The sequence below is a fragment of the Pseudorca crassidens genome, chromosome 16 (genome assembly GCF_039906515.1).
Source record: "Pseudorca crassidens isolate mPseCra1 chromosome 16, mPseCra1.hap1, whole genome shotgun sequence".
Lineage (NCBI taxonomy): Eukaryota > Metazoa > Chordata > Mammalia > Artiodactyla > Delphinidae > Pseudorca > Pseudorca crassidens.
The window spans coordinates 14,279,571-14,351,659 of NC_090311.1; the positions used below are offsets into that span (position 1 = coordinate 14,279,571).

Genomic DNA, 72,089 nt, shown 5'->3' on the forward strand with positions numbered 1-72,089 from the left:
AATGAACAAAAATTACTGTGAAAAAGGCTTTACATGTAACCTTAGCCTGCGTATTAATGATGTGATACACATTTAATAATAAACATTCCGAAGACTTAGAACTTAGAATGTGGTTAGATAAATGGACTAAAATAAGACAGAACTGAAGTCATGACTAATTCCAGTAACCATTTCCCACTCTGCATTTGCATATAAAACAGACTGCAATTCTCTGGTACCATTCATTTTTTTTCTTAAGCAAAAGTAATTTACTCTTAAATATTTAAAGAATCAAAATAAAAATAACTTTTGAAAATACAAATTATTTAAACAGATGGCAATTGGTACACATCTCAAAGGAGAGTTTTAACTGTGCTACTTTTTTAAAAAATAAGGATGTAAAGCAACCTATACAAAAAGCTATGCCCTAATAAGACTTGATTTGAAACAAGACTACCTTAACATTAATAGATCTAAGACATTTGTAAACATCTCATATTTGATATTAAACTAATTCAACTAGAATCATAAAAGAAAACATTTGCACTCAGAACTTTAAGTTATATCCTTAAAGTAGCTTTTGTTCCCCTCCCCCACCTACCACAATTTAGGGCCTTGTTGAATAGTTTCAATATACTTTTTTAAGAAACAGGTGAAAGTACACCTTTCTTCCTAGTTAGGACTGCTAACAGCAGAAAGAGATGTGATGTTGGAAATTTGGTGGCAATATCATGATTGATCCAAACATAAGTACACTGTTTTCAGTTGCAATATTTTAGGCCACCAGCAAAAATGAATCCTGATGGCCATAAGGAGACTATGTACCTCCCCGAGTGGATGACTTATTTCATTCTAACCAACACTGGCATTAGGAAGAAAACTGGCAGGCACAAAGTGCTGGAAAGTGGCTGCAGGTGTCCCAGACTTAAATTTGTAGACACATTTAGAGAAAAGTGGAGAAAACTGGCTTCTGTAGATGAAAGGCCTCAGAAGGCCTCTGTCAAAAGACATCTTATGATTACAGAAGGATTAAAATGAAAGTAAGCATCTTTGTTGGTGCAAATGGCACTGACGAAATTGGGTCAATAATCTGAGCTTTTCTTCCTGCACTTGATTGGATCTGAGGTAGACTGCAACAAAGAATGAACAACATCAGAAAGTATAGATCAGCTTAAGGGTCGGGGGAGAATAACGAGCCTGAGAACACAATATCTGTTTCTCCTTTTTTCTTCCTTTAGAAATAAAATCAAACCACATAAAAACCCTTAAGTTTCAGCAGGTAAAAAGACCAAAAACTTACTTTTTTTAAGTGCTAATATATCAATTCTAGATATCAACAACTTTGAACATTTTAAACCTCACGTTTTCCGCAAGAAATGGGTATCATTCATGTATCTACCACAAAGATTTGATACTAAGATGCTTGATCAAATCTTAGATAGCTGATCACTTCTCTACAAGTTTTTAGTTTCCTGAAGATCTTTCTGTGCCAATGTCTGAAATGAAAACATACAATTATTCATGAGAGAAATGAAATTCTTAATAAAAGAATGACATAAAATTCATGTAAATTTAGCACAACAATAACTGGGCATTTCTAAATTTTACTATTGAAAGTTTTTCTAAATATATAAATCCTATAAAATATAAATCCTAACATACCTATTGGATAATCTTAAATAAGAAAATATTTCCAGAAAATAAATATGGAAGAAAATGTAGTGTATTAAATTAAAACTATATTTTAACATACTTTAAAGCTAGCTATATATGTCTTCTATTAAAATAGAGCATGACAAATACTGTGTTCATTTTATAAACAACCAAAGTAAGAGGTTAAAAGCAATCTGAAGTGCTCCCACACAATCTGAAAATAAGTCTCCAATAATTGAATCCAAAGTTCTGGAAATCATAAAAATTTGTAATAAGAAAGTTTTAGGATCAAATATAATCAAAGTATAATTTATGCCTATCAAAAACAAAAAGCTTTTAAGCATTATGATAGTTAAACTTCTTCAGTGCATTAATCCTCTAATAACAGTTTCAGTCAAGGGGATGTTGTGAGGTCAGGTTTGAATTTTTTTTAACTTAGTTTGAAATTGTACATATTCTCTTTATATATTGATATAACTTGCCTTATGCAGCATCTAAATCTCCAAGACTCAAAACATTTCACAGATTTATATCATGACCTTAGTTTTGTTTGTTGTTGCTGTTTTGGTTTTTTTTTATTTATTTATTTTTGGCTGTGTTGGGTCTTTGTTGCTGTGTGTGGGCTTTCTCTAGTTGTGGCAAGCGGGGGCTACTCTTCCTTGCGGTGAGCGAGCTTCTCATTGCTGTGGCTTCTCTTGTTGCAGAGCATGGGCTCTAGGTGCACGAGCTTTAGTAGTTGTGGCACGTGGGCTCAATAGTTGTGGCTCGCAGGCTCTAGAGCGGAGGCTCAGTAGTTGTGGCGCACAGGCTTAGCTGCTCCGCAGAATGGGGGAATCTTCCCAGACCAGGGCTCAAACCCGTGTCCCCTGCATTGGCAGGTGGATTCTTAACCACTGCGCCACCAGGGAAGCCCTGTTTTGTTCTTTTGTATCTAGTGCAAATCCATGTGAAGGGCACAATACTAATTCAGTGAGATGTATTCCAGTAAAACCATTCTTACCAGTAAGTAAAAACAAGTGCTGAACAAAAGTTAAACAATCAATTATGGCTTACCAACTGCAAAAATTCTATTTCTGTCTGGAGAGCATCATAAACACTTTGCATGTCATCTTCCTTATAAAGATCTAATTCTTTTTTAAGTCTGTTTTAAAGGAAAAATTCACTCTATTAATTAGTTCATTAGTAAACTTTTATAATAATTCTTTATTACATGAATAGTGCCAGATTTGCAGCTTCTATTATCGGAATTTCAAGTTAACACTAAAGAATTTGGAAAGAAATTTTAATTCTCTATAATTCTGTAAGGAACCAGCCATTAAAATTAGTCTAGGAAAGATAACTGGAGGAACAAGAATTTGAAAGAAGAAATAAAGCTATCTCGTTTTTCAGGTAATTTGAAAACATACTTGGAAAACCCATTAATCAGTGTTAAAACCAACTCAAACAATAAAATAATTCAGTAGGGTGACAAGATACAAAATTAGCAAACAAAAATAAGTAGCCTTCATTGTCACCAGCAATAATTAACATGACTTTTTCATGGATAGGACATCATAAAAATGCTAACTATCCCCAGTTAAATAAAACTTAATTTGACCCTAATAAAAATACTAACACTTTTTTCCGCTGGTGCTAGGCGAATTTGATTCTAAAGTTCATATGAAAAAAGAAAAAGAACATTCTAGAAAAGGCCTTGAATTTTTTTTTTCCAAGAAAGCCCTGAAAAAAGAGAAAACAAAGAAAGGTGACTAGCCCTGTGAGATATTAAATCATACCATTAATCCTTTATAATTAAAAGAGTGCAGTAGTGGCATATAAATAGAGCAGTGGAACACAGAAGACAGAAATAGCTTAAAAGGGACAAGTGGACATTTAGCATATGCTAAAGGAGCTTCCTCAAACCACTGTAAAAGACTGACTTTTTAATAAGCTGTGTGAGAAAAACCGGATAGCTATGTGCTATGTGGCTATAGATGGATTGTCAAAGCTAAAATTGGCTCTGTATCTCATAGCATACACCAAAATATACTCTAACTGGATCAAAGATTTAAGTGTAAAAAATGAAACTATCTAAGGACAAAGTGAAAGAATAGGGAAATTCCTTTATAAGCTGGTTGTGGCCAAGAACTTTCTCACTATGGCTCAAAATATAAATGAAAAATGAGTACTCAATTCAATTACATTTAAAAAACTGCATAGCAAAACACATGAGTAAAGTCAAAAGATGACAATCTGAGAGAAAATAGGTCAAGATGTCAAGTTTGCTACTAATATAGCAGTGACTGGAGAATGTGGCTTATATCTGCATGCAAAGGATTTACTAACACTGAACCCCAGAATTAGACTAATGTAACTCACACCATTAGAGACAGAATTGGATGCCACAAGCTTTCTTTCATGGAGTCCTATCACTGTAAAACTTAAGGGATAGAGGAGCAGAGTGGAATATACACTCTGAGGCAGGCCATACTCCAGAGAGATAAGGAAAAGAAAGCTGGGCTTCGGTTTATCCTTCCAAACTCACCAGACTGAATCACTCCTCTCCACCATAGAATAAGAAAGAAGGAGTTCTGGGGGGGACAACAAGGAGGGTTAAACCAGTAAAGCTTTTTCTTCATGGAAGAAAAAAACCAGGAGTGGAAAGAAGAATTCCATGGGGCTATCTCAGGGGTTAATATACACCATGGCTTTGCAAATAACACTGAAAAAAGATGAGGAACTTTTATCTTCTTTGTAGTAAAAATAAAATATGTAGACTCAATCACTGGAACAAATATTTATTAAACACTAAGTACCTTGGCCTATGTTAGATTCAGACACTGACAGAAAAATGAAGAAGTAGTAGAAGGAGTTCCCAGTTAAGTGGGAGAGACTGATACACATAAACATCACAGAATATGATCAATGATATAACAGAATTATAAACATATTCTCTATGAACACAGAGAAAGGAACAATAGAGGAACCCTTTCATAATTTATTATGTTTATTCCTTCATTTATTTATTCAATACCTACTATATGCCAACCTCTGTACCAAGGTATTAGACCATGAGTATACAATGGTAAACAAAGTAGACAAGATCTTTCCCCTAACTGAGCACATGATGACATAGACATAAATGAAATGAAGCACATAGATATGTAATTACAAAATGGAATCTGTGCTATCAAGGAAAAAATACAGTGTGTTATTAGGAAAAACAACAGGTTATAAAATTTAGATCACAGGGATCCTTCTCTGAGGAAATATTTCAACTGAGATCTAAAGGATAGGGCATGTCCCACCAGGTAGGAGACAAGTAGGCAAGGGGCAAACAGATAACTTGAGGGAAAGAAAGGCATAGATAAAGGTCTTAGGTGCAAGAAAGCTCGGAGTGCTTTAAGGAGCAGAGTGAGAAGGGGACCATGGTTGAAAATAACATCAGGGAGGTGGTCATATACCATATTGTGACGAGTCTTGGACTTTAGGTTTTATTATGTTCATTATGAAGCCACCGATGATTTTAATAAAGGGGCTGACACGATTCAATTTATAATGCAATGAAGGTTGCAAGAGTGGATGACGGGAAAGCAGAGAGAGATTGTTACTGTGATCCAGGTGAGAGAGAGTAGTGGCTAGAACTAGGATGGTAGCCATGGAGAGAGAAGTGGAAGGATTCAAGAAATATTTTGGAGGTAAAAGCAACAAAACTTGGTGATGGACGGGGGTAGGGTGAGAATGATGAGATTTCTGAACACATCAAACATGCCTGCTACATTTTGGGTTTACTCAGGAAAAATTACATGTGAGCTAGGCCTTGAAGACTAAATCAGATTTTAAACTAATAGAGAAAAAAGAGAAAGATACAGAGGTGTGAAGTCCTGTGGCATATTTGGAATTCCACAAATAGTATTCTGATGTGCTAGTAGAATAGAGTATGTGGTAGAAATGCAGGGAGATAGCACAGATTACGTTTTTGTTTGTTTAATCAGGACAGCATCACTTCAGATCTATTTCTATGTTTATATTAAATTCTTGGGAATTCAGAACTGGAGCTTAGGAAGGAGGGATTAGTGACAAACATTTGGAAATTATCTATGGATGATAACTAAAACTTTAGACCAGATGAGATAGCCCATGGAGAGTACAAAGTAAGAAAACAATCAATGACTAAACTTTAGGGAGCCTCTGCACTTAAAGGACAGGCAGGAGAAAAAAATGAGAAAGAAGCCTGAAAGGCATGAAATTCCCATGGATAATATGAAATAAAAATGAAATCATAAGTAATTATACAATTATAATTATGTCTAATAATTATAGAGCATTTACTGTGTACCAAGCACTGTTGTAAGGGCTTTATATATATTAAGACATTTAATTTTTGCTATAGTCTTGTGAGGTAGGGCCATTATTAACCTCATTTTATAGATGTAGAGAATGAGGCATAGACAAGTTAAATTGCTTGTCCAAGGTCACTAACCTAGTAAATAGCAGAGGTGGGATTCAAAGGTGTTTGTAATCTTAACCTCTATGCTTTCTGCCTCTCCAGACCCTGAGATTTCTGTCCTCCCTGGACTACATGAAAAAACTAGCTTGGTATGTTATACAACCCTCAGGGACGCTTCTTAGAAATTAACACAACCTCTGGTTTAGGTATTAATCATAGCAATATTCTATAAGTTAGCTGCTTTAACATGTGTTAATTAATGAGCCCACACTCTTCACATTAGAATCTTTTAAATAAACAAACATCTTGTAATTTATAAATAGGGGAAGATTACTTAAAGCAGAGACCATTAAACTGTTGTGAATGTAAAGTACTGGTTCTCAAATGTAAAACAGATAGCTAGTGGGAAGCAGCCGCATAGCACAGGGAAATCAGCTCCGTGCTCTGTGACCACCTAGAGGAGTGGGACAGAGAGTGGGGGAGGGAGATGTAAGAGGGAGGAGATATGGTGATATATGTATATGTATAGCTGATTCACTTTGTTATAAAGCAGAAACTAACACACCATTGTAAAGCAGTTATACTCTAATAAAGGTGTTAAAAAAAATAAAGTACTAGTTCTCTCCATTAATGGATGGCATTAAGTTAGAGTCCAACAAGCAACCTGGACATGACAGATTAACTTTATAAAAACATAATCATTACAAAAGAATTTCAATAATATAGACAGAATAAAATATGCATCAAAATTTTCTAATTACAAGAAGTAGAAACAATAAGTTCATAGAGATGAAGTTTTAATTTTTTGTAATTAATTTTTTTGTAACTTTTTGTAACCCAGTAATTGCTTTCTTACTGGTTAAAGTTTAATAAAAGTAGAAGTACAATTTTAATAACTTTAAAATAAAACTGGTTCTGAACTGGGGACAATTTTGCCCACCCGTCTCTGCCCAGGGGGCACTGAGCAATATCTGGAGTCATTTTTGGTTTGTCACAACTGGGGGCGGGTGGCGCTACTGGCATCTAGTTGGTAGAGGCCAGGAATGCTACTAAACATCTTACCCTGCATAGGACAGCTCTCCCACAACATAGAATATCCTGACCCAAAATCTCAACAGTGCCAAGGCTGAGAAACCCTGCTATAAAAATAGCATCTATACCAAGAGTAGTTAAACTTGAAAATTTAAGATAAAGGCAATTACTATAGAATTCAGTATACATTTGAACACACAGATGAAAAAGATTATTCTATTCCAAAATTTAGGGATAAAACCAACTTAATTTTGGCCTTAATGATGTTCAGTAAATGTCATATCATTTTTTGCCATCATTAGCTCCTTGTTATTGTGCTAATTATAAGACTGATGGCCCTCTTTTCTAAAATCTTTACACTTAGTATTTTGACTCTGCTCTTCACACTTGAAATAACTTTTATGGAACATACCAGAAGGGAAACTAAGCTACACATATTAAAGAATTTAAAGTGGGAATTGATAAATATTGGCATTTCATTCAATAACTGCTAAGATGCAAAGAACGGACTAGGTATATTGATTGATGTTTCTTTCTATCCAAATTTCCTTTGTCACCATCTGTGAAGGAAAAGCTCTAACAAACTTCGTGTGCTTAATTTTAATCCAGGGCAAATTTTTATGACTGAGTGATAAACGAAACTGGAGTTCACATTGGAAGCCCCTTTACTACTAACTACAATGATACCAGTGGGCATTACCATTTTTAAAAGTGTAAAAAAATCAATGAGCAGACTGTCACTACAGAAACTCATTCTGCATCAAACATATCACCCAAGAGATTGATATTTCATGCTTATAAAACTTAACATAAAATTAAATTGCAGATATTTTCTCACAATCTACTAAAATTATGGCCTAAGGCAATACACTGCTAATATGAAGCATTTGTTCAGCTCTAGTGGACTTATTTCCTATATGATTTATGTGAATGAAGTCTTCATTTGCCTCTTTGTAGATCTGGCAATGAGGTTTCTGTTTCTTACATTAAATGTAGAAAGTATAGGAAGTTCTTTAAAATTAAGCCAGCAAATATAACACTGAATTATTAATAAATAATAGTGAAACTAATAAACTGGGGGGGGGGTCCTCCTTTGGTATATAATTATGTCATTTCAAACCTCAGCCATTCTTTCATTATCCAAATGCATTAAAAAAATCTAAATATTCCGTACAGAAAATACATTTTCAATCTTTAGGCCCCAAACCAGAGTGACAGATTTCAAGTAAAACAGTAGACTGTGGTTTTTTCCCCTGAAATCTAGAAGGACCAAAAATAATTTCAATCATTTCACTCCAGAAAGTTAGGGATAATAAAAAAGAGAGTTGTGGAAACAATACTATATCTTAATCTGTTAGGATATGAATAACTCTGAGACCATGAGGTATATGAAAAGATAAAATTGATTTCAACCTTATCAACCTGATGCATCATGAAACTTATGTGTAGCACTTTCTAGCCAGTAAAGTGTTTGCTTATTAGTATGTTTCAGAATACACATAGAAGGAAATAATTTCTTAAACAAACTTTAAAAAAAAAAGCAACTGTGCGTTTAGTTTTATGCTGAAATCTACTTGACAACTTGGAAAATTATCAGATTTTATACCAAAGTATAATAGGCAATTCTTACCTTAAGCATTCAGCATCATTTTGAGGCTTTTCACTGATTTTTATTTTTTCTGCCTCTAGGTACTTGGTAGTACAAACGGCTTCCTTTTTTTTATCTTCAAAACCTAAACAATTTAAGAAAATTCTTACAATCTTTAAAAAATTAAACATAAAGGTTATCTTTATGCATTCATAAGAACAATAATCAATTTTGGTGCTTCATGTAAAATATATGTACTAGTGATTTTTATTTTTCTACTTTAATGTAGCAATTAAAGGCACACACAAAAAAGATCTTAACAAAATTTGTGACATTAAAAATACCAGATCTAACACTGATCAGTTCAGTGCTTTACCTATTCCTTTTTTACATCAGTAGCAGCACTACATCCCAATAGGTGAATACACTTTGAAAGAATAATACTACCCTATAGTAGATATATAACAATATTCATCAGCAAAATAAACTAACTCATAAAGGTAATACCTTTAAGCTCTCTCTGCAAAGTAAATAATTCTTGTATCAATTCACTCTTTTGTTTTTGAAGTTCATTTAACTGGCCACTATCATGTTCCGCTGACTTCATTTCTAGAAACAAATAGACAAAAACCAAAAAACATATTTTAACTATTTTAAGTTTTGCTTTATGTATGTCAGGAATGATTAAGTTCTTCTTGTGTAGTAAAAGTTTAAACAGTATATGGTCAATTTTAAGTCCCAACAGCTTCCCTTGGCCACATAGGAACTGTTTCTTAATAAACTGACCAGGATTATTTAAGCAACAACTGGATACAAAAGAACAAGTTAGTTGAAGGTTAGACTGCTGAATGAGATTCAAAATAGTGTCATATTACTAAGTAAAACGAGCTTCCCAATGAAATTAGAAAACTCTACTCACTTTTTGGTTACCATGAACAATGCTGCTATGAACATTCATGTACAAGTTCTTACATAGACGTATGGTTTCAATTATCTTGAAATACCAGGGAGTGGAATTGTGGGTCATAGGGTAACTCTAGGTGTAACATTTTGAGAAACTGTCAAACTGTTTTCCAAAGTAGTTGTATAATTGTACATTTCTACCAGCAATGTATGAGGTTTCCAATTTCTCCACAGCCTATCCAACACTCTTATCTACTCGTTTATTATAGCCAGGCTAGTGGCATCTCATTGTGGTTTTGATTTGCATTTTCCTAATTATTTTGAACATCTTTCATGTGTGGCCATTTGTATGCCTTTTTTGGATAAATGCCTTTTTAAATACTTTGTCCATTAAAAAAAACTGGGTTATTTTTCTTTTTACTGTTTAGTTGTAAGAGTTCTTTATATATTCTGGATGCTAGTCCCTTATTAGATACATGATTTGCCAATATTTTCTACAATTCTGTGGGTTGTCTTTTCACTTTTTTGATAGTGTCCTTTGAAACTTGAGTTTTAATTTTGATGAAGTCCAATTTATCTATTCTTTCGTTGCTTGTGAATACCTAGAAAACCATTTCCTAATCCTAAGTTATGAAGATTTACAACTGTGTTTTATTCTAAGAGTTTTATATTTTTAGCTCTTACATTTAGGTCTGTGATCTGTTTTGATTTAGTTTTTGTGTACAGTATGAGGTAGATGTCCACATTCATTCTTTTGCATGGGGATATCCAGTTATCCTAGCACCTTTATTTAAAAAGACTATTCTTTTGCAAATGGTCTTAGCATACGTGTAAAAATCAAGTGACCATAAATGTATGGGTTTATTTTTGGATTCCCAATTATATCCCCTTGATCTATATGTCCATATTCATACCAGCACCTCACTGTCTTGATTACAGCAGCTCTGTTCTAAGTTTGAAATCAGAAGTGTGAGTCTTCCAACTCTGTTCTTTTTCAAGTTTGTTTTGACTATTATTGGTCCTTTGCATTTCTATGAATTTTAGGGTCAGATTGCAAAAAGCCAGCTAGAATATTTGATAGGGGTTGTATTGAATCTGTAGATCACATTTAGGAGTATTGCCATCTTAACAATATTAGATCTTCCAATCCATCAACTTGGGATGACTTTCCATTTATTTAGGTCTTCTTTAATTTCCTTCAACAATGATTTTTGTAGTCTTGAACTTTTGTTAAGTGTATTCCTAAGTATTTTACTTTTTGATTGTAAATTGAATGTTCAATTTAACTTACAAATTGTTCATTGTTAGTATATAGAAATATAATTGATTTGTATATATTGATCTAATATCCTGCAACCTTGCTGAACTTGTTTATTAGCTCAAATAGTTTTCCGGTGGGTTCCTTAGGATTTCTATACACAAGATCATGTTATCTTCAAATAGAGATAGTTTTACTTCTTCCTTTCCAGCCTAGATGTCTTTTATTTCTTTTTCTTGCCTGATTGCCCAGGCTAAAATCTCTAGCAAAATGTTGAACAGAAGTAGTAGGAGTGGATATTTGTATTTTCCCAATCTTAGGTGAGGAATTTTCATTCTTTCATCATTAATAGCATTCACCATGGGTTTTTCATAGATACACTTTATCAGGTTGAGAATGGTCCCTTCAATGTCTACTGTATTGAATTTTTTTTTTAAACCATGGAAGGGTGTTGAATATTGTCAAATGATTTTTCTGAATCTTTGATTATTTTTATATCTTTTTTCTCTTCATTATATTCATGGTCTTGAGTATATTTATAAGAACAATTTAAAAAGTCTTTCTCTGCTAATTGCATTATCTCTATGATTTCTAGAGATGTTTCTATTGACCTTATTTCCTCCTTGCTATGAGTTATAATTGGCTTTTTCACATGTATAGTGATTTTTGATTGGATACTAGACATTGTGTTCACTATTTTCTTGAATGTTTGAATTTTGATCTCTTCCTTTAAAGCATGCTGATGCTTGTTATTTAGCAGGCAGTTAGGTAACATGATTAGGTCCAAACCTTGCTTTTAAGATTTTTTTTAAAAGAGTGTGTCCAGAAGAGCCTTAAGTCTAAGGCTAATTTAATCTTGCTATTAAGGCAGGACTCTTCTGTTTAATGAGATCTTTCTATTCTGACAGGATGGAACATGAATGTCTCCCAGTCCTGTGTGAGCTCTTAGAATTGTCGACCTTATGACTCCTCAGCAGTTTTTCTTCACTCAGCCTAGTGGTTTTCCTGTACGTATGCACAGAGTAATATATAGACAAAGGCTCAAAGCAAACTCTATGAAGATTTCTGGAGGTTTTTGTCTGTGTAGTTCTTTCCTCTCAAGTACATTGTCCCGAAAATTGCAGCTAACTCAGCCTCCCTGAACTCCAATCTTTGTATCCTCAACTCAATCAGTCCACTCTGCTTTGCTTAAGTTCCCCCTCTCAGTCCTGCTGTCAAAGAATTGCATCCAGGTAAAAAGCTAGGGTAATCATAGCTCAAGTGTTTCCCTTCTCTCAGTAATCATAGTCTTGAACAGTCTCTTTTCCTCAATATGTAAAAATAGTTTTTAATATATTTTCTTCAGTTCTAGCTGTTTGTGTTGTGCTCCTTCCTGATTATAAGTGAAAGTTCTCCGCATACTATTTAAATTATCCTTTTACTTGTCTATCTCCCATAGTAGACCATAAGCTCCTTAAAAACAGGAGCTTTCAGGCTTCCCTGGTGGCGCAGGGGTTGAGAGTCCGCCTGCCAATGCGGGGGACACGGGTTCATGCCCCGGTCCGGGAAGATCCCACATGCCGCGAAGCGGCTAGGCCTGTGAGCCATGGCCGCTGAGCCTGTGCGTCCGGAGCCTGTGCTCCGCAACGGGAGAGGCCACGACAGTGAGAGGCCCGCGTACAGCAAAAAAAAAAAACAAAACAGGAGCTTTCATTTATCTTTAAAGTCCAATTCTTGTACAGTGCTTGTCATATATATACAGAACACATAGCATGTGCTCAAGAGAGTGTGCTGAACTGAACTCAAATAAATCATATAATTGAATTAAAAATTTTTATTATCCATGTTTTTGTCAATTAATTTAAAATGCACAGTTCTTTGAAAAAAATTAATAAACTCACATTTATGCTTCTGCTACTTTAAAAAATGAATATTTAAAATATAAACATAACTACATGCTAATAATTAAGAGAAGTATTCCAGGATACCATTACAATCCTTAAGAGATTTAAAAAGTGAAACTATATTTTATTCATTATTAACTGATTTATCAGACAGTCTATGATATGATTTATGATTTAAAATATCTTTGTAAAACTTGGCCAAGAGTGATAGAGAAATTTTGGACTTAAACATTCCTGAGGTAGAGAATGTATTATTTTTCTTAGTCCTAACTCTCTAGGCTAAATGGAAAAGGCATGGTTCCAAGACTGGTTCTTCCCTCCCAAAAAATAAGACAAGTGCATCAATTCCTATGACACTTACACAACAGAAAGAATAAACACAATGTTTGTGGTAATAACTTTTTTCCCACTTTTCTACTGCCTCATTTTTTTTTTTTTTTTTTTTTTTTTGCGGTACGTGGGCCTCTCACTGTTGTGGCCTCTCCCATTGCGGAGCACAGGCTCCGGACGCGCAGGCTCAGCGGCCATGGCTCACAGGCCCAGCCGCTCTGCAGCATGTGGGATCTTCCCGGACCGGGGAACGAACCCGTGTCCCCCGCATCAGCAGGCGGACTCTCAACCACTGCGCCACCAGGGAAGCCCTCTACTGCCTCATTTTAATTTTGTTATTACTTTTATTTTATAGCTTTATTGAGGTATAACTGATGTGGTGATAACTTTTTACTTCCTTCCACTGCTTAAAATCCAAGAAGTTCTAATCAAGCTAGGTTTTATGGCTATGAATATTAAACCAAAGTAAGACAATGAAAATTCATTCCCATCGTTTGACATGTGAGTTGTCTTTCTCATATAACTGCACATACATTGCCTATCTTTAAAGAATACTAGCAAGCAAGGTGTGTCATATGCTTCCTCTTATCTAACATCCAAGAAAAACTGATTCACGAACTGAAAGAAAGAAATAAGGGGGACATTTTGAGAAAAATGTTGTGACAATCATTATAGTCATTATTTTGAAGCCAAAAGTGATGGACCCTTTTATCTATGAATTATCAGATGTTCAAAATAAATAAACATTTACTAATTTCACAGATATATATTGAATACCAAATACCAATGCTTCTAGTTGCTCAGGCCAAAAAAAACTTGGAGTCAACTGTTAATGCCTCTCTTTCTCTCACAGCCCACATCTAATCCATCATGAAATCCTACTTGTCCATCTTCAAAATTTATCCAGAATCCAAACACCTCTCACCATTTCAATTGCTTACAGTCTTAAACTAAGCCATTATTATCTCTGGTCTGGATTACTGCCACTTTTCCCTAGGTTTCTGTTTCTGCTTTTACCTCCATTAAGTGTATTTTCAACTGAGGCCAAAGAAATCCTATTAACATATGTGAGACCCTTCACTCCTGTGCTCAAAATTCTCCAATGGCTTCTGATCACTTCAGTAGAAGCCAAAGTTTTCTGAATGGCCCACAGGTTTTAAACGATCTGAGTTCTTATTTTTAAATTAGTTTTTATTGGAGTATAGTTGCTTTACAATGTTGTGTTAGTTTCTACTGTACAGCAAAATGAATCAGCTATACATATACATATATCCTCTCTTTTTTGGATTCCCTTCCCATTTAGGTCACCACAGTGCATTAAGCAGAGTTCCTTGTGCTATACAGTATGTTCTCGTTATTTGTCTATTTTATACACAGTATCAATAGCGTTTATGTGTCAATCCCAATCTCCCAATTCCTCCCACTCCCCCTTTCCCCCTTGGTATTTATACATTTGTCTCTATTTCTGCTATGCAAATAAGATCATCTATACCATTTTTATAGATTCCATATATATGCATTAACATAAGATATTTGTTTTTCTCTTTCCAACTTACTTCACTATGTATGACACTCTCTAGGTCCATCCACAACTCTACAAATGACCCAACTTCATTCCTTTTAATGGCTGAGTAATATTCCACTGTATATATGTACCACATCTTCTTTATCCATTCATCTGTCAGTGGACACTTAGGTTGCTTCCATGTCCTGGCTATTGTAAATAGTGCTGCAATGAACACTGGGGTACATGTGTCTTTTTGAATTATGGTTTTCTCAGGGTATATGTCCAGTATTGCGATTGCTGGGTCATATGGTAGTCCCATTTTTAGTTTTTTAAGGAACCCCCATACTGTTTTCCATAGTGGCTGTATCTTGTCACCTCTCTGACCTCACGACCTCTCCTTCTACTCTAAAGACATTAGGCTCTTGGGACTTCTTTGGTGGCGCAGTAGTTAAGAATCCGCCTGCCAATGCAGGGGACACAGGTTTGAGCCCTGGTCCGGGAAGATCCCACATGCCGCAGAGCAACTAAGCCCATGCACCACAACTCCTGAGCCTGCACTCTAGAGCCCTCAAGCCACAACTACTGAAGCTTGCGCACCTAGAGCCTGTGCTCTGCAACAAGAGAAGCCACCGCAATGAGAAGCCCACGCACTGCAACGAAGAGTAGCCCCTGCTTACTGCAACTAGAGAAAGCCTGCACGCAGCAATGAAGACCCAATATAGCCAAAAATAAATAAATAAAAAATAAATAAATTTAAAACAACAACAACAACATTAGGCTCTTTGTTTTCCCTCAAAATCAGATTAGGCACACTCTCCCTTTGTAGGCTTTATATCAGCTATCCTGCTGTCTGAAATGCTCTTCCCCTAGATATCCATTTGGCTCATTCTCTTACTTCTTTCAGGCTTTATTCAAAACACACCTCATCAGCGAGGCCTTCCCAGGACATCTATGTAATATTATAACACATACACATGCACGTCTGTGTGCACACACACACACGCATACACATAACGTATCCCTAGAAGGTGGAGAACCACTAGGTTGTGTAGGGCTGGCAAAACAAGTTGAGGAACTTGGTTTGCTATGTTTATCATGATATTTTAAAACATAATGTAACTAAATTAAGAGGCTCATAGTAATAGTCCAGAACTAGTAATTCCTTCTAAAAATATATGGGTGTTAATATTTTGGCAACTTCAAGGGGTAAGAATAGCATCCTCATCTGAAGTTAAAAACTAATAAATCAAGGAAGATATCAGACAGTGGAAAGAAAACTCTAAGTAGCAGAAAATAATAAAATAGCTATGGAGAGATGAAGATGAAGATTATTCAAAACCCAATGTAACTGGCTGACTAACCATAGTTATGGTCTAAAAGCTCAATGGGAAAGGTCAGAGGGGACAGCCAGCAGAAGAAGGAAGAGAGAAGAGAAAAATCAAGTATCAGGAAATAACAGATATGGTGGTACAAATTAGAAAAGGGAATGGAAGAGCAACCACTGACGGGACAGAAGACAAATGGAAACTAAAACTGCTCTGAGAAGAAAATGGCTCTAGTATGCTTAAAATTTGAATAACTCCTTTCTCCACCAGCACCAACAGGGAGAAATAGTCACCATAAACAGTTTCACAGGTGAATTCTTTTGAACCTTGAAGGAGTTGATAATTCTAGTATTTACATTTTTTCCAGCTGGAGAAAGAAGAAAGCTTTTACATTCTTTCTGTTAAGTCAATATAACACACACAAAAAGATTAATCTCACTTATAAATACTGATGCAAAAATCTTAAAGAAAACATTAGAGACCACAGCTAAGTAAGGTTAATAATAGGATATTTATTAACAAAGTTCACTATGTTAATAGATTAAAGTGGGAAAAGCATATATGATCATCTCAAAAGGGAGAGGGTAGGGAGGGAAAGAAAAAAGAGGGGAGAGAGAGAGAAGGAGAAGAAAGAGAGAAAGTTTCAATCTGGTGTCATGATTAATAGTAAAACTCTTTCTAAGATGGAGACAAAAATCCAGATGCCATAATGGAAAAGATTGATGAAGATGACTGCAAAAATTTAAACTTTCTATATGGCATTCAGACATATGCAGACACACACAGAGACACATACATACATACTACAAGTATAGTCAAAGGTAAACAATAAACTAGGACACAAATTTATGACACAGGGCTATCTTCATTAATTTACAAAAAGCTCATATAAATCAGTAAGAATAAAAATACATAAAGATGAACAAAGAATATTAACAGATTGTTCACAGAAAAAGAAAAATATAAATGGTCAATAAATTCAGATAAATTCAACATAGTGAATAATCAAAGAAATGCTAATTAAACCAACAATGAAAATAACATCTTGACTTGTCAGATTGGCAAAGATTAAAGTCATTGATAATGCCCAGATTGGTAATGGTAGGAGATAATAGTTTAGGAAAACAGGCACTTTCCTATGCAGTTGGTAAGAAAATTAATTCAGTGCTATAAGGAGTGTAATTTAGTATTAAGTCTCTTAATATTTCCCTTTGATTTAGCAATTTCATTAGTAGATTTTTACCACACAAATACATTCATAAAAGTACAGATAACATACTCAGATTATTAGAGGCCCTTGTCGTTGTTCATGTAGATTGTTTCTTAATTTTTATTTTTATTTTATTTTGTTTTCTTCTTGAATCACCACCAGTCCCACCACCTGTGTACTGTTACCCATCTTCACTGGGAATTTAGCTTCTTTCTGTAATTTTCAACTCTACCTCCCTACTAGCTCCAATCCATCAATATTTAAATATGTTCAAATATCTCCCATTTCAAAAAAGAAAAATGAAAAAAGGACAATCCCACTTTCCCACTAAAATCCCTCCCCTGACCTCACATCCTCCTGGGTTACTGGACTTTCTATCTTATCTGCAGAGAAACTTCTTCGAAGACTTATCTATGCTCATGGTCACAAATTCCTCTTCCTCACTGCTCAACTCATTACAACCCGGCTTCTGCCCTTCTTCTCTAATTATCTCAATCTGTTGCTTTTCCTAAAGATCACCAGGGACATCCAACTGCTGCTTCTTAGTCCTTATGGTTGACAGTTTGGCAGCTTTGCCAAATATTCTCAAATACAACCTCAAATACTCTCTCCCCTAGGTGATCCCAACTTCACAGAGCAATGTATCCTTTCTTGAATGTGCCTAAGTTTCTCGAAGCTCTTTCTCACACTCTGCTGGCTTTCTTCTTCTTGAAAGTCATGGTGTTACTCAGAGCTCTAGTATTTTCTTTCAATACATTCTCCCTGGGTGATTCCCCAAATTTAATAGCTCTAGCCCAAACCTCTCTCTGAGCTCTTAAGTTAAATATCTAACTATCTGACATCTAGACCCAAACCTCTCATTTAGCTAATCCCTATGACACTTCAGATCTCAGTCTGAAAGTCACTTGCTCAGGTAGTCAGTCCTTCCTTAACTACCTAGTCCAGGTTAGGTTCCCTTACATGTTCTCATATCAGTTTGTACTTCTCCTTTTGAAGCAGTCATCAATTTATAATTATCTAATTTATACTGTTCGAGATAGAGCATTAAACAAAACGAAGTACCTGCCATTATGGAGATTAAATTTCATATGGAAACCCTAGAGACATTTTGAAAGTATAAAGAACCAACAGTATCAAGCACCAGGAAAGCAAATCTGTTAAAATAAATTCATATCTCTGAAAGAAAGAACACAAAATAGGGGGCTCCTACATTATTTGTGGCATCAAGGACCTTTTTTCTCTATCATTTTTATAGAGGAGTTCCCTTCTATTCCTGGTTTTCTGAATGTTATACAGAACTGTACAGATATACTTACCAGGCCCCCTTTTCCATTTCTTTATGTTATAGTTGTCATATATGCATATGACATACATGTATACAAATTGCCTCTACATTCGTTATAAACTCCACAAGACAATATATTTTTTGCTTTAAGAAATCATATGTATTTTTTAAAATTAAGAGAAAACATAGGTACTTGTATTTTATTTGCCATTTCTGATTATTTTAATTAAGATATGAGTTTGTCTCTGGTGTCATTTTTACTTCTACTTGGAGAGCTTCCTTTAACATTTCTTGTTGTTCAGTCATGGTTGTTCAGTCATGGTGGCAAAGAATTCTCTTAATTTTCCTTTACTTGAAAATGTCTTTATTTTACCTTTTGAAGGATTTTTCACTGGATATAGAGATTTACTTTTCTTTCAACACTTTCATTATTCCACTATCTTCTTGACTTCATGGTTTCTAGTGACAAGTACATGGTCATTTGATTAACTGCTCCCTGTTTTCAAGATTTTTTTATCTTTGGCTTTTCAACAATTTCACTATTACTATGTCCGTAGGCATGAATTTCTTTGAATTTATCTTGTTTGGATTTGCTGAGCTTCTTGAATCTATGAATTAATATTTTTCAGCAAATTTAAGACATTTTCTGCCATGATTTCTTCAAATATATTTTCTGCCCCACTCTCTCTCCTCTCTCCTTCAGAAACTCTAATTATTTGCATGTTAGACCTTTCGAAATTGTCCCACAGGTCCCTGAGTTTCTATTTTATGTTTCAATTTTTTCTCTCTTCTTCAGATTGGGTAATTTCTATTAATCCAGCTTCATGTTCATTGGCTCCTCTGTCAGCTCCATTCTGCTATTAAGTGACATTTTAATTTCAGATATTGTATTTTTCAGTTCTAAAATGTTCATTCGATTCTTTTTTACATTTTATATTTTTCTGCTGAGATTACCTATCTTTTCATCTATTACAAGTGCATTTTTCTTAACTCATTGAGCATAGTTAATAAAGCTGCTATCAAGTTTTTAACTCCAATATCTAGATCACTGTGGTTTTGGCATCTCATTATTTTCTTTTGACATTAGGGCATGTTTCACTGATACTTCACAGGTCAAGGAATTTTGGATTGCATCCTGAACAGTGTGAATATCATGTTGTGGAGATTTTGACTTTTTTTAAAATAACAGCCATCCTAAATGGGTGTTAAGCAATATCTCATTGTGGTTTTGATTTCCATTTCCCTAATGACTATTTAGGTTGAACATCTTTTCATGAGTTTACTGGACATTTCTTTGGAAAAATGGTCTATTCAAATCCTTTGCCCATTTTTTAACTGGGTTTTTTTTGGTTTGGTTCGGTTTTTTTGGTGTTGAGTTATGGGTTTTTTTTTTAATATTCTGGGTATTAATCCCTTATCAAAGATATGATTTGAAAATATTTTCTCTCATTCTGTGGGTTGTGTTTTTACTCTCTTGATAGTGTCCTTTGATGTACAAAAGATTTTAATTTTGACCAAGTACAGTATATCTATTTTTTCTTTTATTGTCTGTGTTTTCAGTATCCAAGAAATCATCACCAAATGCAATGTCATGAGGTGTTTCCCATATGTTTTCTTCTAAGAGCTTCATTATTTTTTTAAGTTTACGACTTTGATCCATTTTTAGTTAATTTTCATACATAGTGTAAGGTAAGGGCCCAACTTCATTCTTTTGCATGTGGTATCCAGTTTTCCCAGCAGCATTTGTTGAAAAGATGGTCCTTTCCCATTGAATGGTCTTGGCACCCTTATCAAAAATCATTTGACACAAGGGTTTATATTTGAGCTCTCTATTCTATTCCATTGTTCTATATGTCTGTCTTTATTCCAGTATCACACGTTTTGATTACCACAGCATTTTACTAAATTTTGAAATCAAGAATTTTGAGTCCTCCAACTTTGTTCTTGTTTTGGCCATTTGGGATCCATTGGGATTCCATACACATTTTAGGATGGGTTTTTCTATTCATGAAAAAAATGCTGTTGGGATTTTGACAGAGATTGCATTGAATCTATAGATTATTTTGGATAATAATACCATAGTAGCAATATTAAGTTTTTCAATCCATGAACATGGGATATCTTTCCATTTATTTAGGTCTTCTCTAATTTCTTTGAGTAATGTTTTATAGTTCTCAGTGTACAAGTCTTTAATCTCCTTGGTTATTTTTTTCTAAGTACTTTATCCCTTTTGATGCTATTATAAGTGGAATCTTGAAAGACTGCTCTTTGCTAGTACATAGAAATGCAACTAATTTGCAACTTTGCTGTATTTATTAGCTTAAGCTGTTTGTTTTGCTAGTTTGTTTGTTTTGTTTTTTTGTGGAATTGTTAGGTGGTCTACCTATAAGATTATGCCATCTGGGAACAGAGATAATTTTACTTCTTCCTTTCCAATTTGTATGTCTTTTGTTTCTTTTTTCTGCCTAAATGATCTGGTCAGAATTTCCAATACTATCGTGAATAGAAGTGGTCATATCCATGACCTTTTAAAGAAAGGTAGTTTTAGAGTATCTCCTAAGGTTAATACCTATTTAAACTTGTGTTCTACACCTGTGATCATTAAATAGCAGCAAACATGAATATTATCTAAGGGACTAAAAAAATTATGTTCCATATCCTGATTCAATAAATCTGAGACGAGACTCAAGCATTTAATATATATTTTTAAAACTTCCCAGATGTGTGCCTATAGTTAAGAACTTCTGTCCTACAATCTCTACCCAAAGCAATTTATCTCTGAGAACCTCATTTCCTTCATCTATAAAATTAAACTAATTAAAAACTATAATCCCTATATTTTTAAGGATTTAATTATGTTCCCGGTAGCATTCTATGTACTTAAATATTATTTCATTGAATCCTCACAACAACCTTGTTAAGGTCATTATTATTATCCTCCGTCTTTCCAGATGAGGAAACTGAGGCAAAGAAAACTTAAGCATCTTGCCCCAAATCACATATTACTCTCTGCTGATTCTCCCCTTGCCTTCTTTGACATCTCTGTCTCATTCTTCTTCTCCTCCTTTCCTTAAATGCTATGCTTTCCCAGTTTCTGTCTTTGGTCTTTGGTCCTCCTCTATGTTCCCTCTACATGTTCCCTTTGAATTATGTCACCAACTCCTCTGTATTCCCAAACCCAATACTCTAGCTCTGATCTCTCTTATCAGCTTCACGACCAAATTTCCACCTGCTACCTGGGCATTTCCACCTGCTTATCCCATAGACATCTCTAACTAAAACTACCTGAAATAAAACTTAATCTTTTTGTCCAGAAAAGGCTATAGTTCACCTCCACCTCTGCTCTTCCTCCTGGTACCATATTCTACCCAATCTCTTAAGTTTGAAAACTGTGATTCATGCTTGACTTTCTATATATCTGTTTACATTAATCAGTGATACAGTCCTATCATTCTTCCTAAACATCTCTTTAATTCATTGTCTCCTCTCTTTGGTAACTTTTTTAGTTCAAGATCTTATCACAAACTGCAATAACCTGCATACTACTGTTTCTGAAATGAAATTCTCCCCACCTCACTGTGTAACTGTGTTTCCTAGTTTAAACTGGATTGATGGTAAAATGAGGATCACAGCAATAGTATTACCCTTATTATAGCTTCTATCACATTTTACTATAAACATCTGCTTATGGATTTGATCCCTTCACTTTTTAGTTTTACATCTCCAGGACCTAAAAGAGTAGCTAACACACAACAGATAGTAAACAGATTTGATTGCTAAATAAATGACCAATGCTCATGTCACATCTACTTCTAAAGAATTTGAGACTGCTCACAATAAAAGATACATTAAGATAAAGTAAAAGATAAAAGTAAAAGAATAGCTATGCAATAACCCAATTTACTTATGAAAAAGTTAGATTTCTGGAAAAACCATTAATTCAAAATAAGTTACTTTCAATAATACTAGATAAATGAGGTGGTACTATGTATTCATACCCATTTTCAGAATGTTTGCCTCGTTTTCTAAGTCAGATATTTGAATCTTGACATTTTCTTTCATCAAAAGCTCTCGTTTCTTTGTTATTTCATACTCATTATTGAAGTCTGTAATTTCCTTAATAAATTTTTCTTCCTCCTCTGTCACTTTTCTCTTTGTAGCTTCCTGAAAAATGGAAACAAAGGAACAAATATAGGTGTTAATTGCAACAATATTTTTCCTTAGTGATTTAAAATGCAATCATTTGGAAATATTAACAACAAAATAGAAAATTATACTTCCTGGGATTAAAATGCTTTACTACTCCAGCAATATTAATTAAAAAACTGAAGTTATTACATAGTAACAACCAATTATATTCATGTGAAAGATTTACCCTTTATGTTTTAGGACAATTATTGAGGTAGAAATTCTACCACCCATCATTATGTTTGCATTTGTTTGTGAATTAAACTTACAGCCATGTATGCCATTTTTTCATTGCAAAATGGGTGGTAAAATAATTAAATGACCAAAGTTGAAAATGAAAGTCTACATGCAAAGGAATTACTGTCTTACAGGATATAAAAGAAAAACAAAAAAGGAAATCCAAGAAAACCTTTTAAAATTTAGACAATAAAGGTAAAATTACATATTCATTTCAAATTCAGTTCTAAATAATAGCTACATTTCATGCAATGTCAATATGGAGTAGAAATAAGAATTTACAAAAACTTTAAACAATGCTAGTACCTAAACTTTTTGACAATGGTAGAACCTAAACATTACTACATTTTCCTATTTTTTTTCTAAGAAATGTAACTAATTATAAGCTACATTTGGAAACTGGCCATGTCATTCATAACCATTTGGTGGTTGATTCTAACTTTAGATATATATTTTTAATATTTTAAAATGCATTTTTTTCAAAATGTCAGTTAGTTACAAACTATATTCCTAAACTGTCCTTATCATTTAAAACTACTGAGTCTGTTGGCTCTGATTTATGCTAAAAAGATAAACAAAATCTATCTTTTCACCCACATCCATTAATATGCCTAAAGTGTGAACCTCTCTGCCTTTCAAAAGCATTAAAACCAAGGTCTTGAAGCCTGAGCAATTCAAATCAATTTCACTATTTCTTTTATGCTTATTACAATTGCAAATAATTTCTATTCTGCATGCTGCCAATAAAATTCTTTCAAACTATATTACTCTACCAACTGGTTTAAAATAGCACTTAATAATTTTCCATATCTGAACAGGACTATCTGCCAATATGCATACGGATATTTTTTTCTAAAAGTACACCTAAGTATATTTTAATACTTTTTGATAGAGTTAGTGAAATAAATTTTTCTAAGTGGCTGGAGACTTACAAACGTTTGGAGAAGCATATTCCTTTGGCTTGTAATTTCACTGCACTGTCTTTCTAAGGCATTTTCATGAGTTTTCAAAAGCTGTAAGAGGAAGGCTTTTTCAGAAAACTGCTGAATCTTTAAAGTAAAAAAAACAGAAATCAGAATGAAACAATTAGACATCTTAGGGTACCTCAGTTAATAGAACAGATCTGTATAGTATAAAATTTTTACATTAATCTTTAAAATGCAAAATAAAATTCACATTAAACATCTTACTTTATATGCTCTATCTTAAATTATTTTATAAATGCTTTATAATTATAATTTTTATAATCTCTTCCCCTAATAAGACTATAGGCGCCTCAAGGGCAGAGAATATGTTTACTTTTTCCTTTCTAATACCTAGCACATTTTGTACCTTAGGTACTAAAGCTTTTTGATGACACACATTGAAATCTGCTTTAAGACAGCTTGTTTTAAAGAACAAATTTCTATTCTCATCACTTACATGAAAGATATGGATGAATAAATCATGAATAATCAAATTATGAGATAAAATCTAAAAACCACAGGCAAAAACCTAGTCCCATGACTATAGTTATACCAAATAAAACACAAATCTGCTAAAGTCTTCAAATGGGTTTTGAGAACTCATTTTTTATTTTAGTACCTCATTTGGTTCTAACTAGCAAAGGATAAAATAAACATTAATATTAGATATGTAACTGTTATTTCATTTGGGTTGTAAAGAATAGCATCTCTTGAGACCATGAACATTGAAATGAAAGTCAGGAAGCTTTAATATATAAAAGCTAAAAATGATGCCAGACTGGAAATAATCTTGCCACTACATTCAGTACTGGCCCTCATAAGAAACCATCACTTCAAATCTGGGGCTGTTCCCATCTCCACAGAGAAAAGGAAAAGGAAATAAATTCAACTGAAATTGCAGAAAGCATGATTTATGTTAGCTGTTAAGAACTTCCTCAAGGTTAGAGACAGGCTGTGAAATCTCTGTCCCAGAAGATATTGAATAATAAAGAGCTTAGGAATAGTTTAGTCCAGAGGCAAAGCGTTGGCCTAAAAGACATTTTGAAATGGTATGGCTAAAAAGCCCTAGAAATACTGGCATTAAAAAGAAAGCAGCTGAAATAAAACAGAAAATATGATCTTAAATTTATTTAATATCATAGCCCATCTGCCCATACCTTCAGCACTTGGTGCTGATTTCATCGACTTTATCTTAAGAAAGACATCAACAAAGATTAGAAAGGTGCAATTTACATGACCAAAGGAATTCAGAAAATACTTTCAAAATTGGGGGAAGGGAGAATGGGCAGTTAGGATTTTACTGTCTGAGAAGACAGAAATTAGAAAACATATGGTCTGATCTATAAAATTATATAGAAACTGGTAACAATGGTGAACAAGAGTATGATCATGAATTTTATCACATTTATTTTGAATAAGAAAATACTTCTGCGCTATTTAGTATATATTATATAAATGAGAATAAAATGAGTTCTAGAGAAGTAATACCTTAAGAAAGGTTATATAATTAATTAGGGGCAAACCCAGGACTAAAATTCAGGTCTTCTGACTTTATTGCTTCTAATGATACTAATGATACTAATATGTAAATATTAGAACTATTTCAAAGTAGTAAAAAGATACTTTTGGTACTAAAAAGGGACTTCAGTCTCTGATAACAGCATAAATTGAAAGTATATAAGTTTAAGAGACAGAAAAATTACCAAATACTAGGTCCATCAGAATTTATTGAGAAAAGGTTGCTTGCAGTATATTCCTAACTCTCAGAGTTGCAATTATGAACAATACCATGAATGTTTACAAAAATGCTTTGAGACCAAATATCAGGCTGGATAAATTTTGGTTTAATCCAATTAGGTATTTCATGTAATATGCCTTTCAGAATCAAAATTCCTAAATTCTGATTCTGTTTCTACCACTGATCTGTAGTCAAACCTGCATTGAAAACCAAAAATGGAGAAAATATTATTTATCAAACTAAGGAATTTAAAAATAAGACAAGCAAATTTATCACTCGAATTCACAAAAGCCTTATGTTAAGGACTCAGAAATTAAGGTGCTCTGTTTCCAGCTATCACTAAGACCTATAATTATCACTGAGCTCATGTCTTCTTTCTTAAAAGGAAAAATAACAATTATTAAGGAGAGATATTAGACATATTGGCATTTAATTGGAATGTTTTACCATAACCTGAAAAGATGAAACCTATATACCCCAAATGAAAATCAGACTGCTGTTCAAAAGATCTATAAGAAGGGTAGAGCTATAATTTTCCTCCTCCCTAAAATTCTATGTAACTTATCCATTTTGAGGTCTTTTCTACTTTTTTGTTTTCATTCTTATTATTGGTGTACTCTTCATTCTTACTGTTTTACACTCTGTCTTTATCTTTTACTCACACATTCTCCTCTTTTAATCAAGACCTAAAAAGCCCCAGAGAATCAGTAACTACAGAAAGATTACAGTAACATTAATTTTTAAATTTACTTAGGATCTGTGATGAAAACATTTAATGCATAATGGAATTGGCAAGTAGGGAAAAGAGAGTAATAGAGAAAGAAGCAGGACTTTGGAAAAGCTCAAGTTAGGAAGGCCAAGAAAGAATAGATTGCCTACGCTGACTCACAAGTTGAGGAAGGCAGTTAAGTTATGGTTGCAGAAACTACATGGGGTCTAATATTATTAGACCTTCTATTTTAATGGAACTATTGGGACAAACGCCTTAGGATTTATCCAGTTCCACTCTACTATAAGTTATTAACTCTCACTACTAAAAAAAGCTTTTCAAGACCACCTATTTGCAGAATGTGTTTCTCATTGTTCCTTTTGTTCTTCCTGTTATCACAACTCATTTCTTAAATTATTTTTCACATTCTTGCTTTTGAAAACCAGACCTACTGATGTATAAATATTCCAAATATAACCTGAAGATGTTGATAGGATCACAAGATGAGGTCATTTCACAGAATAAATTATCATCAGAAATCTCTCTCACCTTTGTTTTGTCTCAAAAGTGATGGGTAGGAATCAGAATTGGGAAGATACTAGAAGAGATGTAAAATTGTGATTTAAAAAGATATTTTTGAACTTATCTGAGTCAGGTTTGAATTGAGGTACTATCTTATATCCATGGTAGCCTGGACATCCATGATAAATAAAAACTTAAGAAACTACTGGCTGTATCTGCTAAATTACCCAGGGATCTCAAGGGGCTACAAATGATAAAAAGAAAAGGATGGAAGGTTCAAATTTCTCTTTCTAATCTCTTTCCTTCCTCTGACTACAAATGAAATGAAAATATTTGCACGCAGCCTTAAAGTTATATGCTAGAATCAAATAGCCAAGCGTTGTCAGAAAATATTGCTGTTTTGGAAAATTTTAACTATAACAGTGCCAACACTCTGGTTAATTTTACTTCTCTTAGAAATAAACATTTCTTTTTCCCTTTCCCTGTCCTATTTTTCCTGGGATATTTGATTTTTCAAAAGAGCTTATAGTTTCCCCAGTCAGCTGACTTATCTGGTCAACTAGGTCAGTTTTCAGCATAGCCATGATTTGTGACTCTGCACCACTCTTGCTGCTTGGGCACCCTTAGGTATTTTCCTACCAGAATAACTTGAAAGTTGAGAATGACTGAGGATTTGAAATTAATGTTTGGGTCCAAGTAAGCAAAGTACAAAGTACAATCTACACTTTGTTGTGGCTGCTGTTGCTTAAAATAATTTCAGGCTTTAGGAACTGGTATTTTGCTGACTAAATGCTCTGCCCAAGAGTAAAACAGGCAACACTACATAAGAAAACATCATGAAAGTTAGGCAGAAGATTTCACATTCGTAATCACAGCAACTGGGGAAAGAATGCGTTTGTTATGACTATGATAAAGATGTTTCAACACTAGAGTACATCAATGAATACTGTATCAATTGCAGATATTAACTTTTTAAAAAATATATCTATTTTTTATAAATACATTTCTTAACCACAGATGCAATGCTTAAAGAGTAACTATGACACAGTAATCCTAATATAGTAAGCAAGGAAGGTTCAATATTAGTAAATATTAGTCCTTTTAATGGCTTACAAGGCTTTACATGATTGCACTCTTATTCCCTCTCTAATCTAATCTCTACCAGTTTCCTCCTCAATCACTCCTCTCTAGCCACACTGGCCTCCTTGTTATTCCCCGAACATCCAGCCTCACTCTCTCCTCAAGGCCTTTGCACTGGATGTTCTATGCCTGGAAATCTCTTTCCCCAGATTTCCTCATGGTTCATTCCTTCATCTCAGTCAAGTCTTGGCTCATCTCTCATCTTTTCATTAAGGATTATCAGGATGCCTGATAAGACCACTGCTATTTACGTCTGTTCTGGCAGTTCTTACTAATGCAATATGTCAAGAATAGGAACAAGAGATAACAATTATTTAAAAAGCTGGCACACAATTCTCATTCTTGTTTGTTTGGGCAAATGTGATTACTGTGTACCTAATAAATCCAAGAAAATCTACTGAGAAACTTAGAAATAGAGAAGAGTTCAGTAAAAAGGTTAGTAACAAAATAAATACCAAAAATTAGTATTTTTTCTATTTACCAACAATAAATAGAAAAAAGCATGGAAAAGATCCCATTTACAACACCAAAAACTAAACAAAACACAAATAAACTTAACATGAAGTATGTGGGACCTATATGAAAAAGCCTGCATTGAGGAACATAAAAGAAGGTATAAATAAATAGAAAGATATGCTATATTCTTGTTTTTTAAATAAATTTATTTATTTATTGGCTACGTTGGGTCTTTGTTGCTGCACGTGGGCTTTCTCTAGTTGCAGCGAGTGGAGGCTACTCTTTGTTGCAGTGCGCGGGCTTCTCATTGCAGTGGCTTCTCTCGTTGTGGAGCACGGGCTTTAGGTGTGCAGGCTTCAGTAGTTGTGGCATGTGGGCTCAGTAGTTGTGGCTCACGGGCTCTAGCACACAGGCTCAGTAGTTGTGGTGCACGGGCTTAGTTGCTCCGTGGCATGCGGGATCTTCCCAGACCAGGGATCGAACCTGTGTCCCCTGCATTGGCAGGCAGATTCTCAACCACTGTGCCACCAGGGAAGCCCTTATGCTATATTCTTGAATGTGAAGATTCAGAGTTGTAAATATATCAGTTCTCCCCAAATGAACTTAGTATAATCTTAATTATAACCCCAATACTTTTATTTTGTTGGAACTTGAAAAAATGATCTCAAATTCATCTAGGAAAACAAAACAAAACAAAAAAAAGAATCAGGAAATTCCTGAAAAAAAATTGTCACTCCACAGGGTCAAAGATATTTTAAAGTTAATGTGATTAAGTGAATATGATACTGGTGCCAAAACAAATAGATTAACAGAATAATACAGAATATCTAAAAACACACAAAAATATACAGTTTCACACACACACACATATATATATATATATATATATATATATATATAGCGCACACACACACATATATATCATAGTCAATGAGAAACATGGTGACATTTACCCAGGCAAAAATGGAGAATCATTTTAATTTAAAATATTAAAAAAAACTGTAAAAGTACTGGAAAAAGACATTGTTTAAACAATGAATTTCAGAAACAAACAAAAGGATTAAAAATTCTAGCAACATAAACATTCTAAATTTTGATATAAAAAATCATAAAAAAACAAGCTACAAATAATAAAATTTGCAACAAATGACAAAGAAAGGGTAATATCTATAGCACATAAAAAGCTAGAATTCAGGGCTTCCCTGGTGGCACAGTGGTTGGGAGTCCGCCTGCCGATGCAGGGGACACCGGTTCGTGCCCCGGTCCGCGAGGATCCCATGTGCTGCGGAGCGGCTGGGCCCGTGAGCCATGGCCGCTGAGCCTGCGCGTCCGGAGCCTGTGCTCCGCAACGGGAGGGGCCGCAGCGGTGAGAGACCCGCGTACCGCAAAAAAAAAAAAAAAAAAGAAGCTGAGGTAGGCAACCTTTCAACTTATCTTGAAGTATTAATTCAGGCAATAACAATTCATAAGACCACACAAGTACCAAAGGCTATATGAGAAATTTTTCCTGCAGCATCGAGATCACAGGCACAGCTGTGAATAGCCAGTTTGCCTTGGACTGTTTCCATACACCTTTGCTGAACCCATCTGGTGTTCCAAAGTCTACAGATAACCTACCTCTACCCTTCTCAAAGTAACCCTCCATCTCCAAAATTTTTCTTCGCCTTTTCCTCAAAAAAACCCCTCCCATTTCTACAGAACTGCTGATTCAGCTAGATATTAATCTGATTAGGGAAAGAAGGGTAAAGTACAAATACTGATAGGCCAAGAACATTCTGTAATGATACTTGTTTTTTTATTTTTGTTTTTTTTTTTTTTTGCGGTACGCGGGCCTCTCACTGTTGTGCCCTCTCCCGTTGTGGAGCAAAGGCTCCGGACACGCAGGCTCAGCGGCCATGGCTCACGGGCCCAGCCACTCCGCGGCATGTGGGATCCTCCCAGACCGGGGCACGAACCCGTGTCCCCTGCATCGGCAGGCGGACTCTCAACCACTGCGCCACCAGAGAAGCTCATGTAATGATACTTCTTAATCTGAAAGACTCTCGCTGGGGAGCTACTTTGAAATAAGGTGACTTCCGTGCAATTTGGCAACTTAGGAGGCAGGACCTCACCTTACCTATTACTACATCTTCCTGTTCTGTCGGGATATAAAACAATGTAATGCTGAGGGTAGTGATTTTTCATGTACTGCTTTTAATGGAAGATCTATAAAACGTCACAGATTCTTTAAAACATACATTTTCCTCCTCATAATAAGAAAACTTGGCACACGAGCAAGAAAAGATCACACCTCAGTCCAGTATTCCATAATAACACTAGAAATTGGGTTGGGGATATTCACATCAACCTGTCAAACAGTTTTAGTTTTTTTTTTTTTTTTTTTTTGCGGTACGCGGGCCTCTCACTGTTGTGGCCTCTCCCGTTGCGGAGCACAGGCTCCTGACGCGCAGGCTCAGCGGCCACGGCTCACGGGCCCAGCGGCTCCGCGGCACAAACCCGCGCCTTCTGCATGGGCAGGCAGACTCCCAACCACTGCGCCACCAGGGAAGCCCAAACAGTTTTAGTTTTAAGAAGACAGTTCATTCTTCAAGAACTCAAAAAAACAAGAATGGGACAAAGAACAATTTATATATTATAACTGTTGGCAAAACATAAGTCTGAACAGTTCTCACAGAATAACAACATACACTCTACAAAAATACCGTCACAGAAGAGAAAAAGAGAAGTGCCTGACAGATTATGGAGAAAGAGTATTAATACACCTATAATAATGTTTCTACAAAGTACAAAATTTTTTTTTGTTAATCAACTACTTGATGTCAAGAGGATGCAAACAAAGATAAGTCCACTAAAAAACAAGAGCAAGCAAGGACATAAGAGAATAAGAAAAAAATACAGGCTGAGATAAAAAGATAGGAAATTTTAAAAAATGTAAAAAAGACAGCAACACAGAACTTAAATTTGCAGAGAGTATTAAATAATACAACTAACACTGCAAAAGATGGAATCGGTGATATAAAGTATAAAAAACTGTCCAATACTGCTGAAACTAGCAAATAACAGAAGATAATAGATTCAGAGAACAGAGAACAAAGATCCAAGCTATAAGAAATAAGCGTACTTGAAAAATAAACCAGAATATAACATCTACAGTTAAAATGGGAGACTTATCCCTGGACTAGACAAAATTGACAGATACACAAATTTGTTTATCTGTGCACACATCTGGAATCATGAGGATAAAAAAACAATTTCTACAGCAACCAGGGAAGAAAAAAGAAACAAAACAGGTTCATGCACATATTCTTCCTGAAAAATTACTTGAACAATTACATAGATTGACCAAAAGATAAATAAAATATAGGAACTCAAGAATGAGGAAGTTGAAGCACTAAGGTATTTTACAGTGAAGAATTCTGGTTAATGTGACAATCCAGACAAATATGGGAAAGACCAACTTTCTATTCAAAGACAGAGAAATGCTGGATAAAACATAAGTAACTTAAAATATATGACATTTACATAGGTAAGCCAAAAAGCAAGAGACAGAAATAATCATGCCAGAAATCATCACGCTAGAATTCAAGTCCAAGGGGTATCTTTGAGATTGGATACAGGCAACAGAGGCTAGGGTTTTAAAAATGCCCAAATAATACTCAAAGTCAAAGCCAAAGGGAAATACTGGGCTCATTCGATAAAGTTAGGAATAAAATAAACAAATGGGACCTAATTAAACTTATAAGCTTTTGCACAGCCAAGGAAACCATAAACAAAATGAAAAGACAACCTAGGGGCTGGGAGAAAATACTTGGCAAATGATGTTACCGATAAGGGATTAATTTCCAAAATATTCAAACAGCTCATACAGCTTAATATCAGAAAACCACCCAATCAAAAAATGGGCAGAAGCCCTAAATAGACATTTTACCAAAGAAGACATACAGATGGCTAACAGGCACATGAAAAGATGCTCAAAATTTCTAATTATTAGAGAAATGCAAATTAAAACTACAATGAGGTATCACCTCACACCAGTCAAAATGGCCATCATTGAAAAGTCTACAAATAATAAATGCTGGAAAGGGTGTGGAGAAAAAGGAACCCTCCTACACTGTTGGTGGGAATGTTAATTTGTGCAGCCACTATGGAAAACAGTATGGAGGTTCCTTAAAAAACTAGAGTTACCATATGATCCTGCAATCCCACTCCTGGACATATATCTGGAGAAAACTATAATTTGAAAATATACATGCACCCCAGTGCTCATAGCAGCACTATTTACAATAGCCAAGACATGGAAGCATGTCAAGAATGAGATTGATAGTTATGGTTACCAAAGGAGATAGTGGGGAAGAGGGGAGAGATAAATTAAGAGTTTGGTATTAACATATACACACTACTATATATAAAATAGGTAAACAACAAGGACCTACTGTATAGCACAGGGAACTATACTCAATATCTTACAATAACCAATAATGGAAAAGAATCTGAAAAATACTATATACACACACACACACACACACACACACACACACACACACTTGAAACTAACACAACACTGTAAATTAACCATACCTCAATAAAAAAAAAAAATATATGCCTGGAAGGAAACTGCTGGCAGGGACTACCTCTCAGCCTGGAAATGTGGCAGGGGAAGGAGTATAAAGACTTCAATGACTATCACTCTTTCAAGCTAAACTGTTGCTTTTGTTTTCTGCAAGAAAAAAAAAGTGCCCATGCTGGCTATGCAAGCAGAGTAACAAAACTCCATCCACTGGCTTGGAGATGCAGCATAAAAGTGAGCTGCCTCCATTGATCCATACGTGGAAGAAGAATCATACCCAAGAAACCCCAAACCCAAGCTTGAATTGTTCATGGATGTGACAGTCAAATGTCTCCCAGCCATGCAGTTCAGAAATCCTGAGCTCAAAAATTAACATGAAAACTGGTCCTGAACAAATGAAATCTGCAAGGTTCTGGCAGCTGCAGTGAAACTGCTCCTTAGGAACATCTTTTTTATCAAGAGATTATGTAGGACTCCCAAGAAAGAAAAGCCCTGCTAAAGATAAGTTCACAATAAAAAATTTTAAAGCTCATATGCAAATGTACCACCATGTGAGAAGGCCATCAGATGAAACAAGCAGAATTCACAGAAAAGGAAAACAGAAAACAGAGAATTCTAAGAGAAAAAAATTAATTTATTCACTCAATAATATTTATTTAACACCTACTGTGATTCAGCCACTGTTCTAGATACTGGGAGTAACGGTAGTGAATAAAATAGATGAATATGTATTCCTTGTGAAGCTTACATTCCACTGGGCAGAGACAAACAGTAAACAGATCAATACAAATATATCAAGAGAAATTAAGTGCCACAAAGAAAAATAAAGCAGAATAAAGGATAGAGATACTGATGGCATGAGGTCATATTATTTTATATATGGAGCTAAGGGAGGGTCCTCTACAGCTGCCGTTCTCAAACTTTCTGATCTTATGACTTTTGGTCTTTATGACTTTATGGTCTTAAAAAATTATTGAGGACTTTTATTTGATGATTTTTGAGTTATATCTATAAATATTTTCAGTATCAAAGATTAAAACTGAGAAATTTTGAAAACACTTAATTCATTTAAGAATAACAATAAATCCATTGTATGTTAAAATATATTTTTATGAAAAAATAATATTTTCCAAAACAAACAAAAAAAAGAAGAGTTGCATTTACATTTTTTGCAGATCTCTTCTAACAAAAGACAGTTGGGTTCTCATATCTGCTTCTTTATTCAACCTTTTGCAATATGTTTCTTGGTTGAAGTATATGAAGAAAACCTGACCTCACATAGATGTATAGTTGGAAATGGGGGGGTTATTTTAATAATGCCCCTTCCAAACAATTACGCATATTCTTAAGGAACTTTATAAGTGTTAGTTCCTGAAAGGTTGGTTGCAATGTGGAATCTGAAACCACTTCAATAAATTTTTCATACTCTGTTACAATAAAAACAATTGGTCTGTTTTGTGCTTTGAGTGGATCTTTTATCCATGCACAGTTCTGTAAAATTATGTGCTGGTTATTTGGAAAATATTCCTTCACTGAACTATTCAGATTCTCCAAATGTTGATACACTTCTTAATACAATACTAAAAAATAACACTTATTAATATCACCAACAAACTCATTAGAAAAGTCTTTCAGTACTGGGAAACTGTCAAGCTTACAATGACAAATCTGAGTCTTCCAAAACTCTAATTTTTGTTTGAAAGGTTGAATATTATCATTGGCAAAATAATAATATCAGTCTTTTGCCTTGAAATGTCAGGGTCATTTCATTCATTTTTGAGAAAATTTTGCCAAATACTCAAGTTTAAATAACTACACTTATCTGTCAACTATTCAAGTAAAAATGGTATTCCAGAAAAAGAATAGCTAGTTCATATACTGCAACTCAGACAATCATACAAACACTCTCCCTTGAGACCATCACTGTACTTTGGAATATAGTACTTTATGTGAACTTTCCATTTCAACACACAATATTAAAATCACATACACACCATGGTCAGTTTCAAAACAATATTTTTTACACTTTAATCAAGGGCATACAGTGAAACTGGTGGGTTTTGCTTTTTTAGTGTGAGTGTGTGGCAATGAAGGATACAATGACTACTAGTAGTTTGTTTCCACTGCCTTAATTTGTGCTAAGGTGCCAACAGTTTTACTCACCATTGCCACTGCACCATCAACGTACATATCAGCACAGTGAAAATGGCAAAATAATAGCTTTGTATTATTAAGAAAATAGCTTGACCTCACAAAACTCGTATAAGAGTCTTGGGGACGCCCGTGGATCACAGATCACACTTTAAGAACTACAGCTCTAAAGTGGCAACTGAGCCTAGATGTAAGGTAACCAACCATCAAAATTTGCATGGGACTGTCCCAGTGTTAGAAATGAAAGTCTCACGTTCTACTAGAATGGTTGGCCACCCTGCTGGGAGAGAGCTAAAAGAAGTGAGTGTGTATAAAACACTAACAGCTGAGGGAAGAAACATTTCAGGCAGAGGAAAGAGCAACTGCAAAGGCCCTGAGGTCAAATAATGGTTGGTATATTCAAGAATAAAAGAACCCACTGCAAAGGTACACACCCTAGAAAATCAGATTATCCCCAGTCAGGTGGGCTACTAGAAAATGCCCAGTGCTACACTCAGAAAATATATGATGAACTCATCTATTTCCACATTTTAGATAATTATTCATGACAAATGTGATAAGGCTTTCTTTGTAGAATTACATAGAGGAAGTTTAAAGTAATTACACAATTTTAAAAAAATGAGAACATCAAGAATTTTGAGTTCACAGTTAGGTTTATATAGTTGAAGTTGCTTGATGTCAACCCTCTAAGGCAGAAACTTGTTATATAATTTATTTGCCAATTACTCTTGGTGTTGTTTAGGAGTTGCTCAATGAATGTTTGTTGAGTGAATGAATAGGAGAAGAGAACATAGCTAACTGATTTTCCAAGAAATCACAAATCAAAAGGTAAACTTTTAAAAAGGCATTCTTTTGTGCTGCATATTCTTACGAGGCTAGCAAACTAAATGTTAATCTCATGCTTTCTGCATACTGAGCCGCAAACTTACTGTCCTTAATTAGAAGACCATTCTCTCAGTTCCTGGAAAGGAAGCTTTTTTTTTTTCTGTTCAAAACTTTTCTAACATTTTAGGGTAAACAATTTATTTACAGTAGCTCTTTTAAAAAAAGGAATAGAGGCAAACTAGTAGATTTAACAATTAGAAACAGTGCAGTAGATTTTCCACTTTGTGGATCCAAGCCAGGAAGTGTGCAACTTTTGTGATTTATAAGCACTCGCATATAGAAAGCCTATCTGGCGTACTGTTACACAGTTTGCTCTAAACGCTATTACCATGAAATGTTCTTCAGATTTATTTTCTTAAGATCATGAAAACAAATTTGAGAAAAAGGAGTCCAACAAATGCTATATGTAATAATTTTTTACTTAATTTGGAAATACAATAATTTCAGTTCTACTAATATGAAGAGAGATTACTACTTCTCAGAGACAAGGCCCCACCGTAAAAGAATTGCAACCAATTATATGACCAATAATTAAGTAGCTCATGTTAAGAACAGATGTGCCAAATGGCCAATAAGCATCTAAAAAGGTGTTCAACATTAATCTCATTGGGGAATTGGAAATATAAACCACAACGAGATACCACCTCCCATCCACTAAGATGGCTATCAAAAGAACAAACCAACCAACCAAAACCCCCAAGAAAATAAGTGTTGGTGAGGATATAGAGAAACTGGAATCCTTGTATATTGCTGGTGGGAATGTAAAACGCTGCTGCTGTTATAGAAAGAGTCTGGTATTTCCTCAAAAAGTTAAACCTGGAATTAACCATATGACCAAGAAATTCTACTCCTAGGTGGAATACCCAAGAGAATTGAAACATATGTTCTACAAAAACTTGTACACAAATGTTCACAGCAGTGTTACTCATAATAGCTCCGGATGCGCAGGCTCAGCGGCCATGGCTCACGGGCCCAGCCGTTCCGCGGCATGTGGGATCTTCCCGGACCGGGGTACGAACCCATGTCCCCTGCATCGGCAGGCGGACTCTCAACCACCGCGCCGCCAGAGAAGCCCCAAAATGCCTTTCTTTTATCTATGTTTTTATGTAACTTTTAATCAACAGTAAAATTAAACTCAAGTAGGACATAAATTTTTCTTTGATTAAACTTTAAAAAAAGGAAAAAATCTCAATTACAAAGCTCTATTTCAATATTAAAATGATAATAATTTGTGATTTTGTTCTTTCCCGAATTGGGTAATAGAGTACTAACGGATATGACTTTGCCTGCTGTTCTGGGAGGGTTCCTAACTTTTATTAATTAAAAAAGAAATGAATGAGTATATTTTGAAGTAAAGAAGTAAATGAAGCCACCTTAAGTTACTTATTTATTTCAATATCACTTTCCTTTAAAAATTCATGGAATATTATTTCATTAGTGTTATGATATTTATGCAATAGTTTAAAACTGGAGAAGAAAAAAAATAAAACAGCCTCAGACTTTCCTCCATTTACTTCTTCTTGTGGGAGTACGGCTTTATGTTAGGTTTTATGTTTATAAAGATTAAATGCCCCAATTTTAACTATATGCTACTATTTTTAAAAAGAAAAAACCCGGGCTTCCCTGGTGGCACAGTGGTTGAGAGTCCGCCTGCCGATGCAGGCGACACGGGTTCGTGCCCCGGTCCGGGAAGATCCCACATGCCGCGGAGCGGCTGGGCCTGTGGGCCATGGCCGCTGAGCCTGCGTGTCCCGAGCGGGAGAGGCCACAGCAGTGAGAGGCCCGCGTATGGAAAAAAAAAAAAAAAGAAAAAACTCTTTTAGATGCTAAAAAGAAACAACAAATGTTCTATGAGTCCTTAATTTTGATTTTCTCTGTCACTGATACTATAAAACCTTTCCTTGATGATCAGAAGCTTTAGGTATATTGGTAAGCATTAACGTAAATCCTGAGCATGTTCTTGTCTTTCTGTTTTCATATTACCAAACCTAACCAGGTATACTATAGCTCTCTAATTCACAAAGTACTCATACTGTATAATCTGAGACTTTTGCAACCATATATTTTAAAGGGCTCATTGAGCCCTGAAAGGCAAATGCTATCATTTAAGTTCTAATTACATGCTACCTGGGTTTTACAGAACAGAAAAAAATACTGTACTTCCTGAATACATTTTTTGACCATGAGCAACTTCCAAAATAAATGCCCAAAATTATTTTCTGAATGTATCATTGTGCAGATAGCTCAAGCACTGGCCTATTCAAATCATGTTCTAGTTTCTCCTTAAGCTGCTTCTACTTGATAAATTGGTCAATAAATGCCAAGTCAAATATTCCAGTAAATATATTTTCATTGTTATTGGCAGACATATAATTAACTCTGAGAATAAAAGAAACAAGAAATCAATTTATGATTACTTCTTCAGTTCTTCTCATTAGTCAGTTACACTGTAATTGTGGCTCCACTTTAAAAATCTTTATACACACACACACACACACACACACACACACACACCCCATGTTGACTATATTATAAATCAAATTATTTCAATTACAAATTAGTACTGTATGAACTGTGAACCTCCACATGTAAACTTTATTAGTAGAAAGCAATTGTATTACTAACCACATATATGAGCTGATTAAATGCACAAATATGCACATATATGTGCATTTTATGAGCCTATATTAATTAGTAATTTCAGCAAATGTTTTAAACAATGCTAGGGATTTGTTATGTCTTCTCTTAAGTATAACTATTTGAATCAGCTTTTTTATGTATATGTATATATCAACAGACTACATTTCCATTTTCAGGAAGACAGACTGTTAACTGAGAAAATATTACAAAGAGTAAAGCTACTTTTTTCCAAAGAAGATATTCGGAAGAGTAAACCTTTTTTTTTTTTTAACATTTGTTATCTATCAGGTCAGTATCTTCATCAATCTGGGGAAAATACATTTGCACAAAAACTTACATAACTGCACTTTTAGAAATACTGCCCTTGACTAGAGGCAAAAGCTTCAGAGACACTATTATATGTGAATTTCATGAAGAAAAAAGTTTAAGATGAGCCCCCAAAATCTGTTTTAATAAAATATGCTGTCATTACTCAATTGTTACTTTCATTACTGCCGTTTGTTTTTAGATTATAATACCATGGACAAGTCATTTAACCTCTCATTCTCCTCCCCCAAAAAGGGGGATTAACAATGGTGCCTCATCACAGGATCCCTGGCAGGATTAAAAGAGTTAATACAAATGAAGCACTCAGAACAGTGCCCAGCACACAGTAAGTGTTCAGTAAGTGTTAGCTATGCATTACCTAACTGCCTATGTTTTGCCTATTACTTATATTAACTTCTAGTTACCAATCCCGAAAGTATCTTAATTCTTTTTAAAGAAAAATTTAAGCTACATCATGACATTCTTAATGCTTTGCCCATGCCATCAGCTTTTAGCATTGTTTTTACCAGCTAGTTTATGTGCTACTCACAGGCAAAACAAGACCTAAGGTCTCACTGAATATTTCCAAATTCTATTGATATTTTAAAAGACAGCGCTCTCCCTATTATCTCCCTATTAGTACTCATTAATTCATTCAAAACACTAATGTATACTGTGTGCTAGGCATGGAATACAGGCTGTGGGAATAAAAGATGGTTAAGAAAAGAATTCCAAATACATTGCTCGCAAAATAGTGAGGGATACAAACACAAACACAAGCATGTACTGTTGTTTAATTGTAAGGTGGTATCCAAATGCTATGATAAAACAAATTTTCCAAGATGTACAAGGGAGGGCTCACAGGTCATGTTTGAACAAGACTTGGAAGGAAGAACAGAAGAAGCTTGCAAGGTGGAGAAAGAATCTATGATTACTTTATCCAAAAAGAGAACTGGAAATTTCTCACAGTGGTAAGTCTATTTGACTTATTTTAGCGAAGAGACTTCCTCAAACAGATTTCCCACTGTACACTGCTCGCATCGTTTATCTTTAGGAGTTGAATAAATATTTTTGTATGGCTGTCTGCTGCCACCCATAGCTAGACCTTCATTGTGACATACCAGGATGACGTTCTTAGCTCCCATCCTCCCACAGCTCAGAGAGATTTTCCTAAACCCCTTTTATCACACCATTCCATTGTCAAAAACCTGCGATGGTTTCCTCCTATTAATACCTAGGTATCAGCCCTCTGCTTTGGGAGATTTCTCTTCCCAATATGCCTTGGCTATGCCTCCCTTTTGTTCATATTCTCCCGGTGCCCCAAATACTTTTCTCCTACTACTTCTTTTTGCTTCTCAAAAAATTCTACCTACACTTCAAAATCCTCCTTCAAGAAGCCATCAGATTCCCTTACTTCTATGTAAAATAACAGAACTTTACAAATGCTGCAGAAAAAAGTGAAGTACTAGTGGAAAAACGATCCTTTTGGACGAAGGCCACGTCCAAAATGTGGTAGAAGACTGAAAAACAGATGGCAGAGACTCGTTTGAAAGTTACATTCAACTGTTATATCAACACAGAACACTTCTTAAATTATTTATTATTCAAAATTTATTTCCCGCACCAACTACTTAATTGAATAATTCTTTTTCCAATGGCATTGCGCTCTTTTGCAACGTTAACCATCCCACAACACGGTCAATGAATTCTTCATTACTTAAACTGGTTTCTTTAGGACAAATTCATGTTAGGATGGAAGGCGTCACCAGATTCAGAGCTTTAAATATTACCAGACAACATGGAACTACACTCACTAACACAATAGCGTGCTTCGTAACTGACGGACAACTAGTTAAATATCAATAGCAACGTATCCTCCAAAAGTCAAGCGAAAACACTTTTTCAAGTGATAATGAGCATGCTCTACATGTCAATACCTTCGATTCCAACTTGATTTTCTCTTCATTCAGCTCCTCTGCTGCTTTCTTAATGTTTTCACGACATCTGTTTATTTCCGACCTGACTGTAAGACAAATTAAATGCTTAAACACGTCCATCTTTCTGGAGTCCCCGTTTCTGGGGCCTGTGATAAGACACCTTTCAGCTGTCCTTCCCTCCACGTGGAAAGCCGCCTGCCCTCCCTGCTCGGCCCACTGCCTCCTGATTCCCTCCGCCTCCAAGCCCAGAGGCCCCCGCGAGCGCCCGACCTTGTCGCATCAAGCGGCGATTCTCCTCCGACAGGTGCTCGGAGAGGATGATGTGCTGAAACAGGGACTCCAGACTCATCTCGGGCTGGGCTTAAATATTTTATAACGGAGTCTGAGGATCCTGAAACGCACAATAAAGGCTTATTCCAGGACCACTCCTAGCTCGGCCTCCAGCGGCCTGTCCCCCGCCCACACCAAGGACTGGGCCCACGCGGGGTGAGGTGAGGCCCCGAGGCTCCGGGCGCCGCGAGCCCCGATCCGGGCCTCCGTGGCTTCCGTTACGAAGGGCAAACCCGCTTTGTTCTCCCCGGCGCCCTCGTTTCTCCTGTGACCTGTCTCAGACTGCCTTTTTCCCCTGGCTGAGCGCAGCTCCCCTTAGACGAGGCCTTGGCCCCTATGCGGGTTCTTTTTCGTTTTGGTGGCAGGGGAAAAAAAATGGAGGCCCTGAGGCCTCCGCTAGGGAGCGGTTTCATAAGGGCAGCAGCCCTGCCCTTTCTGCGGTCGGCCTTTTCCTCTCATTCCACCCCCGCCATGCCCCCTGTTCGAGGAGAAGGTCCTCAAAGTGCACTTTATCTCTGCAGAACATGTACTTGAAACAATTCTGTGGGCTGCAGAGCTTGCGGAAAGCCCCAGCCACCGCCTCGGTCGCCGGGTGTGGGTCTGGTGGGAAGTGACACTACGGCGTCTCCTTGGGTCCATTCTGCGCTCGGGGGTTTTGCTTTGTTTTGCTCTGGCCATGTGGGCCCCAAAGGTCTTTAGGTCGTGCTTGGAGCTGGGCGGGAATCTATCGCCAAGGCATGAACGCAGTGTTATAATAAAGTACAAAGTACCCGTGATCCTAAATATAAACTTTTGCAAAGTCTTATCCTTTGACGATGGGAAAGACTGCTATAAATGTGCAATATCTGACATTCGCCTTAATCATTTCTTTGTAATCAGGGCATATCTTTTTTGTCTGCTTTAAAATTAATCATTGCCTTTTGTAATCAAGCTGCAGTAATAGTAACACTTCAGTATCTGCACAGGATGTGTCAGAGACCACACTGGTTGCTAATTAAAGCTTAAACATGAAAGGCACCTTTGGGACTTTGGTATGGGATTTTTTTAATTAAAAAATAAAATATTTTTAATTTTTAGCAGGTCAAAATATTAAGATTATAATAAACATTTGACTTTATATCTGAATGTTAAATTGAAATTGGCTAAACTTTAAAAATATATTTAGTATTAAGTAAAATAAATAGTAAATGTAAATTCTGTTACATCATCTGTATAATAAACTTAATTAATATTTCATTAATGCTGTAGTATAGTCGGTTATAAATGCTAACCTTTTCCGAATTTCCACCTAAATTTCCATCAAGCCATGTATGCATAAAACTTAATTTTTAAACTTTATTATAAAAGAATGCATACTGAAAAGTGTAATGAAGTAGAAAAGAATTGCCCATAAATATATCATTCAGAAGCAAATAGTAATAACATTTTGGTTGTTGCCTTCAGGTAATTCTCCTCATCTTGCATTTTTTCTTTACAAATATATTGTGAATATATTGCAAATAAATAATAACGGTAGTTATTATTTTATTTGCCAGGTACTATTCTGAACACTGTAAGCCCTTTTGAGATGATTTTTACTATAACCTTCATAGCATAGTTGAGGAAACTGAGGCACAGAAGTTAAGTATCTTGCCAAGGTTGCCTACCTAGTATGTGGCAGAACAGGATTTGAAATCAAGAAATCTGAGATCAGAGCCCATGGATTTGATTTTGGATTCTGCTCTTTTTCACTCTTAATATATCACAAGCGTTTTACCATCTCATTGAAAACTCTTCATTAATACATTTTTGTAACTTCATAATCCTCCATCATATGGATGCATATGTAAAATTTAGATATGTTGAAATAAATTCGACTCTTTTATCTGTTCAAGATTGGGAAACAAAGCTGAAATTGTGGTGTGAACCTTTTTCTTTGAGCACTCGTTTGGAGGCTTATGAACTGTGCCACAGCAGCCATCAAAGGAAACAGCTTCCAGAAGATAAATTATATGACTAATTAATATTACTCCTTTCAGAATTATTTCCCGTGGACTTGCACAGGGAGCATCCTCACAAGGAGGCTGGTTTTCAAAAGCATGCAGCTCCTTAACATTCCAATTTTATTAGTTACGCTCAAACTCACATTTATTATTTAACATGCTCTTTCTGTACTGAAACTTGGCAGAGTGAAATTTGGGCAGCCTTTAGGGAGCCCAGTTGCCTCACTCACACAGGAGTATGGAAGAGAATGCTGCTGGGAATTCTGGGAACGGGGCATGGGAAAAATGGCTTCTTCATCTTCCGTAGTCTTCTCCACGTCCCACAATATTTCGGTGCTTTTAAATCCCAAGTTTGAGTCTTCTTAGAGGTACCACAACTATAGGCATTAGCAGGATTTTTTATTTTATTTATAGAAGCAAACATGTTTATGCAAGGTCACAATTCAAATTTTAAAAGTGTTTCATAATAGTAAAAGTAACGTATTAATATATTAAGATGTTGCTATCATATATCTAGCTTTATGCATACATTTTCTGTAGTGTTAAGATTTTTTTTCTTATAGATATACATGCTGATTATATTCTATAATGTTCAGAGCAAGAGTAACATTACTTAAATTTATGCCAAATAAAAGTGCTACAAGACATGGTAAAACTAGGGCATTCTATTTTTTGAAAATGTATCTTATAAGCCTCAAAAAAGATGCTTCATTCAACAACTGTTTAACGAGTGTCTGCTATTCATTCAACAAATATTATTGAGCATCTCCTATGTGCCATATTAGAGAAACAACAACAGGATTTAATAAAAACAAAACTACATAAAAAGTATTTTTCTTCCCCCAGATATTTCTAACCTCATTGGAGAATTATTATATTTTTCAGCATTTTGGCAGCAGTATAAACAACTGCTTTCAGAGTTTCAACAGATGTTCTTTAGAAAGAAAGCCAATTATTTGCATTATGATACCCACATGATTCTCAGATCGAAACTTTCCGTCTGTACATGTTTCATTGAACTGTGTACCCATGGAATATAAAAGTTGAGATCATTCACTGTCTCTCAACCTCGTATTTTTGTTCATAATAACAATAGCACCTGGGTTATTGAGCCGTCGATAATTGCTTTGCTAGAAGGCCTTATATAAGGCTATATTGCTCTTGTGATTTAAAATGCATTTCCTTTCCTTTCTTAGATTGATGACTTCCCTAAATTCTAAACCAGGCTTACAAATACCCACTAGCCCAGGGCATATATATTGCAATGAAAAGAAGAAAAGTAATTCATTTATTTTATGATTTTCTTAGGGCATCTGCCAAAAAGAAAAAAAAATGTGAGTTCAACCAAGTTAACAACCACTTATTGAGTATCTACTAAGTGTAAAATCTCTGGTAGGTACTATGGAGGATACAAAATTGAAAGATACAGGCCCTGCCCTCCTGGAGGTCATAATCTACCAAATGAGACAGAGCACGCATGACTCCTAGTGGGCTGTGTATAAGAGCTTTACGCTGATGCTGTGAAGATATGGCAGGGGGAGAAAGAGTTAGTTTGATGTAGGTAATCTGGGAAGGCTTTTCAGGAGGGGATAAAACATGAGCTGGATTTTAAAGGAGAGTGAAACTTCAGTATAGCAAGTAAGGGAGAAAAAAAGCAGAAAGTCAGATGACGCCAATTTTTGGAGTGTTTAACATTTTTATGCATATGATGGAGATTCATGTAATGTTTGCTAGCTGGTGAGTGGCACGTCAGAATTGCTTTATGCAGTCGTCTGGCAATGGGTTAGAAACACTAGAAACAGAGACTAACAGCTAACATCTGTTAATAACTATGTTCCAACCACTGCCTGAGACCTTGACATGTCTTCATTATTTTAATCAATCCAACAGTCCAATAAGATCAATGTTTTTATTATTTCCACGTTACAATTAGAGAACCGAGGCAGAGGGAGCTCAGTAACTTGTCCAAGGTCACATATACTAGCTAAGAAGTGGCAGAATCAGGATTTGAACCCTGATAGCCTCTTAAGGCAAACCCTTAACCACTTCATCTACTGCCTCCGAAAGCAAGAGGCTGGAGAAAATGAGACTATTTCAGCAGCTGTGTTATATTTCAAGACAGATACATTTCCTAAAAAAAGTTTATTACCAACACATTAAGGTCTTTTTTAAGGACGTTTTCAGATTTCTAGAATTTGGATTAGTAACAATGTATCTTTAACAAATTAAAATCAAATGTGATATAAAGAAAAATAATTGAAAATGGATCATGCCTTGTTGTAAATGCTTATTTAACCAGCTACATATTAGTATACAAAGTACCGTATTAGTTTCTTATTATTTTTATTAGATTCCTAGGACTGCTATAACAAAGTACTACAACTGGATCGTTTAAAAACCACAGAAATTTATCCATTCCCGGTTCTGGAGGCCAGAAGGTCTGAAATCAGCGTCAGCAGAGTTGGTTCCTTCTGGGCCCTCTGCGGGAGCATCTTTTCTGTGCCTCTTCTTAGCTTATTGTCCTTACTGGTAATCTTTGGCATTCCAAAACCTTTGACAGAGGCATCGCTCCTATCCCTGCCTCTATTTTTCCTTGGCGTTCTCGCTGTGTCTCTGCCTCTGTGTCTGTTCTCCTCTCCTTATAAGGATACCAGTCATATTTGACAAAGGGCCTACCCTACTTCAGTATGACCTTATCTTAGCTAATTCCATCTCTAACGACCCTATTTTCAAATAAGGTCACATTCTAAGTTACTGGGGGGTTAGGACTTCACGTATCTTATTGGGGATCACAATTCAAACTGTAACAAACCTTAAAAGTTAAGTCGTGGGAAAGAGTTATGATTTTTTTTAATTTTAAGATTTATTTCTATTGATATTACAATCAAAGCATTTTTAGTGGTTTAATGGACTTTAGAAAATATCTTGCACAGTCCTTTTATTTTTTAGACGTTAACACTGAGGCCTGGAGGATGATGGATTTCCCCAACATTGCACAGACAATTAATGTCAGAGCTAAGTCTAGAACTCCCTCCTAATTCCTTCTGCTGCAACAAAAGATCTTTTTTGTTCACCAGTGGCTTTCAACTACTTCAGTTAAAACAACTCCTCTTTTATCTTTTTTCTGTATTGAACTTTCTAGTAAGAATTTGAAGAAAAGGTATAACAACTAGGGTACAGAGCAGGCCTCAGGCAATTTAACTACTGCAAGAGTTCCACCCCATTAAGGAGATTAGATAGATAGATAGATAGATATAGGGAAAGAGACAGAGAGACAGAGACAGACACACACAGAGATAGGTAGATAGATGTAGAGAAAACACATATGCAGACATACATATATAGATATTCACATATATATGATAAAATCATATACATGTAATATAAATGCTTAAAGGTGTGAATTTTATTTTCAGACACTTCTACAATAGAAATGAAAGTAAACTGTCAATTCTTAATTACTGATTAAGAAAAGCAAACTTTTTTCTTTGGTTGTAAAATATATTGCATGAAGAAATTCCATTAACACATTAGGAGTCATTCAATACCAAAGTCTTTGGAAGAAGAAAGCTGCAGTTTAGCCAGTGAACTTGATTTTCACATTGTCAGAGCCCAGAGCCCAGCACAAGGCCCAGGAGGGCTACTCCATGTGCCCTACCCAAGAGATTAGACTGTCAGGCCCAGGAAATGAACATAAAACAAAAGTTAGAAACCACTGTTCTCCACCTTGTACAATTCATTTCTTTAATAAATATTTACTGGGTATACACGTGAGGCAAGTAAGAATTTGGGATTGCAAAGAAGAATAAACAAGGGGCTTGAAATCTGGTTTTATCAAGTTGTAGTTTCCATGACAATAAATTTAAGTGGCCAGGGATTACGTAGGAAGAATTAAAAGATAAATGTAAGACTTTTTGTTTGCTTGCTTGTTAGTTTTCTTACCAGTTACTTTAGTCATTAATGTATTCTTTGCCTACCTACTAAGTGCATGGCTACTTAGTAAGTAATTGACTCTTTAGTTATTAAGCCGAAATTTAAACCAACAATCAATATATTCTACTCTAATCTCTTTTTACAATTTTTATGAAAATTCCTATTAATTTCAGTGAGTTAATCATAGTGACTATTTGGAAATGTGGCATAAATTTCAATATTTCTACTACTTTTTATGAATTATTCACAGTGACTCTTTGGAAAGTTTGGAAAAAATGTACATATATACATATATTGTACATGTGTAGGTAGAGTGAACCATAAACCCTATATCTTCTTAAAATAATTTGAAAAACTGCTCATTTATCAGGATAAAATTACTTGATGTTTCCAATGTTTAAAATGAATTTAGTGGCCTTAGTGCAATAATATTACATTTTAAAAGCCAAACACTGCCATTATTTTCCCCTCAGGATGCCACAGACAGTTCGGAAAGTTTTATCATTGTTAACACGGCTCAGAAACCTTATCTTTTATTTGACATTGCAGGTGCGTCGATGATAGGATTCGGAAACTGTGTAAGATGGTTAAAGGAAACAATTAATTAGCATTTAAATAAAAGAGCTCCCTAAGAAACATTTTAAACAGAGAATAAGCTGATGATGTAATAGGTGATAGTAAGCAGTTCTGGAATAGAATTGAAGGAGATGAATAAAGAGAGTGAAAGGAATTTAAATATCTGAAAACAAATAAGGAAATATTGCAAAATATTAGAATTACTGAAGTTGTGTATATATCCTCATTTGAAATTTGACAGTCTTGTAATTCTGTACTTGTTATATCTCATTATTCTACTTATAAAACGTGTACATGCACGGGTCTCCTAAACCGTTGGATAATCTACCTTTACCATTTTCTTTCTGAAGGTGTTAACACAGAGAAAAGCAGGAAACAGCCGAGCTCCTGCACTCTGTTGTGCCTTAGCCTCAAGGGAATAAATGCAAGCATTGTGCACACAGGATCCAAACACTCAGAAAACAGATTCCTGGGGATATTCTTAGAAGAAATCAATAAAGCCTAAGAGAACTTGTGAGAAGCATGTCCTAAAGATGATTTTATTTTGGTAATTGTTGTATTTTAAATGCTTTCATTTTCTTCTTTTGATGTCTTTTATCTTACTTACAGATGCTATTTCTCATAAAATATGCTATTTCAGTCCACAAGGCTGTAGCTGTGAATGAAACCTAATATTCTCATCTAGAAGTAGATAAGGGGATGCAAATCTCCTACTTCACAGTGTAAACTGATTACCGCAGGGGTCAGAAAGCTAGTTTCCACTTCCTTTCAGTACGAGCTATGATATTTTCTATAACTGACCAGACATCTTGTCTTTCCTTTATTCAGTCCAGGCGTCTGATTGGCAGCCTGTCTCAGTGGTTTACATGGTGGACTAGGAATTCTGTGGCTTGCGCGTGGTGGCAGGACTTTAGGATGAGGCCATGAGGAGTGACCACAAACGTCATTCACTAAGTGTTCACTGAATAACTACTATGTACGAGGCTCTGCCACAACAAGGAGCAGGACGAATGAGCTCTCTGCACGCATGCGCCCATAGGGGCCACAGGAAGCAAAGGACACACATTCATTAGCTCCATACCCACAGAGTGAGCGATGGTGTAAAACCTATCAGTGTGGGACTGTGGGACACAGACCCTCTACAGGCTGTGGACAGAACATTTATGCTTCATCAAGTCCCTCAGGCTGGACAGAGCTGGCATCTGGAGAACAGAGAGGAAGCCAGTGGGATCACATCACAGATGGGGTTGGTGAAATGGTCAGGGCGCAATCCTGCCGGGCCTTCAAGGCAATGGAAGGAGTTCAGATTTTATTCAAAATGCGGTGGACGGCCATTAAAGGGCTCTGCAGGGGAATGATTGCATTTTACGAATAAGAAGATGACCATTAAGCACTGTTGCCTTGGTGGAGGAGTGACTAAACATCACTGGATGGAAATGGAGACTGCTGACCCGGGTGCAGGGCCCATTTGGCTGATAACACACATCAGTAGTGATGTGACCTTGAGAAAGTCACTGACTCTCTTTCCCCCTTATTCACTTGTTTTCAAATGGGGATAGAGAGGCAGAGTAAAAGAGAGAAGGAAACAGGAGAGATTAAAAAAAGAAAACCTCAATGCTTACAGATGAAAATTTCAGACAGTGAATTGAAATAACAAACAACTGAGAATTCAGTAATAAAAGCCTTAAAGCAAGACTTAAAGCATCTCAGTCCACACTCAGGAAAAACCCCACGGAGGATACATAGAAAAGAATCTAGAAATCTGTTAGAATCATTGCCTTGGTTCCTTTGGTTAAGGGTTAATATCAGGGCCCTAGGGAAGAAAAATTCAAGAATGATGCTAGAATCTACTCTATATCCTTTAGATTTAGTTGTACGTAAGTGTATGCACAGCAAAAATTCACTGGCACACATGTTCCAACTGCAAAAACATTGAAATACTCCCACAGTGGCTGGTAAATAACCATGACCCCAGCCCTCCAGTGTCAACTCCCACCACAAGGACCATGCATGTCTTCCACAATCTGGCAACTAAAGGTTGACACCTGGCTTAGCAAAGTGTCTCAAGGAACCTGCTCAGTGTCATTTCTGATTTTTTAGTGCCTGGACCTATAGGCGTATTGTCCTATTGCTGTTATAACAGATCACCACAAACTCAGTGGTGTAAAATACAAATTTGTTATCTTACAGTTCTGGAGGTCAGAAGTCCAAAGCCGGTCTTAATGGGCTAAAACACACAAACAAACAAACAAAGGAATACTCAGCAATCCTTCTGGAGGCTCTAGAAGGAAATTTGTTTCCTTGCCTTTTCCAGCTTGTAGAAGTTGCCTGCATCTTACGGCTCCTGGCCCCTTCCTCCATATGCAAGGCAGTAATGCATCCTCAAATCTCTCTCCTTCTCTGACCTCCCTGCTGTTCTCTTACAAGGACACTTGTAATTCCCTTGGGCCTACCTGAAAAGTTAAGATGATCTCACTATCTCAAAATCTTTAACTTAAATCACATCTTCAAAGTCCCTTTTGCCATGTAAAATGACATAGAGGTTTCAGGGATTAGATGCAGATATCCTCGGAGGCCATTATTCTGACTATCACAGTGGTTAGATATTTAAAATATCATATAATAATAAGTTACCTTAGAATGCTCATAAAATAAAACTGAGTGTGTCATAGTCAAAAACTGAGATACGAGTGGAGAGAATCTATCATATAGGAAAAATGGAACGTGGGTCCATATCTCAAGAACTTTCTGAAATACTGCAGACCTTTAATTTTCCTATCTGGTTTAGTAGTTCTCAGTATCAAAGAGATGAAATAGTTAAAAGGAAAAGAAGAGTTGAGGGCAATATAGAAAGATGGAGTAAGGAAGAGGGAGAAAGAATACAAATATTGCTTGCATGTCCAAATCTCCTGTAAGGACTGAGGAGGGGAAGAGTAAGGACCCCCAAGTGAATGGATCCCAGCGAGGGCAAGAGGAGACCCCAGAAACCGATGGTGGGATTGCACCAGGTAATTGCCAATCCGTCCAGGGTCAATTGTCTCTCCATCTTGCATACTCAGGCACAAAGCAAGTGAAAAAATGACAATTTAAATTTCCCCTGTGATTTAATGCCCATGGAACTACATGGGATTGGTTTGATGAGGTTTGGGGAAATTTGAAGACGGGTAAGGGACAACTGATCTTAGAGGGCAGAACCATATCTGGTGGGTCTTTGTATATCGAAATGCCTTGTATGCGGTGAGAGCAAGCATCCTGAAATAAAATCCAGGAGCCACAACAGACCGTTAGCTCCATGAAGAAGCACCTGTTGGTCTTGTCACCACCGATTCCCAGATTTTGGAACAGTGCCAGGCAAAGAGCAGGTACCCAGTAACTCTGTGTTAGATGAATAAAAGAAAAATGAATGTATGAAAAGTTTTGGTGTAAACAACAGGTTTTCTTTTTTTTTTTGCATAGGCAATGAACATGTAAACATTCTTTTTAATAACCAGAAAATGCTGGAAACCAATACTCAATTCAATGTATTGACATTTTGATGCATTGTATCAGAACCTAAGTGATCAAATGAATGACAGGCCTATATTCCTGTCTATAAATACGGTTGCCAGATTTAGCAAATAAAAATACCAGGTGCCCAGTTAAATGTGAATGTCTGATAAACAATGAATAATTTTTTAGCATAAGTGTGTCCCAAATATTGTATGACATATTATAGATATGTATATGATATAGATTTATAGATAAATCTAGCTATAAAGTCATATTGTATCATATTTTAGATACATTGTAATTTTGTAAAGACGTTATGCTCTTAATGACGGTATTATTAAGGAAGGAAAAGGAAGTGCTTTCACTAGATTGTGTTCAAAATGGGGATAGAAGGCTGTGTTGCACTGTAGTGTTTTAAAAGCATGCTTGTCTGTGAGCAAGTGCCCGTGGAGGAGGGCTGAAATTCAGCTTCTCATAAATTCTGCAGAGCTACCAGGGAACAGTAATCAACACGGATAAAATCTAGAGGGAAGGTCAGTGAGGCAGGTAAGAGCTGCTGCATCCATATTACCTAAAGCACACACAGCTCCACAAAGCAGGACCAAGCGGGGCCGGGAAAGAGCAAGAGAGAAAAACGGAATCACCCTGTGCGGGTTTCATTAGATTGCCTTTAGGAAAAACACCCTCATCAGCCCCAACAGCAACTTTAATTTTATGTGCATGTTGTGCTTGCTTATACTATGCGATAGAGTTGAGCATGTCCTATGCACTAAGTGGTCTGTTTTCATAATGCTCAGCTGCCGGTGAAGTAATTCACTGTTTTTCTTAAAAAGGTCATGGTGTTGCTGTGTTCATTTGTGCCAGATCTGAGGAATCTCTATCGAAGCCTTTCTTTTTTCCACTAGGCATTTTAGATGCTACCTGGCTGTTAGGCCTGAAAATACCAGATGGAGCTTGGGAGCAGAGCAGGCACTGTTGTCATAGAAACGAGATGCTATCCCAGCTCTATGCAGCCGCCATTTTTTTTTCTTTCACTGTGTGGAGTTCTGATAGGAACAAGTACTGATAAAATATAGAGATTCCCCCTCCCCCGACACACTCACCTACCTTGGAAAATAGACCCACATTTCAAATGTTGCACAGATAATTCATTAATACATCCCGCAGTGGACCAACTATGGAAAACTGGAAAACTATGGAAAACTTTAACTATGGAAAACTGACTTGATTTCCAGGTCTTCTAATCAGAGTACATCTGGGAAGCCCACGCTTTGACATCATCTTTTTTCCTCTAAATGTGATGCATTTGTCCTAACCCCAAATGAGACAATATCCTTTGTAGCCAGGGGAGCCCAGCTTTGAGATTCCTGGAAAATGCAACCTAAGTGTTCGTAATCATTCTGCAATGTCTCTACTCAGCAGGAGAATGGGGAGTAACCTCTCGTGATTCTCTGCATTCCCCACGGTGGCCAGCAGAATGCTGAGCACACAGGAGGGGTGTGATGGATCCTTGTGGCTTGATGTCCAAGCTTGAGGGATACAGTTATTGGCCAGGGTCCCACACTGCTGCCTTTTCTCTTGGGCAGCCATGGCATCCTCAAGGGAATGTGACTGTGAGCAAAGTGCTCAACGCAGATGGGGCAGTAGTATTTTCTAGAGACAAGGCTGCTTTTGTGTCCATCTACCCTTGGGAACAGGGTAAATCCTAGGGCCTTGAAGCTGTGGCTCAAAGAGTTGTGTTTAGCAACAAAGGACTATTAAAATTGATATGGTTCGGGGCAGTGGTTTCTCCTGTATTCGTTTCCTATAGCTACTGTAACAAATTACCACACATAGTGACTTAAAACAACACAAATTTATTCTTTTACAGTTTTTAAGGTCAAAAGTTTAAAATCTGTTTCACTGGGCTGAAGTCAAGATGCCAGCAGGGCTTGCTCCTTCTGGAGGCTGTCGGGGAGAATCTCTTTCCTTGTCCTTTCCCATTTCCAGTGCCCACCTGCATGCATTGGCCCTCGGCCCCTTTCTCCATCTTCAAAGCCAGAGGCCTGGCATCTTGCCTCTATCATCATTTTCTCTCTTTCTTCTCTAGTCAAATCTCCCTGTCTCCCTCTTCTAAGGACACTTGCGATTACATTCACAGCCTACCCAGATAATCCAGGCTAATCTCCCCATTTCAAGAATCTTAATTTAATTATATCTGTAACCTCCCTTTTGCAACATTCACAGGTTCCAACGATTAGGACATTTAGGTCCACTATTCAGTCTACCACAGTTCCCAAACCAAGATGATCATTAGAATTACCCGAGAAGCTTTTCAAAAATAGAGATTCTTGATGCAACTAGAGATTATCATACTAAGTGAAGTAAGTCAGAAAGAGAAAGACAAATACCATGTGATATCACTTATATGTGGAATCTAAAATGTGACACAAATGAACCTATCTATGAAACAGAAACAGAATCACGGACATAGTGAGCAGATTAGAGGGGTTGCCAAGGGAGAGGGGCTTGGAAGAGGTATAGAGTGAGAGGTTGGTGTTAGCAGATGTAAGCTATTATATATAGAATGAATAAACAGCAAGGTCCTACTGTACAGCACAGAGAACTATATTCAATATTCTATGATAAACTATAACAGAAAGTAATGTTTAAAAAAAAAGAATGTATATACATGTGTAACTGAATCACTCTGTTGTACAGCAGTAATTAACACAACATTGCAAATCGACTATACTTCAATACAAAAGAAAAAAAAAAAAAAGAAATTCTTAGGCCCTACACTAGAGTGATCCTACCAGAATTTCTTAGGTTGGGTGGGCCTGAAAAGTTCTTTGGAAGACTCAGGTGATCCTGTTGGAAACCTCTGTTAGAGATTCTTCAGGGTCTTTCCTAAACACATGCAGTGGGATGTAATGACACTGTGATTGGCTTCTTCAGGGTCATGGAGTATGTGGGAGAGGTTTTAAAGATGTATGCGTTTGGAAGCGTGGAAGGCCCAACCATCCTCTGAGGTTTACAACACTCCCACAGAATGGCTTTGGCAAATGATTGCGTCATGTGACCTGGGCCTAGCAACTCTTCAATTTAGTGGTAAAAATACCAAAATTGTTTGCTAATTCCTCCCTAGACCTTTAACCATATGAAATATGTCTTTTATTTTTTTGGTCTCTCAATTCTTTTTCTTTTTTTAATAGATCTTTATTGGAGTATAATTGCTTCACAATACTGTGTTAGTTTCTGCTGTACAACAAAATGAATCAGCCATACGCATACATATGTCCCCATATCCCCTCCCTCTTGCATCTCCCTCCCACCCTCCCTATCCCACCCCTCTAGGTTGTAGCAAAGCACCGAGCTGATCTCCCTGTGCTATGCTGCTGTTTCCCACTAGCTAACTATTTTACATTCGGTAGTGTATGTATGTCGATGCTACTCTCACTTTGCCCCAGCTTCCCCCTCACCCCTCCATGTCCTCAAGTCCATTCTCTATGTCTACGTCTTTATTCCTGCCCTGCCACTAGGTTCATCAGAGCCTTTTTTTTTTTTTAAGATTTAATACATATGTGTTACCATACTTTGTTTTTCTCTTTCTGACTTACTTCACTCTGTATGACAGACTCTAGGTCCATCCACCTCACTACAGATAACTCAATTTCGTTGCTTTTTATGGCTGAGTAGTATTCCATTGTATATATGTGCCACATCTTTATCCATTCATCTGTCGATGGACATTTAGGTTGCTTCCATGTTCTGGCTGCAATGAATATTGTGATACATGTCTCTTTTTGAATTATGGTTTTCTTAGGGTATATGCTCAGTAGTGGGATTGCTGGTTCCTTAAAAAACTGAAATATATATCTTGATATCTGGGATCTACTGTTGTTTCTTTTCCTTATAGAGACTTTTCCATTTACTTCCTCAGAATATTCTCTTCCTTCAAAGATGCTTTCATGCTGTCCTCAGAGCTCTTAAAGTTGCCTATTTTGCCTGCTTCAAGAATGGCTATGGTAGAGAAAAAAGCCCATGTAGTATCTTTAGAAAAACTCTAAATATTTCATCGTTTCTTACTAAACATACATTATTTACTTTGTAATGTAAATATTTTATGGCCTGCAACTGGCAATTTTGGAATATATTGGTATGTTTGGAGAATTACAGTTCAGTTAAAAAAAATTCTACACTGCACACCTAGCTCATGTTTAACTTACACAATTGTTTAAAAGGCATTTAACACTCAGAATTAAGGGAGTAATAGACTCTAATTTTTAAAAGGGGCCTTGAGGACCAAACTCAAAACCTGAGACAACACATTTGTGTGAAAAGAGAAAGTTGGAAACTGTATGACAGCTTCAGACTTGCCTCCGTTGCAGGATGACAGCATGATACAGTTACCTGTGCCGAGTGGGTCCAATTTCACCCAGTGGATCAAAGGGGTAGCCAGACCACAGTCAGCTCATTAGAATGTTCACAATCTGGTTACGAGTGGAATCTGAGAGGAAGCATTTTACCACACACAAAAAGGCAGAAAATCTCCAGCTTTAGTACTTGGAGCTGTGGCTATAGGATAAGAAAATCCTTTCATTAAATAAAATGGCTCCACGTCAGACATTTAAGCCAGATTTTCAAATATAAACCTAAACTGTTTGGAGAATTTTGTTTTTAATTCCAGTGACTCTCCAATATAGAGGTCATAGGAGCTGCCATCATTCTAAATTACAGCCCATTTCAGAGGTTGGCTGTAATCCAGGAGGTTGCATTATTCCAAATTGCCTGTCAAAAACTGTCAAAACACTGCCATTATCAAAAAGTAGTTCTTTAAAATAATTTTCTCACTGTTTTCCCTGAAACTTTACTGGCATTGAGCCTTAATATCATAGCTTATAGGCATAGTAAGTGAAAGCCATTCAAATGAGAAGTGGGGAAAAAAAAAACATTCTAGGCATACAACAACATACAAAATTCTAGGCAGAAAAATGAGTCAAGTTTGGAAATGTTGTATCCCTCAAAGCAATAACCAGCGCTAATTTACATGTGAAATGGTAACCAAAGAATCCAGAATTATGAATCCTAGTAGTATGACTTTTTTCCCACATTTAACACATGGGGAAAGAATTCTAGAGTTAGTTGATAGACTCCATATTTTTCCTTTTTTTTTTCTCTCCTTCCATATCATCCTTCTAATGAAAAATGTTATATCTTCTAGATTACTGATATCTATTCCTTTCATTTCATAAATGTGGAAATTGACACCCAGACAGCTGCCTGATTTACCTAAGGTTTCATGACAGATCTAGACCTGAGCCCTGCATTCTTTTTAATACACCTTCCAACTCTCATTTTGATTTGGAAGTCCGTCTCCTTTATCTTCTCCTTTTTACTTTAGACTTGACCCTACAGAATTCCCCTGCTTGGAGTAGAGAAACCTACCCCCAAAAGAGCAATACCTGCCACCTACATTCTCTCTGATACAGACCCTGATGTTAAAACTTCAATTCTAACAAAGAACTCCAGCAACTATTCTAAGACCATTTATCTTTCAAACAGTGTAAGATGACAAAATATTTTAGAGGCACGGCTCTTATTTTGAGTCATTACAATTCAGGCAACGAATTAGGAAATCAACAGGTAATTCAGTCTTACAGTAATTGTGACAGTAGTATTTGTCAACAACTAGTTTTCAGAAGAAACAGAACTCAAAGAAAATGCATAGCTTCCAGATTCAGACAAAGAGATGCACAGAAATATGTCTCTAAACTATCAGTAGTATATTGTAGAGAAAAGTTAATATGCAGGTGAATTTGTTTAATAGAAAGACAATGCTTTGAACAAGTGTAGAATAAAGGTATTTCAAAATAGATCTGCAGTTTCTGGGGATGCCAGTAATACGTGTAATGGTTCTGGGTCTCATTAACAAGCAGCTCAAACTCTTCAGCTACCATAAAATACAAATCATCAGCAGCACATCCTCAGGAGCAGTATGTCTGTCTGACCCGACTTCTGCTCTACAGTTAACAATTTTGTTTTAATCCATAAAAAAGAAATTTTCATCACCTCTAAATTGTGCAAATGATCACACTTAGGTCTAGTTTTCATGGTGTTCCACAGCAATCTCTAGGGCTGGGCGAAAATGTTCTTTTTAAAAATCACTGAAAAGCCATAATTAATTCATTACTTACAAAGACAACCTAAGACCTTCCAGTGGAGGACTGTATGAAACCCCCCCACCCAAAAGAGCATTTTGCTTGAGTAGTTTTGGTTCTTTATCCTGTTATTAAAAATCTACCAGCCTAAAATATCTGAGCTTGAGAAAACTTACATAAAAATGTATTTTCCAAGCGGTGCCTTAAGGAGCCCTTACTATTCCTCAAGGTTTTCATAGGCTTTCTTTAAAAAACAAGAGCAGTGATTCTATGTGAAATTAATTTGGGAATGGCATTCTATAGTCCCCTGGAGACTCACAATGCACATTAGTTTATTAAAGGTTCTGAGACATCCTGCAATCAAGAAACCTGATTTGTACAGTTTAAAGAAATGATCCCAAAGATATTTGGCCGTGACCCTTGTTTCATGTAGCTTACTTAAGCATGTTAGGGCCAATGATGTCCTACAATATATAATATGGCTCAAAGCCTGGTACAGAGTTCTGTCCTAGGCAGCTACCAAGGCCTTGGTCACAAGCTACTCTCTGCCAGGCATTCCAAAAGTTGTGTTCCTGATCTAGGCTAGCATTTCCAGTAAACTGGTCTTCACCAGGGGAACAGGACATGACTGTATGTTTTGAATAGAGCAAATCACCACTGATAATTTTGCTGCTAAAAGATTTTCTTGATGATAAAAATAATGAACATTTATTAGGCACTTACAACATGTAGAAACACCATTCTTAGTATTTTGGCTATAAGCTCATTTAATCCACGTGAACATACCTATATATTTTTCTTTTCCAGATAAGGAAACTGAGACACAACAAGATTAAGATTAAGTTGTTTATTGAGATTACTAGCAAATAAGTAGGATTCAAACTTAAGCCATCTTGTTCCAGAATCCCTGCTCTTCACACATGTGCGCGCACACACACACACACACACACACACACACATTCACCTTTACAAATGAATATTTGGGCTTCTCCATACACATTAATTCTCATGATACCTAAGTATGACCAGTATTTCCTTATGGCCCCTCAGCCTGGAAATAAAAATAAGATTACAAAATAAATAGCACAATGATATCTCACTTTTAAGACAATAGCTACCTTTGAAAATAATGTACTGTCACCCTGCTTCCACACAAGACTATATCTAAGGTATCTAACAAGAAATAATCGCTGTAATTCGCTTTTAATTAATTGATTTTTCAGATACTAATAATGGCAGCTCACATCTGTTATCTCATTTGATCCTCACAACCATTCTGTGGGAAAGCAGAACAAGTATTATCATTGTCTCTGTTTTATAGATCAAGAAACTGAGGTTCTGATTTACTCAAATGTGCAAGCAACGGAGCTGGTTCTAGACACAAAAGCCCCCACTTTGGCTTGACTTTTTCTGAACTGAGAAGCCTTAAAGTCTACAGCTTCTTTGTCTAATCTTAAAAATTCTCTCACTTCACACTTTTTTTTAAGGAAGGCCGGAAGTCAGTGTAGATACAGCCAAAGGCCATTATAATATCACTTGAAAAATTGACCTAAGAAACCAGGATTTAATTATGAATAGGAATTTTTGTTTTTGCCCATTCTGCAAAGTCATGTTTATCTGAGTTTGCAAAATCTAACATACCTCTTATGATTTTCCTGTTAAATATTTTTTCTCAAATTTCATTATGAATACAAACCATGGTGTGGCCCAGTTCTGTTATCCCAACTTTATGTCACACTTTTTTCTAAATTGTATCTCCCTTTTGTATTTAATCATCATTCGGAATGATGGATGACCACGAGGAGCCATATCTTGCAACCGTTCAGCTGTTTCAATAAATCACAAACAGTCGACACATCCCTTTGGTGTACATATCCAGCTAAAAGTCAATTTAAATGGCAGCTATGTGAATAAAGTCATGGGAAATTCTGCCCACAAAGTGTGTAACCCTAAGCACTCTCTTCCATGAGTTTCTTTTCAATTTGATATCTGCAATCAGTCACACTTTATTCCTTATGTATTAAATGAGGTGAATTACAATGTTTCAAAGCAGTTCAAAAAGGTCTATTTACAATGCAACTCACTGAAAAGTTTGCCATGACTTCTATTTTCACAAAATTCATATTTCAGTTCCTTAGTAGGAAATCAATCCCAAGTCAAGAGCCCAACAGGCAAATACATTTTAAAGACATGCAGCCTTGAATTATGTATCTGCTTCTTGTGTGTAACATAAACAGAATGTGCATAGTCATTTTTGATCCATAGACGACTCCACTGTTACCCACACTACACTTCAGTTAGAAGCTTATGCTTCCTTCTGTCTTATAAAGAGAATATACAGCTCAAGCCAAAGATTAAACATAAGCAAATTCTGAGACTTAATGCTCATGAAGGGACATGTTTTTGAAGTGTATTTTCAGATAACATGAGGAAGTTCTGTCTTTGGGGATGGAAAAAACTTTGTGTCATGGCCTTTGGGCCCAATATGAACCTTAACATTAGCACTCCTTCTTTCTCTCTCTGCAGCCAAACTCTTGTGATGCCAAATGGCCAAGGTTTCCAGCAAAAGGAGTCCAATGCCCTTCTCTTTCCTCTTTGCAAATAACAAAAGGGTAAAAAGCACTGAAGGTCATCGCTTGGCCCTCTGATGATATTCAACATGTATCAATGTCATAATGACAGTTCCTAAATCTTGTTAATGTGACACCTTAGGGAAGGGACCAACAGATAAGATAGATGGTACCAGATCAGAATCTTGAGGTAATGTCTGCTTCTTGGTTAGTACCAGTTCTTGAGCAATTTTCTGTAATTTCACTGCTCTGTTGATTTTAAGATAATACTGTGTACCAGGCACTATGTAAAACATTTTTTTCATGAATTGTCCCTTTTAATACCCAAAATAACTCTACCCTATAGGTACTGCCGTTATTCCAATTTTAAAACTGAGGTCTAGATAGGTTAAGAAACATGTCCAAAGTCAGTTAATAATGGTGGTGCTAAAACTCAAACTGAAGTCCATTTAGTTTCTGTTCATTTGTGGTGTATTTTGTGGACTTTAAGCCAGAATTTCTTCCCTCTTCAGATTTCTATAGACGTTTCTACCAAAGACTTGTTTTCACATAAATTCATAATCTCTTTCCTTGCAAGGCAAAAATTTAATGCTATTTAATCTTCAAAGGATGTGTTGAATGCTAACAAGCTACCCAGACATTTGGGGAGATGGAATAATGGAGGAGAGGGCATGGGAGTCAATTCCTGGAGTTCTACTTTAGTTTGATTTTTTTTTTTTTTTTTTGCGGTACGCGGGCCTCTCACTGTTGTGGCCTCTCCCGTTGCGGAGCACAGGCTCCGGACGCGCAGGCTCAGCGGCCATGGCTCACGGGCCCAGCCGCTCTGCGGCATGTGGGATCTTCCTGGACCGGGGCACGAACCCGTGTCCCCTACATCGGCAGGCGGGCTCTCAACCACTGCGCCACCAGGGAAGCCCTTTAGTTTGATTCTGATGTTAGTAAATTCTTGAAAAAGTATTTGAATGATTACCATCATCCTACTACAACTACTTATGAAGCTTTCACAAGACATCGATTGCATATAAATACATGATTTTTGCTCAGGGGATTTGCTCTCTGAGGTGAAACCCTTCCTCCCCACTCCCACTCCCAGCCCCCCACCAAAAAAAGAGGAGGAAAAAGTGGAAAGAGACAGAGAAGAAAGGTTTTCGTTTCCCTTTCTTGTAAAGTCTACTTTTCCCCAGTTGAATTCAGGTGTTCTGGTTTTTCTCTGTTCCGTCTATAAAATAATTTTTCCATCACTTAACATTGTGTGGTCTCTGGAATCAAGACTTTTTCTCTTACAAAAATGCAGCAATGGCCAAATTTTTACAGCCAGGAGAAAAGGAAAGATTGAGACAGTTTTCTCAATAATTGCCTCAATCCTCCCCCTTGTGCTGGCGGTGGAAACTTGGCCAGTGACTAGTAGAGAGATGCTGGATTGGTCTCCTCCTCCCTCCTGTTACTGTTTCCTCTGCCTAAGATGCTGTTCTCCTTCTAAGTTATCACACTCCCTCTAATTCTGCAGGTCAGATGTCACTTTCCCTGGGAAACCTCTACTGACATCTCTCTCTCCCCACTTCCCTGATTCCTGCTCGTTTCCTTCATCTCCAGCAAAATTCATCACCTCTTCCTCTTTGTTCCTGTAACACTTCGTTATACCATTCTCATGCTTTTCTGTGTTCCCCTAAAAGCTGTGAATTTTCTAAAGGCAGGGCATTTTAAAAAATATTCCCCAATGTGTCCCCATGATGTCTGATATGTAAGAGATGTACAGTCCATTTGTCTTTGACCAGGTTTGCACCAGAAATGGCACAAAGCCTCCTTAGCCAAATTCCAAGGGAAGAGAATGTTCCCATGTCAATGCCTCCCCTCATTCACTGCAGTAAACAACAGCTTACTCCATGGCCTGGTACCTTGTCCACATTTTGAAGCCTGGGTACATGTGTACAAGTTTTGAGCAACACATCTTTTGGTGAGGATGGGTCTGATGCCACAGCAGGAGGTAGAAACGAGCCTTCCTTTCCTCATTTACCTATCAGTGACAGATCTCCATACTGGAATTATTTCAACTGGCTTTATGGGTCTTCACTGGATCAGAAAACTGAGATCAGGGAAAAATCACATAAAACAACAAATCCTGATTCTTCACGGTGGTTTCAGTAGTTGAGGTGGAGTCTGTTTCTTACTTACGCGTGGTAGAACACTTACTTCTGGGGACTGCTTCCCTCACCCCATTTGCACATGTAGTTGGTGGGGCTGTTCATTAAGATATGCTTCAATTGAAGGGCTTCCCTGTGGCGCAGTGGTTGAGAGTCCGCCTGCCGATGCAGGGGACACGGGTTCGTGCCCCGGTCCGGGAAGATCCCACATGCCGCGGAGCGGCTGGGCCCGTGAGCCATGGCCGCTGAGCCTGTGCGTCCGGAGCCTGTGCTCCGCAACGGGAGAGGCCACAACAGTGAGAGGCCCGCGTACCACACACACACACAAAAAAAGATATGTTTCAATTCCCATGGGGATGGGCACACTCTAGGCACATCAGAATACTCCACCCCACCGGGCATAGTGATTGTCAGGGTTGAGGGAGTTGGTTACCTTAGCAGGACCAATTAGTGCCCTGTTTCAAAATTTGATATGGATTGGGAGGGGCACGGAGGGGAGGAAGAGAGAATGAGAAACAAAGACAGAGCAAGGCAGATAGATAGACTCTTACCTTGTGAAATTATCATGGAAGCCCTTGAGTGGACCCATGAGAGGAGACAGAGTTGGGAGTGTGTGTGTTGAGGGGTGAAGATGTAAAACAATTTAACCTTGGTGGAGAACCTGAAAAAAAAAATGTCCTTCAGGCCGCACCAGCTCTCAGAATCACTGTCAGGGGCCTTCTACATGGTTACAGCCAGTTTGGGGACAAGTCCATTACAGAGAAAGCACAGCTGAGAAATGCAGAGAAAAAGACATACTCCTGATGACATCATCCCTACCCCTGCATCCAGCCTTACCTGAACTCTCCAATAACATGTGGCAATAGATTATCTTTTGGCCTAAGCTAGCTGGAGTTTGGTTTCTGTCACTTGCAGCTGAAAGAGTATCTGACCAATAGACTTTTCTAATGCATAAATCTGCTTCCCATTTCCAGGTTATGGGAAGAGTACTTCAAGGGCAATGATGCAAGGCCGTTGACTTAAGTTTGATGCTATACTTGGCTGTTATTTTTGGGAAGATGTTACCTAAGGGTGATTTTAAAGGAGTGAGCAGACTGAGAGAGTTCAGATTCAGACTCTATTAGAGCACTTGTCCTACCTATACATCAGAAGTTAGTTCCTGAAAAAATTTCTTGCCTACATAAATACATTCTGGGTCCTTCAAGAGTGATTGCTTTGGCCTGCTAGGGTTTCCATTAAAAGATGTCACTGCCTATGGCTTCTGCCCAACTGTGCACTTATTGCAACATAAAGTGAGTTTATAGTCTAACTGAATATCCTGGAACTTTTCAAACTCTCATAAAGGTGCCTGGTAAGAAAGGTTTGACGTTAATGAGGTTCCTCTTAGTTTGCATTGTTTTTTCTATAACCTAGAAACAAAACAAAACCCCACACCTTAATAATTTAAAATGACCATACCAGTCAAATAGTCCTCACATTTTCAACTTTCCTGTAATATATCATGTTTCCATTGAAGTGGACTATTGTAACTGCCTGAAAAAGTATTGTCTGATATCTGTAAGCACAGTCAGCAATCAATAATTTGAAATTTGTACAATTTGTACCTTTAAGTTCTGGCACGTCATTTTTTTATTTCATTCAATCTGCTTTTACTGTTGAAGAAAAAACATTTTGAACCATTGCCACAGAGCACATTTATGTGTGAAACAGGGTTCATTTATATGGTGGGAAGTATATCATTTTGACGTTTATTTGCAATATTAATTGTATATATTGATTCCATTTTTTTCAGAAATTGTAAATTTATTATAAATACTACCACTGGTGTCCTTATTTTGGTGAGAATGTTCTTCTACAGAACTTGAAAACATTTTGGAGTCAAGTCATGGATTTTTAAATTCAGAAAGACAACATATGCTGTAATATTAAATTAAAATTCCATAATCAGTTGTTAGTTCAAGGACAAACTCGAACAGGAAATTCATTTTTTTTTTAATGTTGTCTCTTAACTGTTGGGTTAAGAACGAATGATCTTCTGCGATCATTAGCTCTTCTTTACTCATTTCTTGTGTTTGATCTTAAGCCCAAATATAAATGTAGTGTGGAAAGTTATCTTTAGCCATTTTTAAGTGTCCCCAGTGTTTTCAGTTAATAATCATAAGAGCAGTCTATCTCAAAATCTTTCTCTGCCCTCTCTGAATATACCACCCCACACAAACACACAGGGATAGGTCTGGATTTGGAAATAACTGAGTCATGACCCTTACAAGGAACACCTGAATTCAGCACATGTGGAAAGAAAAGTCAGAGAGCTGCCACCCAAGAATCCTGGGAGCATTTCAGACTGAGAAGATTTCAGACTCCTCACTAGGTATGAGATGCTCTCAAGCTGTTAAAGGGTTATGGGATATAGGCTGCAAGGCAGGCAAGCTTGTCCCTGAAGGAGTATTGCCAGCAAGAGAGGAATACTCTTCAGACAGGATGACTCCCCTCTGGGAGAGAGAGGGATAATCTGGATTCTGTCCTTTTCACTCACTCAGAAGTATAGGTCAGTTACTTTATTTTGCAGGCACGTAATTTAAAAATTACATCAAGTGATTTAGTACTTGCATTTTTATCAAGCACCTCCTGTGGGATGATGTGATAGGCACCCCGGAGGGCATGCAGGTGGGGGAGATGAAAGCCATGACCCTTGAAGCTAAGAGGCCTCTAATAGGGTGGGATAAAAAGTAAATGTATAGAACTATAAGATAATGTAGAAGGACATAAGTGTCTGCAGATATGTACAGATATAGTGCTATAAATATTTACAAGGCAGAAAGACTGTCTCTGCCCTGGGGAATTTAAGACTTCATGAAGGAGGGGGCATTTGAGTTGAATCCTGAAGGGAGAGAAGAACATTAAGCAAAGGGAATCCATGCAAAAAGGCAAAAATTACATATATAGTATATTCAGGACATTATCCAGTATACATGGCATATAAAATATAAAGAGTAGCGAAGTGGAAGATAAGCCTGGGAAAGCAGATTGGAGCCAAACTATGGCAGGGCAGGTCTTAAATGGCAATAACAGAGTTTGGACTTCCCTCTGCAGACACTGGGAGGCCACTGTGTTCTTGGGTAGGAGAGCCAGGATCCTATTAGAGTCTAGGAAGTACCTGGTACTGTTCTTATTGTCATGAAAATTGGGGAGACTGGAGGGAGACATTCAGGAAGAAGGCAGTGAGGGGCTGATTGGGGTGATGGCAGCTGGAATGCAAAGAAGGGGAGCAATAGAGGAGACATGGCAGAGGCAAGACCATCAGGTCCCAGCAGCTGCATGAGTGGAGGATGCAAGAGACAAGGGGAGAGCTGAGCCGGGGTAAGGAGAGGATGGTGGCAGGTGATGAATTTGATCCTGGACATGATGACTTAAAATTTCTAGTGTGAGACTCAGGAGAAGAGTCCAGCCAACAACTGGAAATGTGGTTGGGAGAGAGTATGGAGCTAAGATAAGGATTTGGGAGTCAGCCACAGAGAGGTGAGAGTTGACACTGTGAGAATGGATTAGATGACCAAGGAAAAACCATATGGAGGGAGGACTGGGATGAACACAGAGGAAACTGAAAATGGATGGGAAAAAAATCACTGTGGGGCTTCCCTGGTGGCGCAGTGGTTGAGAGTCCACCTGCCGATGCAGGGGACGCGGGTTCGTGCCCCGTTCCGGGAAGATCTCACATGCTGCGGAGCGGCTGGGCCCGTGAGCCATGGCCGCTGAGCCTGCGCTTCTGGAACCTGTGCTCCACAACGGGAGAGGCCACAGCAGTGAGAGGCCCGCGTACCGCAAAAAAAAAAAAAGTACTTTGGAAGACTGGAGAGTGCCAGAGAAACGCTCTATAGTAATGAGGATTCATAGAATAAAAGGCTATTATTTGGAGATGAAAGAGACCTTAGCACTCAGTCAGTCCAATCTTTTCATTTGACAGGAAGCAGAGGCTCAGAAAGGTTAAATTACAGCTGGCAAACAGCTGTATTCCAGGCTGTACTGAGTCCAGATTGAGAAGCAGGTAAAATGTTTCCTGGTCCTCCCACGTCCCTTTCCCGGACAGTCCTCTCCATCTCTGTCACTTATAATAACATTCAGAGTAGCGACATCTGTTAAGCTCTTTCTCGGAGCCGTGTATAGAGTCATGGTTATGAACTTTGGAGACAAAATTGCCTGGATTCTAAACTCGACTCCTTTGCTTCCTAGTTGTATGACTTTACACAGACTACTTAACCTTTCCAAGCCTGTGTCCTCAGCTGTAAATGGGGGTAATAACAGTATTTGCCTTATAGTTAATATATGTAGAACACTTAGAATAGTACTTGGCATTGTGGAATCACTGTGTAAGCATTAGCCATTATTTTATGAAGTACTGTGAATTAGGAAACCATATAATTTATTGTTCAAACTCGGATGCTTTTGAGCAGTGCCACGTGGAGCCACATGGGAGCCTGAGGCAAAAGGAAAAATCAGTAATACTGATCCTTCTTTTATTTAAATTTTTGGTATTTGTTAGTCATGGATTTTTTGCATTTTTAAGGTTTTTTTAAAAAATTGCTGTAAAATACGATATATCTTGATTGCCGAGTTTTTGGGCATCCCTTAAATTTCGCACCCTTGGCAAATATCTCACTCGCCTCATTCCCCTACTTCTAGGTCGGCTGTTGAGGGTGATTTGGGAGACTTTCAATAATTACACAGGGAGAGCAGGCAGAAATCAATACTTTCCTGGGCACACTGAGACATACAGTCCCCCAGTAGCTTTCAGTGCACAATCTGTAGAGCTCCTCTCTATTTGTGTGTGTGTGTGTGTGTGTGTGCACGTGTGCGTGTGTGTGCATGTGTGTCTTTTCTCCCGCTAGTGGACACACTACCTTTCCCAGGGCATAGCTGTGACCTCAAGACCAACTGGGAACCATGTATGAAATTCAAGTTCGTTCCACAAAACACCACCTGGAATTAGAACCTGGCCCCAAGCCCCCACCTCACTGAAGTTGTTTCCCTATAAGTTTGTGCCCTCAACTTTCAATCCTTATGTCCCTAAAAACATGCCACTAGGGCCAATGATAAGCTAGTCTCAGGAGGTGAAAGTGACTAACAGCTTAGGGTCTTACTATTTCCTGGAGTATTTGCATAATTTGAGGGATAATATTAGAACCTACCTCATAAGATTAAATGAAATAATGTATATAAACTACTTAGCAAAATGTGTGGACCTGGTAAATAGTAGGTAATAGGAGCTGTTATTGCTGTTTAATAACAAATTATTATATACTTATTACTATGGTTGAACTGTTTGAGATTATTGGTAATCAATAGTGTTTGATCTACAAAAATAGCAGTCTCATATGATTCAACTGACTACTAATACTACTACTGTGTTAATTAGAATATACTGAACCCTATTAAATGCCACTTGGGGGATCAAAAAATGGTCAAGTGTTGGCAATTTCATATGGTTCAACCGAGTAAAAACAGTCTATTGTTGGCAACGCTGAGTTAATCCAAAGGGCTGAGCAATTAACAATTGTTGTGTTGGGTAATCACTTCACATGGGCAACTGCTTGCTTTATGAATTAGAAAGCTCTTCCTAATTACATGCCATACAATTATCTGCAGAGTATTATCGCATGCATTCCACTGCCTTCCACAAACATTTATGAAGCTTCCCCAATGTGTCAGGTATTGGGAGATGACTGAAAGGACTAGATGCCTGCCCTAGTGTAGATTTTCTCCAGAGCTCAGTGTTCTGGAGACTAAGGCTGTACCTCAGATTGTGTCCTTTTAGACACTAGATATTACTGTAAGTAATTGCACCACATGGTCATTTTCCTATGTTGATAATTGCCAAGTTTTCCCAAAAAAATTCACTCTTTTTAACAGAGCCAGTGAAGTTATCAGGAATGATATATGAGATGGTGTCAGATGGTGGTGTTCTGACTTTACTACCAGTTCTGTAAGATACAGCCCAGAACAAGCTGAAAGGAAGCCTACACACTTGACTTTGATTTGCTGACATATACTGAGAACCCCTTCTGCCCAGACTCCCTAAGTCATCCCCATGAGAAGACAGGATATAAAAATGCATAAGCATTATACCCTCCGGAAATAATGTGGTTTAAGTTACAGTATGTCAGCCAGCGTGACCTTTGCGTTTTTGCACCTGGAGAGAACTGGAGGGATTTGCAAACTCTTCCCTCTGTCTTTCCAAGTCTTCTCGATTGACTTAGCTTCTTCCCGCAGTGGGCTAATTCAGCCTCCCCTAGTTCACATAGAATCTGGCCTCAAATGAACTTTACCTAAAAGTAAGTATTCTGGTTAAATAGGGGTAAAAAAACCCAAACAAACCCAGGAATCGTCAGCAGTCCTATGAAATGCTTAGGAATTCAGTTACCAAGAATCCATAGAAATAAACAGATTCAAGATTTTTCTTGAACTCTTCATTAAAACCAGTGAAGCAGTAACTGGGACACGATTAATGCTCTGAAATAGTGGATGGTAGATAAGCAGGCCTATGTGAACTTCAACATAAACAACTTGGATTGCAGTAATTTTTCCCCTGAAAATGTCCAAATATGAAAATATTTTTTAGGAACAATTCTTTCAGAAGAAGATGTTTCAAAGTCACTTAAAACAATCTGGCGAGGCTCCATCTTTGTTTTGCTGACTTATTTATTAGCTATAATTTTTCTTTGTGTAGTAAAAACACTTAAGATCTACTCTTATCACATTTCATGTATACAATATAGTATTATTAACTATATAGTCATCAACTTGCACATTAGATCTCCAGAACTTACGCATCCTGCATAACTGAAACGATTCCATTTGACCAACATCTCCCCATTTCCCCCACCCTCCAGTCCCTGGTAACCACCATTTAACTCTCTGCTTCTGTGAATTCGACATTTTTAGATTCCACATATAAGCGAGATCATGCAGTTTTTGTCTTTCTGCACTTGGCTTACTTCACTTAGCATCATGTCTTCCGGGTCCATCCACCTGATTGCAAATTGCAGGATTTTCCCCCTTTTTAAAGGCTGAATAATATTCTATGGTATATGACTGCTTTATTTAGTTACCTTTCTCTCTCCCTGGAATAGGGGGGAAAGAGCCTTTCAAACTTCAAGTTAAAACTTCCTCTTTCCTTTCCCTCTGCACAGCTTGTCCCCCATCCCTTTCTCTCTGCTTACCCTTTCCCTGGCTAAAGAACTGATCATATGTCAGCCTGAGTCCCTGGATTCCTCAATGCACAGACTACAAAATATGTCTGTCTGTGCTGTCATATTCTGTGACTCGCTCTGACCGGTCCCTTTATGCCAGGAAGAATGGGGTCCTGAACTTCTCCAACTCTAGCATTTGGTCTGATTTGTCCTTCCAGACAGGAGTATTCCCACTTCTGAGAAGGGCACTCTTTGAAGGATAAACCACAAGCTTCTAAAAGTCTTGCTTTTCTTTAACAAAACAAAACAAAACAGAAGTTTTATTTGCAACATTTTTGTTTTCATAATTGTTTTGCTGCCTACCTTCTCTAACACATAAATGTGTTAATTTTAAGCAAATAGTAACCCATTTTTGCTTCTTTCAAAATTTTCAGTACTGTGAGTTACTCAGTGCTATTGTTGAGAGGTACTCAGAGATGATCAAGAAATAGTTCCTACCTTCAAGAAACTTGCAACCCGATGAAGTTAAATAAGAAATACACACAGCAACCTATAATACAAGGTATATTATAATAAATATCATCCAAGTTAAATGATTTAAGTATTCAGAAAAGCATTCTCCTGAATTTCTCTGAGTCTCCCTCAGCCTAAAACCTTTATCTCTGACTCAAGCATCTAAAAAATCATGTCCCACTAGACATTTTTTCATAATATCAGATCTTTTCAAAGTAATTTAGCCATGAAAGTCTTCTTCTATTTTTCCTCTCAAAGAACAAAAGCTTTATAGTCAATGTGTCAAGATAATCTCATATAGCTTTGGTGAACTCTGGTAAATGTGAGAAGAATCATTCTCAAATGAGGAAACCAAGAAATCAATGCCAATATTTCATCAGTAACGAAGGAATGGATTAATGATTGAAATAAAAAATGCCCCCAAAACACAGAAATTATCACCAGTGATAATTCCCTTATGCCTAAGGAAAAAAAATTTAATGTCATCAGCTCAGGTTCCTACAGAGAGGCATTTAAGTATTAAATAATCCTTTGACATTCCCTGGGATCAGCATGGAGGGAAATTATTAATAATGATAAGCGATATAGGTGGATTTTGTGAAACAATTATCAACATTATATGTAGCCACAGTTTTCTGTAACTTTCTAGCACCTAACATGGTGGCTGGCTCATTCTTAGTAAGTGGATAAAAGAGCACGTGATACTTCTTGTACCTAGCAAGATGCCTGGCATACAGAAGGCACTTAACACATATTGGTTAAAGGAATGATTGACTAATACTCTTGTTTTAGGTACTAAACTAAGTTATGACACCAATTTACAGTCCTCATGGCTGATGAATGTTCTTGTGTCAACTCCAGAATCTCAGTATTTCAAGTGAATGTCAGAGCCCCACTTCCAAGTGTGCAGGGTCATTGTTGTTACCTCCCTTTGACCTGATCAACTCTTACTCATGCTCTGAGACTCCGTTTGAATGTCAGTTTCCCAGGGAGGCTTTCCCTAACTCCTAGAGCAGCATTTATCAAAGTCTGGCTCATGACCCACCTGTATCAGATTCATCTGGGTTAGTAATCAAAGTGCAGATTCTTACAAGTATCAAACAGATACTTGTACAGCCATGTTCATAGCAGCTCTATGTGTGATAGCCAAAGGTGGAAGCAACACAAGTGTCCATTAACAGATGAATTGATAAATAAAATATTATATATTGTATATATGCACACACAATAGAATATATATATATAGTGTGTATATATATATATATATACACACAATAGAATATTATTCAGCCTCAGAAAGGAAGGAAATTCTGATACATGCTACCACATGGACAAAACTTGAAGACATCATGCTGCTGGGGAGAGAGGAGAATGGGGAGTTATTATATGGAGTTTCAGATTGGGAAGATGAAAAAACTTCTGAAGATAGTGCTAATGGTTGCACAACAATGTGAATGTATTAATGCTATTAAACAGTTAAAAGTAACTTTAAAATGTTAAATATTAAAAAGGTAAATATTTCGTTATCTGTACTTTACCACAATTTAAAAGGAAGGGCAGATACCTGGCTTCCACTCTGGTCTATTAAATCAGAAGATTGAGAGGAAGGGACAGGAATGCAGCAGGAACCTACAAGCCCTCCAGGTGACACTGTTATAAAAATGTGAGAACACTGATACAGACCACATTAAATCCCCCCTGTTTTATACCAACAAAGCAATCTACACTTTCACTCTGAGATCATGCTTGTAATTTGACCATATACTCCACGAGGGTAGAAACTATGGTTTTCTTGTTCGACACTGCATCCCCAGCATTTAGCACAATGTCTGGCTCAGAGTAGCACTCATTATATATTGATTGAATTACTTTATCTGAATATGAATCTCATATTCCTTATTTATAAATAAATATAATAATTGTCCTAAGATGTTTGATATGAAGATTTGAGATAGTACACATAGGGGACCTCCCACCGTGCCTGACTCATAGTAAAAGTTCAATTACCAGAAGCTTGCTTTACTATTAATAGCATTATTTTGTTGTTATTATTATTACTAGGAGGGGGAGAGTATAACTATTCAAGGTTTAGACCAGGAGTTACAGACTTAGTTACCTACAGCCTCCAAGCAGGTAATGAAATTACATTCAGCATGCTGGGTTTACACTATCCAACAGAAAGTGGTGGGAATTGCGGAGCTCTGAACATGTATAGTCCACATAAAGGAGGTTACCATTACCTAGTTTTTGTCTGTTGGTACTACATGGGTACTATCAGAGCTATCAGATCTTGTGATTTTTGAAGAAAAGCTGGTAATACGAATTTCCATCTGAAATTTCACAATTTATAAAAGACACCTGTTTTTTTTTTAAGTTTTTAAAAGTTCCGTGCAAACCAAACAAAA

General features: G+C 36.8%; 1 protein-coding gene across 1 annotated transcript; it reads right to left on the bottom strand.

Annotated features, from left to right (window-relative positions):
- Nucleotides 1-1,433: 1,433 nt before the first annotated feature.
- On the bottom strand, nucleotides 1,434-41,525 carry CCDC172 (coiled-coil domain containing 172). Its single transcript, XM_067708864.1, has 8 exons — nucleotides 41,094-41,525; nucleotides 40,824-40,909; nucleotides 23,740-23,856; nucleotides 22,381-22,546; nucleotides 9,189-9,290; nucleotides 8,724-8,826; nucleotides 2,686-2,773; nucleotides 1,434-1,475 (listed from the first exon to the last, which is right to left on the bottom strand). Exons 1-8 carry the CDS (start codon nucleotides 41,170-41,172, stop codon nucleotides 1,434-1,436), a joined length of 783 nt encoding a protein of 260 aa, XP_067564965.1. The 5' UTR covers nucleotides 41,173-41,525.
- Between the last annotated feature and the right edge of the window lie 30,564 nt (nucleotides 41,526-72,089).

Excerpts from the sequence above, each read along its gene's own strand:
- CCDC172 (XM_067708864.1), bottom strand. The coding sequence starts at position 41,172 with ATGAGTCTGGAGTCCCTGTTTCAGCACATCATCCTCTCCGAGCACCTG. Across the intron at positions 40,910-41,093 it reads TCGCCGCTTGATGCGACAAG|TCAGGTCGGAAATAAACAGA; the intron begins GTCGGGCGCTCG and ends TTTGTCTTACAG. Across the intron at positions 8,827-9,188 it reads TTTGCAGAGAGAGCTTAAAG|GTTTTGAAGATAAAAAAAAG; the intron begins GTATTACCTTTA and ends TAAATTGTTTAG.